This window comes from Phyllobates terribilis, unplaced genomic scaffold, assembly GCF_046119375.1.
Source record: "Phyllobates terribilis strain yellow unplaced genomic scaffold, ASM4611937v1 Scaffold_2__4_contigs__length_985480577, whole genome shotgun sequence".
In the NCBI taxonomy this organism is placed as follows: Eukaryota; Metazoa; Chordata; class Amphibia; order Anura; family Dendrobatidae; genus Phyllobates; species Phyllobates terribilis.
Window position 1 is genome coordinate 194,772,005 of NW_027362762.1, and position 72,089 is coordinate 194,844,093.

The window sequence follows — 72,089 nt, forward strand, 5'->3', positions numbered from 1 at the left end:
AATATGCTTCCAACATATTGAAAATACAGCTTCAAACATATGAAGAACAAACTTATCAACAAACACAGTAAAAACACAGAATTATTAAAAGTCCTCGTGGTAGATTCAGCAGGCGCAGTCAGACACTGATAGATGCAAGATCTCAAAATGTTGCATCTTCGTGGTGAGGCCACACCAATCTCCCACCCTGCAGAATCTCCTGCATTAACTTGCACTCTATATGCATTAGGCTACATTCACACAACCGTATTTTCGGTCCGTGTACTGGCCATACAGCATATGCCACGGACACACAAGGACAGCAGAGGCCAGTTGTAGCCTGTGGGCTAGCACACATCTATGGTTCACGTGTAAAAAATCACAGCATTCACTAATCTGGTCCATTCTAGGATCCGAATAATGCATTTTATAGCAGACGGCAACTGCAAGGGTCCGCTTTGTGGAAACAGCAAGAAGCTCCACACAAAGCCAGTCATATCTGCAATCTACAATGTGAATCTTGATGCCAACACCTAATTCTTTAGTCCACAGGGAGACAATACTCTGTTTACACGGACAGATAAACTGCCCAAACGAGTGCTGATCAATGATACTGGAAACTGATTGGTTCTTTTTAAGCCGGGGTCAAATGGCCATTGATTGCCTCATGCAAAAGAGTGGGGGCTGATTATGCTAATGACACACGTATCAAACGCTGTTAGGCTATGTGCCCACGATGCAGAAATGCTGCGGATTTTTTCCTGAGCGTTTCTGCATCTCCCTGGCAGAAAAAACGCATGCGGATTGTACATGCGGATTGTACATGCGGATTGTACATGCGTTTTTCCTGCCAGGGACATGCGGATGTGAAGCGTTCTTCACATGCATTTCTGCATGCTGGTTGACAAGAGCTTTCCAAGCGATTTTAGCATCACTTGGAAAGTGCTTGACAACTTGGTCACACTATATAAATCCATGCAAACAGCATGGATTTATATACTGTGACCGAAAGAATGGTAAAAAATAAAAAATAAATATTATACTTACCTTCTGATAGCCCCCGGTATGCTTGTCTCTGCTTGCCGGCAGCTCGCGGTAGATTTACGGACCTGCCGACGTCAGCGGTCGCGTGACCCGTAACATGACTATGACGTCAGCGCAGGTCCTTTAGTCTACTGTGAGCTGCCTGCAAGCAGAGACAAGGATACCGGGGGCCATCAGAAGGTAAGTATAATATTTATTTTTTATTTTATTCTTTTTTTTACAGGTTCTATGGTACCTGGGTCCAGAGGAGAGTCTCCTGTCCTCCACACCCGGGTACCATCCGCACATTGAAACGCATGGATTCCGCATCTACAGATCCAGTGATGCGGATTCCACGCGTTCCAATGAAAGTCAATGGCGGCGAAAACGCAGCGCTTCTGCAAAATAATAGGTAGTGCTGCGTTTTTTTTCCGCAATGATAATCCGCAGCTGAAATTTCCGCATCATGTGCACAGCACGTGCCGATTATCATTGGGGACCATTGCAGACCTTCTACCAAGCGTTTTTTAAGCGTTTCTACAAAGGAATTGCCGCTCCGGAAACACTTAAAAAACGCATCGTGGGCACACAGCCTTAGAGTTTGATCCGAGTGTCATCTGATTTTTCTGCATGAGATAATCGCATCACAGGTGTGGAGAAGACGGAGAACTTAATTTTTCCATCATCTCCATTGTCTCTGTGTGTGTGTGTGTGTGTACATCGGACTGCACTCTGATGACATCCGAGTGCAGTTCGATGTTTCACATGCACCAATAGACTTCAACAGGTGCGTGCGATTTGATTATTGGATGCACTCACAGATTGTTTTCTAATTCTGAATGGGCATGAGAAAAAAAATCACAGATCTGCACTTACCCATACTGAGTTAAATCTGATAAAACATTGCATAGCACTCGACCATGTTATACGCTAGCGTGAGTGAGCCCTTACTTGTTGAAATTATGAATGTGCACGTTGCATGGGGATGAGCAATTGATTCTAAAGACTGTATTATTTTCGGCAGCTGAAACCTGTTTACATATGTGCTACGACCATCGATGACTTTATGCCCTGGATTAAGTAAAAAAAAAAAAACTTTTCTTTTTATTTTATGACATTTATAACATATATAATGTTTTTTGAAACCCAAGCATTTAAGTCCAACAGCACTTCCAGGTGACTTTTTAGAATAAGTGGTCATGGGTGTGCAGTTCCATGTGCACTAGAAGCCTCAGCAGTTTCTCCTTGCGTTTTTCGTTCCCCTCCGGCTTCTCCCCCTCCATCCTCCATGGAGTTCTACATCCAGCAGATGTAATTGTAACTTTCACTGTAAACAGATTTGAGCAGTTTTTAAGAATGAATGATTGGAGCATGAAACTAAAAGGGACTCATAAATGAGGAAAGAAGCATATTTGTCTAATAACAATTACTACAAAGTTTCTTATCATCACTTGCGCTGTTAATTTATGAAAAAGATAATAAAAGTGTAGTTACTATTTAAACATGGTACTTGGTATCTCTTCTGTTTCAATGATGTGTTTGGAAGGTGGAACAAAGATAAACCAGAGAGAAATCTGGACAATCTATAAAATTCTGAGGAATAGTCAGGAGCTGGTCATATAGAGACAATCATATAGGTAGGGAAGTGACATAGAGAACAGCATGAGAACAGTAGAGTGCAGGGAGTGAGGAGCTGAAGGCACAGGAGCACGCGCGGACCATAAAACCATAAGGACTGTAAGGCAATAGGGAAGCAATTACAGAGAAAGAAATGAAATTTGGTAGCATACAATGACCCTAACATACAATGGAACTTGGATGTTCCATGTGGGATCGGATTTTTTTTTACACACCCACAGCCTTCAATGGGTGAGTCTCATTTGAGACTTAGAAGAAAGTAGTGCATGATGCGATTTTTCTTCTCAAGGACAGTTGGGCTGAAAGCAAAATTCTTGATTGGAACAGCCTTATAGAATAACATGGGTCAGCATGCTATCTGTGTGCTATCCGATCAAAAATCAGATAGTACATGTCCGATTTATATGCTCATGCATGAGCCCTTTAGCCATGTTCACACTAAAGGTGCTTTCACATTGCGTTCTGTGTCCCCGTCCGGGCATACGTCCTAAAATTCCTCGCAAAACAGGGTCTGGATGTATGTGCTGATGGGGGCAATAGACCGCAATGGTGACGGCAGAGTGAACGTGAGATCTGCCGTGCACTTTTTTTCAGGAGTGTACGCCCACAGGAGGCGGACACTCAGACGTAGGCTGCTGCGTCACTGACCTGCCTCCTATTTTACCTAGCCCCGCACTGCTAGATGCATTATGTAAAATAGGAGGCAGGTCATTGAACGATCAGTGAGCTGTCATAAGAGCATACAGATGAATATGTAAGCAGAGCACCAGATAGAGCGCCCCGGAGCATGAGCATCTCATTATCTCAAACTGAAAGTAGAGATTACACAAGAATCACAGGACGGATTTCATCAACCAAGGTATCTAATCAGTGTAATGTCACCCACCTGACAGTGTATGTAGTTTACTGAGCACAATCCTGCTGACAGGTGCACTTTAATCAAGTGGAGAAGGTTTGGGCTGACAGAAAGGGCATATGGCAGTGCACTCACCTTGGAGGGATGTGCAGAGATGGAAGGAATCAGCAGCAGCTGTCCCAGGGGATGGTCCAGGAAACACCATGTATCAGAAAAATGTTTAAAAAATGTTAAAAAAAAGGAGGTGATAAAAGCACTGCTGAGTGCGACAGACAGGCGGGAAATATCTTTATAAGAGAAGAAGACATCTGTCTGATGTTGAAATGCGAAGCCCTTATTCTTTTAATAAATTCTGAAGTTAGATTGAGGTAATCTTTATTAGCAATCCAGTATGCATGGTAATTGTACATTTGTTTCGGTCAATGACTTAGACCTTCTTCAGATACACAGATTGCATTTAGGAGAGGCGTCTTTGGTAGAGAAGGGCCAGTGGTAAGGCAGCGTGACTGCAGTGGTGAGGTACCTCTGAAGACGGCCTAAATTATTGACTGAAATGTTGTATGTACAATTAATATATACAGTCAGGTCCTGAAATATCTGGACAGTGACCGAATCTTCGTGACTTGTCCAATAGTTTTGATTAAAAAATGAAACAACTGAGATGCAATTGAAGTGAAGACTTTCATTTTTAATTAAAGAGATTGAACAAAAATATCATATGAAATGTTTAGGAATTCCAACCATTTTTATGCAAAGCCTCCTCATTACAAAGTAATTGGACAAATTAACTTTACCAAAAGTAGAATGTTCATTTTTAATATTTTGTAGAGAATCCTTTGCAGGCAATGATTGCCTGAAGTCTGGAAGCCATGGATGTCACCAAACGCTGGGTTTCCTCCTTTGTGATGCTTTGCTAGGCCTTTACTGCAGCTGACTTCAGTTGTTGCTTCTTTGTGGGTTTTAAGCATGTGAGATGCTTGGATGGATTGAGATATGGTGATTGACTCGGCCATTACAGAATATTCCAATTCTTTGCCTTTAAATACTCCAGTGTTGCTTTCGCTGTATGTTTTGGGACATATTGTCCATCTGTACTGTGAAGCGTCGTCCAATCAATCTTGCTGCCTTTGGTTGAAACAACAGAAAGTATCGCCCTGTACACTTCAGAATTCATCCCGCTGATTCTGTCTTCAGTCCCATCATCAATAAACACTAGTGACCCAGTGCCATCATACTGCCTCCAACATGTTTTACAGAGGATGTGGTGTGCTTTGGATCATGAGCCTGTAATGCTGGTGGGTGTGGACCCACTGCGCCACGGGTCGAACTTACCCTGGAGGGGCATGACTAAGTGTCTATTGGGTATTCACTATAGCCTCTGATAGTGAGGATAGGTTGGGTCGCCAGTAGACACCAGGTACCACTCCAGGACAGTCCCCGGGACTGCAGCAGCTGACTGGAGGGTCAGTGACTTGGATATGGGATACAGGTGGGCGGAACAGAAGCGTAGTCAGATGGTCCTCGGTCGGGGCAGGTAGCACAGGTTCAGAATTCATAGCTGAGGTCAGGAGGGGAGTGATCAGGATAGACGAGAAGGCAAGCCAGGTCGATAACAGGTGAGAGAAACCAGGAATATGCTAATACAGGAAGCTAGAGACTGAGCCACTAAAACCTAAGTTCAGGTGAGAAATGGAGTGTGGGGTTGCCGGATATATCACCTGCTGGCAGGTGATAGGCCGGGGAAGCAGATCTCTGCAGGACAGAATGATACAAATTCCTGCAGAGTTCAGCTGTGCCCCCTATGACTCACAAACAGTAGAGCTGGAAGAGAAGCGCCAGGCAGCTCAGACCGATGGTCAGGTACTGGGTGGAGCAGAGTGAAACACGCGGTGAGTAGGGCGATGCTTAGAAGGCGTGGGAGTGGCTGGCATAACATAGCCGTTCCAAGCCTTCTCCATTCTTTCTTCTTCCCATCATTCTAGTACAGGTAGATCTTAGTTTTATATGTCTAAAGAATGCTTTTCAAGAAATGGGCTGGCTTCTTTAAATGTTTTTTTGAAAAAGTCTAATCTGGCCTTTCTATTTTTAAAGCTAACTAATGGATTGCACCTTGTGGTGAACCCTCTGTATTTGCTCGCATGAAGTCTTCTCTTTATGGTAGACTTAATACTAAAACATCTACTTCCTGCGGAGTGTTCTTCACTTGGGGTGGATGTTGTGAAGGGGTTTTTCTTCAACATGGAAAGGATTCTGTGATCATCCACCGCTGTTGTCTTCTGTGGCTGTCCAAGTCTTTTGAGTTCTAAAAGCTCTCTTTTTTGCAGAATGTACCAAACTGTTGATTTTGCAACTCCTAACATTTCTGATATCTCTCTGATGTATTTCGTCTTTTTTTTTTTCAGCCTAATGATGGTCTGTTTCACTTTTATTGACAGCATGTTGTGGGTTCACAACAATAGCTTCCAAATGCAAATACCATACCTGGAATCATCTCCAGACCTTTTACCTACTTAATTGATAATGGATTTGTAAGGGGCCCAGGACAGTAGCCGTGGTTGAGGTACCAGAGGAAACTACCTGCCTGTTCTACCCGGTGCCAGCACAGAGCGGTCACTGACCGCTCCTGCTGGTGATTCAGCTGCTCCATGTCAACAGAGCAGCTCTTCATCTTCTGGGCAGCTCTGTCGACAAGGCGTGACTGCTGGCATTATACTGATTAACAGTTGGCTCCCTCCAGTTATGCAGCTGGGAGCCAGCGGTCAATCAGCATATCGGCAGTAATGCCCCATTGACAAAGCTGTGCGGAAGAGAAGCAACTGCTCTGTTGTCGTGATGTCAGTGGAAGCTGCTGAATCGCCAGCAGGAGCGTTCAGTGACTGCTCTGTACCAGCAGAGATTGGTGCCAGGCGCAACAGACAGGTAGGTGTCAACTAATTGCCTGTAAGTTCTTATGGCCATAGAAAAAAAAAACAAACAATTAAATAGTCCTGGATAACCCCTTTAATGACCGACCCTTGTGGAGAACAAGAGACGGCATTGACTATGACAGTTCTACTGCTAATCCCCGCTTTAGGCCAGTCCTAGAGATTTATGGCCAAATGCATTATTTGGCGCGGTCCAGTGGTGTATGAGCTACGGCCTTTTACGTTATGAGGACAACACGTCACTGCCATCTAGTAATATGGCAGACAGCGCAGAAGGCAAGAATCCGGGTAACAATCAGAAAGCTAGAGGAATCTTTTCTGATATTTTACGACATTTCCTATCACTCGGTCCTGTCTAGTGTGAAAGACTCATTGGGGGGAGACGGAAGGAGCTCATGACTAAGAGTCACCACAGTAATCAATGGGGAGCCATCATTACACAGGGGGAGCCGTCATTACACGGGGACGGGGGAGCAGTCATTACATGGGGGGGGGGAGCCGTATTACACAGGGGTGAGTCATCATTTCACAGGGGGGTGTCATTACGTAGGGGGGGTCATTACACAGGGGGAGCCCTCATTTCCCGGGGTGGGGGGGGGTGTCATTACACAGGGGGAGCCGTCATTACACGGGGGGGGGGGGCGGGTGTCATTACCCAGGGGGGATGTCATTACACATGGGTGAGTAGTCATTACACGAGGGGGGTGTCATTACATAGGGGTGAGTCGCCATTACACAGGGGGGAGCTGTCATTACACAGAGGTGAATCGTCATTACACGAGGGGGGTGTCATTACCCAGGGGGAGCCGTCATTACACGGGGGGGTGTCATTACACGAGGGGGGATGTCATTACACATGGGGAGCCGTCATTACACGGGGTGGGGGGCCATCATTACACAGGCGCTGAGTCACGGGGGTTCCCTGTGAGAGGCACCAGGCAGTCTCCCTCCTTCCCAGCCCGGGTCACATGATTTAGAGAGCGGGGGCAGGAAGTTTAGCAGGGGAGGTGCCGCCCACATCTACCATTTAGTGAACTCGGTGTAAGCAGCAACAGGCAGGACTCGGTGTGTGGCGCAGAGAGGTGAGTGCGGCGGCCGCAGCTCCGGGGACTCTGCAGGGCGGAGGGCTGTTATTCCACGGTGCAATCCCCAGGGGAGGCTCCATACCTCTGCCCTGGCCGGAGGGTACAGTCTGGACTGCGGGGAGTGTAGGGACGGGTGTAACCGGGCAGCGGAGGGAGGGCCGGCGTCCTCCGCTCATATAAGTGTATAATAGGTGGCTCCTAACACCGTGTGATCTTTATTGTGCAGACACGGCAGCAGGATGGCGGTGGAAGGAGGGATGAAGTGTGTCAAGTATCTCGTCTTCATCTTTAACTTCTTGTTCTGGGTAAGTGGCTCTTTTTCTTTGTGTAGAGCAGAGAGGACACGTAACGATCGTGTGATGATGATGATTCCTCTCCTGTGGCCACCCTGTAGGACTATCATGGCTTCCTGTGGGATGGGCTCAGCTGGTGGCCCAAAGTAATGTAACCCTTCTGTGCCAGGCTGGGTGGGCAGATCAGCAGCTGCTCGTCCTTGGTGCCTGTAACTTCCTATTACACGGTGATCGCCTCCGAGAAAGACTTTACTGCTATGGCGACCTGGGGTTTTTAATAAATTTCGGATCTTTAATCAGATGTCGTCATTGGTGCAATTCTGATCTGATTTTCCTCGTTTAGGTAAATTGCTGATGTGTTGGCCTATATGGAGGTCTGAGATCTGCTATGTTGCTAAAATAGCACTAAGTTATGTTTGATACAAGAAACTTAAATTGTAAGTGTTTGGGACTATATAATGGGCTACAACTGTAATACTTGCACCAAGTCTCCCCTGACCGTCATCTGCTGTTGCTGAATTTGCAAATCTTTTCAAATATTGTAACCTATACTTGGAGGCAGGTCGTCGGGGCTTTAACATTGATGGTCTATCATTGAGATAGGTCACCAACATCTGATCAGTGGGGGTGTGACACCCCTACCAATCAACTATTTCTGGTTTTGTGGGGTGCTGGAACTACTCAGTTACACAGCTGTGTTGACAGACTAGTGGCTGGGTACTACATATGTGCCCCCTATTGATTTGAATAGGTGGCAGTTGTGTTAGTACTTGGTTGTGACCAATATTCTGTAACTGAGCAGTTCTGGCTGACACAATCAGCTAATAGGTGGGAGTTCTGGGTATTGCACCCCCACTGATCAGACTTTGATGACTATCAATGTTAAAGCCCCAGCTGAAGGCTCTTTCAAGTCTTTGAAAATATCACGGTCCATAGGATGAAGGATAACTTCCAGATTTCTGGGCGTGTGGCTGCTGGGACCCCCACCCATCCTGAGAACCAAGGCTGTGGAGATCGCCATGTGAATGGAGCTGTGGGGCTCTTCGGAACCCTGGTTTTTGGGATTGGTGCAGGTCCAAGAAGTGATTGGCATTAGCCCATGAATAGGGGATAACTTTCAAACGTTAATTTAACAAGTCATTCATGTTGGTTAGGTGATTCCCTTTTGAGATCATTTATTTTCTGAAGAGAAGACTTGGACAGACTTTTATCTGGTATCAGTGGCTGTACTTAGAATTTAGTTGATCAAACATTGAATCGGTGTTTGCTTAATGGTCATGACATTGTCGTATACAAGTGCTTCTCACTAAATTAGAATATCATCAAAAAGTTAATTTTATTTCAGGTCTTCAATACAAAAAGTGAAACTCGTATATTATATAGTCATTACAAACAGTGCTTGATTGGCCAGAAAACTCGCCTGACCTTAACCCCATAGAGAATCTATGGGGTATTGTCAAGAGGAAGATGAGAGACACCAGACCCAACAATGCAGATGAGCTGAAGGCAGCTATCAAAGCAACCTGGGCTTCCATAACACCTCAGCAGTGCCACAGGCTGATCGCCTCCATGCCACGCCGCATTGATACAAAAGGAGTCCCGACCAAGTATTGAGTGCAGACACTGAACATTTCAGTAGGCCAACATTTCGGATTCTAAAAAACCTTTTTCAACTGTTATAAAGTATTCTAATTTACTGAGATAATGATTTTTGTGTTTTCATTGGCTGTAAGCCATAATCATCAACATTAACAGAAATAAACACTTGAAATAGATCACTGTAATGACTACATAATGAGTTTCACTTTTTGTATTGAAGAACTAAAATAAATTAACTTTTTGATATTCTAATTTAGTGAGAAGCACTTGTACATGTTTTATATTAGTTAACAGGAGTTCAGGGTGGCCAAACATTAATTTCCACTGAGTAAGCAGTGACTATTGGAAATGATGTTTAGTGTAGGACAGACAGTTCATGATACGTACATGGATGGCTGGTTACTCTTGGGTGACGTTTTGCTCCCCACTGAAGCCAATAGCTGTCCGCTGGTCTGGCAGTTGTGTGGTTTTATGGCTGTGGACAGCCAGCACCTGTGTGGTCTCATTTCTACTCTTCCCCCATGTGAATGGTTCTTCAGACTATAGATAACTGAGCCTATGCACTAACTATCAGGAAAAACTAGATAGTTAAGAAAACGATTGTTTGCAGAATTCCAAATCACGTTTGTTATGGTTTAAATACAAATTATCAACTTTTATTGCCACCAACATTGGGGCACCTTCTAGCCGTCCCAGTACACCATGTTGTCTGCCCGTTTTATCAGTCGTCAAGGTTCATTGATGAATACTAATGTATGTGGCCGCTGGTGTAAGCAGATCCCTGTTGCTCCAGCTCTGAGTGGGTGTTAAGACAAATGTGTTTTTCTGGGGACGTCAGCTGGAAAGGTTACACCACCGCATCTAGGTTGCACAACTGTTTCCTTTTAGTCCAGGTCTTATAATTATCCGGATATAGCAGAGCTATACTTGTTTCTTTACACTCTCTCCTCTCTTTATATAGTTTCCCTCCTGTATGTTTTTCTGTGTAACCCTCCCCTTGCTCTTTGCCGTACATGATTGGTGTCCTGAGGCCTAATCTTAATGCTGTATATACCTGTGTTTGTGTATAAACTGTTTTGTTACCTAGCTGTGTTGGTTTATCAGAAACTGGTTTTCAGCCGCTATGTGGAGTGTTGGAGATCGAGACTGTCAGTCTACATTCTTGAGATGGATGTTATGCTCTTACACTAGTGTTACCAGTATTCTCACTTTTAAGACTGAATGATTTTTTTTTGCTTTACATTTACCATAGATTCTCCTTTTTACACTTGTGGTAAATACAAGTTACGTGATCTCTATTTCAGGCAAATGTCACATCCTGAACTTGATCTACAGGTTTTTCTGAAGCCTCTAATGGCTGTCTGTTGTTGGTTGGAAAGATAAAGGATGATTGCATGCAGAAAAGGCAAGGAAAGCCATAATCATGTGGTCTTTGGATTACGGCCGTCTGCATACTGATTCACTGTGTGTTTTGGCAGTGTATTTCCTCTATTTATATCCGAGTTTTGTGTTTCTTCCAATTGTCGGTTCTGGATGCAGGTTGATTTGTCATGCATGTTGCTGTGCTATTTAGCTGGCCTGCTATCGCACAAATAAAGTGACAAAAGTGATGCTGGCTGCCGATTTAATCACAGGAGCAGGATAACAAAGGCTTTCTCTTAAAAACAGCACCACCCATGTCCGCAGGATGTATGTGGCATTGCAACTCGGCTACACTTAATTCAGTAGTGCTGAGCCTCAATTCAAGACTCGGCTCATTAAGTTCCATCAGGAATATAAGTCAAAGAAGCACTTCCATGAACTTCACCAATCCACCTAAATCTGTATATGTAGTGTAATATACTCGGGTATTGCTGTCTTCTCCGGTATCCAGTGCCGTCCTGCTCCTCTGAGTGACATGACCTCAGCATGTGCAGGATTTTACATTGCACAGTTAAAAACATTTTGTCTTGAGCAATTTTAAATGTAGAAAGAGGTGAACGAAGCAACCTGTGTGCTATCATAAGCTAGATAATTTTAGAATCTTGGGATCAATTGTGTTCTTCATCCACCTAACATGATCCATGTCTCAGGACCTGCTGGTTTTCACGGACCAATCTGTTTTTGCGTCTCGCACCCGCCCATTATTATCTATGGAGATTCATATGAAACATAACTTAATTTTATACTTGAGTTTTTCATCCTCTTTCACAGATCTATTGCTAATAATCAAGGCTGAATAAAAGTTAAAATGCCTACCTGTCAGTCTTTTAAAAACTAATACAACACACGATAAATAAAAATAAATATAGAAACAAATGTCAAAAAACCGATGTGTGAACATGGCTTTAGTCTAATGTGGAGGTGAGTAATTAATTTTCCCAATGGGACACATGATAGACCGTGTCTGTTGTGGAGGGCTGATCCAATAGGTGGAAATTTTAATTCGGCTCAATATACATGTTATATCACTTTATTTTGAGTAGAATAACGAGTGTTCACAAGTGCTTGTTCTCAACCATCCGATTATTTGTTTTATAGAATCAGATCAAGATCTGACAAATCTTTTGCCATTTTTGTGGATCGCTCAGTCTGTAAAAATTGACTACCATAGGTACAAGTTTTTCAGAGTTTTTTGCGCACTCTTTAGCTGCTTTATTAACTTAGTCAGGGGAGGGAAGAAGCAGGCGTGTGCATGAGATTATTGAACTCTCATAGCTTTAGCTGCCACTGGACAATGCAACTTATTTAAAGAGGGGGGGAAAAAAATCCCACTGCATGTGAAAATATCCAACCAAGACAGACTCTGAACTATTCAGTAAAAGTAAGAAAACTAATGACCTCTTGTACGGGAAGTGAGAAATCTAAATGGGTGTACACATGCATATTTCAGATTGACTTGCATTACTTCCTGAATGTCGGACTGTAGTTTAGACCAGTGGTCCCCAACCTTTTTTGCACCAGGGACCGGCTTGAAGCAAGATCATTTTTCCATGGCCCAGCAAGGAGGGGGTGGGGTGGGCGGGGCTTTGGTCATATGGGGGCGGGGTAATGGAGGGATTTGGAGTTTAGTGCATACTTATCATATAGTGTAGACCAGGAGCTATGCCAGGAGCCCCACATAATGTGCTGTGCCAGGAGCCGCATCACTGAGGCCCCATCACGCCCTGCAGCAGGACAGGGCAGCTGTCCTGACAGCTGCTGTTCAGCTGCATTTACTTCATCCCAGGGGCGGACACAGACTGTAGTGGGCCCCTGTGCAAGAAATTTTTGGGGGCCCCCCCCGCCCTTCATAAGGCAACAAAGTTATGTAAACATAACCCCCCCCATGTGCATCTCTCATCCACCCCCCCGTGCGCGTCTCTCTCATCCACCCCCCCCGTGCGCGTCTCTCTCATCCACCCCCCCCGTGCGCGTCTCTCTCATCCACCCCCCCGTGCGCGTCTCTCTCATCCACCCCCCCCGTGCGCGTCTCTCTCATCCACCCCCCCCGTGCGCGTCTCTCTCATCCACCCCCCCCGTGCGCGTCTCTCTCATCCACCCCCCCGTGCGCGTCTCTCTCATCCACCCCCCCCGTGCGCGTCTCTCTCATCCACCCCCCCCGTGCGCGTCTCTCTCATCCACCCCCCCCGTGCGCGTCTCTCTCATCCACCCCCCCCGTGCGCGTCTCTCTCATCCACCCCCCCCGTGCGCGTCTCTCTCATCCACCCCCCCGTGCGCGTCTCTCTCATCCACCCCCCCGTGCGCGTCTCTCTCATCCACCCCCCCGTGCGCGTCTCTCTCATCCACCCCCCCGTGCGCGTCTCTCTCATCCACCCCCCCCCCCCCGTGCGCGTCTCTCTCATCCACCCCCCCCCCCTCCTAGTTAATTGTATTTAAAAAAAAATAAAACTTGTTATACTTACCCCCATGCGATCCCTGCAGAATCCTGGCGCTCGTCCAAATCGCTGACACCAGGTTCTCCTGACTTCCGGCCATGTGACGGCGCCGTCACATGACCGGAAGTCAGGGGAATCATGAAGGTGCAGCAGCGCAGCGCTAAGATGTCCCGGACCCGGCGCTTAGCATGCGGCCGGGGGCCCCATGAGGAGAGAGACGCACAAGAGGGGGGCTCCGAGGGGGCTCCTACCGGCCGGGCCCCATACTGGAGTCAGGGCAGTCATGCCCTGATGGCGGCCCTGCTGGAGGCTGGAGGGGCCCCCTCTCCCCGCGGACCGGCTGAAAAACCCCAACGGCCCGGTCCTGGTACGTGGACCGGCGGTTGGGGACCTCTGGTTTAGACGAGCCATCTTCTGATTTTAAAAAGCATGACTATGTTGGTCTTCTCCATCCCAAGTCATGCTCACCTGGATCTGAGAGCTGAGCGCTTCAGGCTCGACTCAAATGGAAACTGTACTTTCAACAAACTTTGAATAAATAAGTAGTAGGCTGTGTGCCCACTATATTAAGCGTTTCCGCAGCGGCAATTCCGCTGCAGAAACGCTTAAACGCTTGGTAGAAGGCCTGCCATGTTCCCCAATGATGATCCGCATGTGTTGTGTACATGCTGCTGAAATCTCCGCTGCGGATTATCATCGCGGAAAAACCCGCAGCCCTACCAATTTTGCTGAAGCGCGGCGTTTTCGCCGCCATTGACTTGCATTGGACCGCATGGAATCCGCATCACTGGATCTGTACATGCAGATTCCATACGTTTCAATGTGCGGATGGTACCCGGGTCTGGAGAAGAGGAGACTCTCCTCCGGACCCGGGTACCACAGTACCTGGGGTGGGGGTGGGGGGGATAAAATAAAAAAGAAATATACTTATCTTCTGATGGCCCCCGGTGTCCTTGTCTCGGCTTGCCGGCAGCTTGCGGTGGACTCAAGGACCTGCGGTGACGTCATTTAGTCATGTGACGGGTCACGCGACCACTGACTTCGGCAGGTCCTTTAGTGTACCGTGATCTGCCGGGAAGCCAAAACAAGGACACCGGGGGCCGTCAGAAGGTAAGTATATATTTTTTTACCATTCTTTCGGTCACACTATATAAATCCATGCGTATAGTGTGACCAAGTTGACAAGCACTTTCCAAGTGATGCTAAAATCCCTTGGAAAGCGCTTGACAACCCGCATGCAGAAATGCATGTGAACGCTTCACATCCGCTTGTCCCTGGCAGGAAAAACGCATGTACAATCCACATGCATTTTTTTTCTGCCAGGGAGATGCAGAAACGCTCAGAAAAAAATCCAGAGCATTTCTGCATCGTGGGCACATAACTATAATGATGCATATATGAAACTTTATTAGAGTTAAGCAAAAAAAGGTTTGGAGGGCCCTTGTTCAGCAGCTATGCAGGTAATCCATGGCCGGCACACCAAACACTGAAATTACCTGCGGCATCCCTTGCACCTCTTCTGATCAGAAATCCCTGCAATGTCATTACACTGCAGCATAAAACACCAGCAAAGTTGCAGGTGGCGAATACTTAGTTGCTGGCAGTGGCACAGGTAACTGGAGGATTGCAGTGCTCTGGTCCTGAGGCCATGAACTACCAACGTTCTGCCAATCTTCTTACTCAATTCTGTTTAGAATATATCTTAGAAAAACCTGCTTTTTACTCCACTTATTCCCCTGCTTCCTGAATTCATCTACTCTGAAAAAGCAGCGCATATCTGTCTTGGCCAAAATGAAAAGTGACTGCCAGCACAGTGAGTTGCCATGTAACACCTATAGTATACTATGGGGAGGAGACAAAATGTATGAGAAAACAAGCAGAGGGAGAAATGGAAAGATGGTGACGAGCTTTCTGATGAGTCTTATTTCACCTTAGAACTGGATTCACATCTATACTGCTTAGTATCTCTTCTTTCTGTGTGCTAACTGAGCAGGAATCCATTTCAATGTGTATGGGAGATGACCTAGCATTTAGTCTCTAACCACCAGCTCAGTTGAATGTAAATTAAACGAGTTGTATACTACTCTTAACACACCTTTCTCAATCTGTTTCCCTCTTGTAAAATAACATCTATACTTGTAGATTGTGAGCCCTCACGGGCACGGTCATCTCTCCTCCTGTACCAGTCGCCGTCACGTTTTGTTCAAGATTGTGTTTTTATGTATAACCCCTTTTTGACATGTAAAGCGCCATGGAATAACTGGTGCTATAATAATAATACTCCCCTCCAGTGCCATGTCCATTTCAGCAATGTAGGCACTGGCTCTCTCAGGTATCGTGTGACATTGGCCTCAGGGATCGCATGACCATCAGTTACCTCTTCACTCTCCCTGCTTCGGATGACTCTCCGACATCTGGAGGAAGTGAGAGAGGGTGGAACAGTGCTGGCACCAGAGGTGATTTTTAAGCGTTTTAAAAGGGTGGAAATATAGGGATTCAGAAAGAGTTGTTTGAGTACTAGACAAACCCTTTTAGAGATCCTGCATTTTCACCACTTTCCCACTCTACAGGTTGAAAGAAATACTGACCGGTTATCCTTCTGGTACACACGACAGCTTATTCTGAAGTTATTTGAAAGTGCAGCTACACTATTAAGCTGGCTCTTAAGAAAACCTTCAGGCTATGTGCACCCAGGGCATGTACAAATATTTCTGGATGGAAAATCCTCTCCTGTTATAGTAGTAATGTTATAAAGATTTCACAATCTTTTACTTGAGAAAATTCTCTGTAATTGATTTGCATGGCAGATTTGAGATTCACAGCATGCTAACTTATTTACTCTGTACAATGCTTTGTGGGTTAAAAATGTATTTTTCATAAGATAATCTATCAAATTTAACATGAGTTAAAGAATAGGTCATTGCATTTCTGATCTCTTCAAAATGAGGACTCGTCTAGTCATGTTTTTGTAAGACAGAAGCAGCAGACCTGTTGCTGAAACCTATTAGTCCCTGGGGTACAAATTAGTTGGGTTCTTTAAGTTTGTTCAGATCACAAATTTGTATGTAAGTTGGACAAAGCCCAAAAAAAAATTAAAAATAAATAAATAAACCTCATCACTGCCCAGCGTCCGGTCCTCCTCTTCTTTCAGCTAAGTGCCGCTGACCTGGCCTCTTCAGTATGGGTTGGGACTTCTGGCCACGTCCAGGCCTCAGAGGTCACTACGTGTTGTGACATGAAGATGTTGTATTGCGCTGTGACCTCTGAGGCCTGGACTTAGCCAGAAGTCTCAGCCCATAGTGAAGATGTCAGATGCAGTGCGCTACAGCGGAAAGCAGACCAGATGGCGGACAGAGGGGCCACTGAAGAGGTGAGCGATTTGGGTGTGCTTTTCTGTTGCATCTTGCGTTTGTAACTAGAAGATGTTCGCAAGTCAGGGACTACCTCAATTTTGGTTCTTGTGGGTTAAGGGGGAAGATTCAGCTGATCACTAGGCTGGGTCCAATCAATAGGTGTTATAAGAGGCCCGTTAATTAATAAATCTGAAGAGTATGTACTAATAATTTTTTAGAACACCTATGATTCCATGGTGTTGTACATGAGATGTCGCATACAAAATATAAATTGCGCTCCAGAAACTAACAATGACAAACTGGTACAGAAATGAGAAGGCCCTGCCATTGTGGGATTAGTCTATCTACAGGGTAATGGGGAAGGAAGACAGTAGGTTAGGGAGATTGTAGTGAGCAGGGCTGTGGAGTCTTGAGTCTGTGTCTATTTTGGTGCAGTCGGCATCCGAGTTGGTATAAAATGGACCGACTCTACTCCTAAAATATTTAATTAATTGGGTACAGTAGCTCAATGCAGTTTGTGGGGAATATTGTTTTCATGAGAATTTGGGAAAGTTCTGAAATGTCCTATTCCTGATCTAAGGGTCTAGACTTTTAGCTGAGATGAATCTGTGCTACAGTAAATTTATCACTTAAACATCAGCCATGTATGAAGGAGTCGTGGAGTCGGAGTCATGGAAATTGAGGAGTCAGAGGTTTGGCTTACCGACTCCACAGCCCTGCTGGTGAGGTGGGTTATTTAAAGCAAATTTCTTCAAGAAATCTTACAGCCTGAAAGTTCCGTCTGAGGGTATGTGCACACGATGCAGAAATGAAGCAGAAAATTTCTGCATCTCCTTGGCAGAAAAAACGCATGCAGATTGTGCATGCATCTTTCCTGCGGAATACATGCGGATTCACATGCGTTTCCGCATGCGGATTGACAAGCGCTTTCCAGGCGATTTTTAGCATCACCTGGAAAGTGATTGTGACAACTAGGTCACACTATATAAATCCATGCAACCGGCATGGATTTATATAGTGTGACCCGAGAGAGTGTATATACTTACCTCCGATGGTCCGCGCTGTCGAGCTCAATCCGTTCTCCCTCGCCAGCAACTTTGAATTGAAAGACCTGCCGACGTCAGCGTCACGTGACCCGTCGCATGACTCTGACGTCAGCGCCGGTCCTTCAACTCAAGTGCCGGGAACCAAGCAGGAGCTGTGCGCGGGCCGACAGAAGGTAAATATACACTTTTTTATTTTATTTTTTTACAGCTTTTTTAATGGTACCTGGGTGTGGATGAGACTCTCCTCTCCTCCACACCCGGGTACCATCCGCACATTAGAACGCGCCAATAACACAAGTACAAATGCAGTCTTGCGGAATTGGCGCGTTCTAATGCAAGTCAATGGCAGCGAAAACGCCGTGTTTACGCAAAATTAATTTACATGCTGCGGATTTTTGAGCGCAGCGTTTAATCTGAGGAAAAATCCGCATCATGGGCACAGCACATGCGGATTTCAATTGGGGAACATTGCTGCCCTTCTACCATGCGTTTTTAATGAGTTTCTGTAGCGTTTACGCAACTGCAAAAACGCCGCGGAAACGCATTAAAAACGCATCGTGTGAACTCGGCCTGAAAGTTTGCAATGTGGTACATCGGCTGTATTGGGGCATAGTTCCAAAGGACTGGGAATACTAAGACGTTTTGGAGGCGAGTGGGTGAGGAATGTATGTGTGATGGAGAGGAGGAAGACGGGAGATTTGTTCAGAGATATATGGAGGAAACAGATTATGGACGGCTTTGTAGGTCAACGTCAGTAGGATGAACTGGATGCGTTGGGAAATTGGGAGCCAAAGAAGGGATTTGCAGAGTAGTAGCATGGAGAAAGATGGATTTGTTGGTCAGCAGAGTTAAGGACTGACTAGAGAGTTGAGAGGGTTGGCTGGGAGGCCACAGAGGAGAATATTGCAGCAGATGATGAGGGGATGTACTAACACTTTAGTAGATTCAAGGTTGAAGAAAGGACTGATTCTGGGCATATTGAGTTGGAGTTGGTAAGAGCTTGGATGTACAGTTGGAAGGACAAGGCAAAGGCTAGGATTACTCTAAGGCAGCGAACTTCTGGTACAAGGGAAAGCGTGAGGTTTGTCATCGGGTAGGGGAGTTAGGTGAGATGATTTCAGTTTTGTCCACATTGAGTTTTTAGGAAGTGAGAGGAGAATATGGCTGATATACCTCTCTGCTGTCCAGAATCCCAGAGTGTCTATCTGAGTGTCATCAGCGTATAGGTGGTACTGGATGCCATGGGACTGAGTTTCCCCAGGCCAAAGGTATAGATTGAGAGGAGTAGGGGCTCCAGGAATGAGATCTGTTGGGGTTTCATCACATGAATAGTGGTGTAAGCGGTCTGACTTTCCCAGTATCCGGTCTTATCTAGATTATTAACTTCCCTTTATTTCTATGCATATAACGGAAACTGCATACTTGTGGGTTTTTTGTTTGTTTTAGTGCAAATAAGGAACAGCTAATACACTGATTCTGATCACTCCTGGGCATTTTACGTCAGACCTGGTGTAGGAAAAATGTCAGTTGTGAATATGCCCTTGAGCAAAATCATGTGGCGGAGACTAGGGGCTACACGGTGTCGCGTGAGTCTGAAATCGGACTACATTGCCTCTAATGATCTCTTATGTACTATACTACTTTAATGTTTCCAAATGTCAGATTTTCTGATGCGACTTGCTTGCCGTAGACTTCAATGCAAGTCGCATGTGTCTGCAATTTGGCTTTACCCAAAATAAGGTAGTGTTAATGCGCTCTTATATTGTATTTACAGAGCACCATTAGTCCACATGCACATGTTCAGTATTTGGTCAGTATTTTACATCAGTATTTATAAGTCCAAATCAGGAGTGGAGAAATCAGAGGAAAGTATAATTGAAACGCATCACCACTCCTGTATTTTTCACCCACTCCTGGTTTTCGCTTACAAATACTGATGTAAAATACTCGCCAAATACTGAACATGTGCACAAGCCTTATGGCCGTTAAACCACTGCTGATTAGCTGCATGTACGTTTAATGGCCTGTATAGTCCAGCTGACCACACATCTATGACCACAGAACGATTGTTAATAGGATCGTCCTGTGCACATAAAATACCATGTTACCAGCAGCACATTACCTGTTTACACCAGGTGATGTGCTTCCAAAAAAATACTTTAACGAAGTTTAAAAAAAATCATTGCTCCCAAAACCCAATCTGCCCTGTACTGTAATGTCAGATTGGACCTCGTGTTCACTGCGCGAGGTTCATATTCATGAATATTAATAGATTAGTTCTCATAATAGCAGAAACTGTGCCTCCTGCCTGGCAGTCTCATGTGACTAGGTCCATGATTTCCATGTTCAGTGCCTGGTGACAGCCTGGATCAATATTTGCCGGAGTGATATAAAGCAGCTGGAGGAGTTTGTAGCTCTCCTTTTTGTGTGGTATTAACCGCTTGGCGTCTAGAAGGCAGTGAGCGTTCATTTTTAGATGTAGTTTAATTTATTTTTTATTTCTATACCACCAACATATTCTGCAGTACTGTACATTAGAGGGGACTTGTACAGACAATAGACATTACAGAATAACAACTCGGAAACCTAGAGGAGTGTGGACCCTGCTCGCAAGCTACAATCTGAGGAAATAGGGGGAGACACAAGGTGAATGATAAAAAGTGTGTTGTAGGGTATTCACATAACTCTGCATGAACCGGTCACCAGCCAGTATGTGTAAAAGTACAGACACGGAGGGCTATTCTGTACATGGAGAGTGTGTGAATAGAAGCTACAAAGGTCCTGATTTAAAACTTTGGGTATTGGGAATTACTTGAATTGTCTTGGGTAGTGCATTCCAGAGAATTGGTGTAGCACGTGAAGGCTCGGATTATTGAGGATGTTAGTTTTGGGTCATTAGCAGAACGGAGGGCATGGGTAGGGTGGCAATCAAACGAGGGAGGAGATGTAGGGTGGTGCTGAGCCATGGAGCGCTTTGTGGGTGAGAGTGATAATTCTTTATTGGACGGAAAACCAGTGCAATGACTGGCACAGGGTTTAAAGTGTAGTTTCTGAATAATCCAGTTTTCTTAGTTCTCCAGTTGTGCATACTTGTTGCTCAAGTCCAGCATGGCTATAACTGGGCCACAATTCTAGCAGATTGACAGAAAGCTGCATAGAACACTTTTTTTAAGGCCCATTTTACATTTTTTTTTTTTTTTTACACTGGCCAATCTGTCAGCCTCTAACGCTAATGACTCAGCGTTCATGTTTGTATTGTGAATGGGTTGAGCGACTGATCTGTGTAGAAAAACACGCATACAGTACAGACCAAAAGTTTGGACACGCCTTCTCATTTAAAGATTTTTCTGTATTTTCATGACTATAAAAATTGCACATTCACATTGAAGGCATCAAAACTATGCATTAACACATGTGGAATTATATACTTACAAAAAAGTGTGAAACAACTGAAAATATGTCTTATATTCTAGGTTCTTCAAAGTAGCCACCTTTTGCTTTGATGACTGCTTTGCACACTCTTGGCATTCTCTTGATGAGCTTCAAGAGGTAGTCACTGGAAATGGTCTTCCAACAATCTTGAAGGAGTTCCCAGAGATGCTTAGCACTTGTTGGCCCTTTTGCCTTCACTCTGCGGTCCAGCTCACCCCAAACCATCTTGATTGGGTTCAGGTCTGGTGACTGTGGAGGCCAGGTCATCTGGTGTAGCACCTCATCACTCTCCTCCTTGGTCAAATAGCCCTTACACAGCCTGGAGGTGTGTTTGGGGTCATTGTCCTGTTGAAAAATAAATGATGGTCCAACTAAACGCAAACCGGATGGAATAGCATGCCACTGCAAGATGCTATGGTAGCCATGCTGGTTCAGTATGCCTTCAATTTTGAATAAATCCCTAACAGTGTCACCAGCAAAGCACCCCCACACCATCACACCTCCTCCTCCATGCTTCACGGTGGTAACCAGGCATGTAGAGTCCATCCGTTCACCTTTTCTGCGTTGCGCAAAGACACGGTGGTTGGAACCAAAGATCTCAAATTTGGACTCATCAGACCAAAGCACAGATTTCCACTGGTCTAATGTCCATTCTTTGTGTTCTTTAGCCTAAACAAGTCTCTTCTGCTTGTTGCCTGTCCTTAGCAGTGGTTTCCTAGCAGCTATTTTACCATGAAGGCCTGCTGCACAAAGTCTCCTCTTAACAGTTGTTGTAGAGATGTGTCTGCTGCTAGAACTCTGTGTGGCATTGACCTGGTCTCTAATCTGAGCTGCTGTTAACCTGCGATTTCTGAGGCTGGTGACTCGGATAAACTTATCACTTGTGGGATGTGAAGACTGAACACGTACGCGTCCGATCTGTCTGATCAGTGCATGATGTTCAATGTAACGATCGCTAGTCAGCCATTTCGTTCACTGTTCTCGTCCTATGTAACCACTTGTCTAAAAGATGAACGATGCGATTGTAATTCACGATTAGCAAATAATGTCACACTATCTGCTCGCAAACGAATAGGCTGAGTTCACACCTGTTTCCATTTTTTACAAATATGTTGAAGTTACTCTCGTGTTATCTGTTTGCATATTTTTTTTCCCTGTTTAAAAACTGAAGCAGCCAACTATAATAGTGTGTATGTGTGTGTGTATGTATATGTGTGTGTGTGTGTGTGTGTGTGTGTGTGTGTGTGTATATATATAGATATATATTTATAAATTTTTTTTTTTTTATTTTTAGCTCCCCATAATGAATCATGAGGGGGGGGGGGGGGGGGGGACTAGAAGACATCCAACGGATTCCCATAGAACTTGATCCCTTAAAGAAGTGGCCTATTTTATCTTTTTATTTTGAAGGCCGTAACTTCTCCATTGAGTTAGCCGTATGAGGACTTGTTTTTTTTGCAGGATGAGTTAATTTTGAAAAAAAAAAAAATGTTCCTTCAACATGAGAAATGTATTGGAAAACAAACTCCAAGTGTGTTGAAATCTGGCTATCCTTCAGTCTATGGGTGGCCAGTGAAGGAGGAGCAGGAATGGTACCAAACGAAATGTATAGGATTTTGCAGTCATAGAGCTCATTTAGACACGAGGGTTGTGGGTGTGTGGCTTTTTTTTCTTTTTTTTTATAGGTACAAGTGCTATGGGGCAGTTCATATGTTTGTTGTTTTTTTTGTTTTGTCTATGACCTCATGTTGCCACAGATTCATTGTCCAAAATGAGCATTCTTGGGGAATTTTGAAATTGTCGTACTTCCTTGAGTTGAAGATTTGTTCCCCTTTATCAGTTTATTCAGAGGGGAACAGAGTGGATCCCTTCAAGACCACTTATATTTACCCTTAAAATAGTAGGGGAACAACACTTCTCCCTTTTTTTTTTTTTTTTTTTTTATAGCAGGGGTCTCAAACTTTGCTTAGTCTCTGAGCATGGCCCCCAAAATGTACTACAGCTGTTACAAGGGTATATTAGGAAAATCTGAGGTCTCACGAGTGTCTCGTACTCCTTTTTTGAGATAAAAAATAAAAAACTTCTTTCATTTCTTCTAACCCTATTATATTCTCCTTATAAAGCTGCAAGTACTTGTAACCTCCTAAAGTTCAAGCTGTGAAACAAGGAAAAAGGGAATGTCTGGTTTTAGGGCATGTGACTGCAATGTAAAAAGCAATTGACCTCACAGGGCTGTGCTTTTGCCAAAGGATGAGCTCATAGTTGTGGGGTTATGTTGGTGAACTGCTGGCGTTATTTCATCAAGGACTTCTTAAAGGAGTGGTCTGAAATACAAATTAGTTTTCATACTAAATGCCTATCTATTTCATGCCATAATCTAGTCTATTTTCTACTATACTTATCAAAAAGAAAGAATATAGTTAATAACTCTTCATTTGAGAATCCCAGTGCATACGGGTATATTCAAACTAAAGGTGATCAGGGGTTAGAGGCTGCAGTCACGTTACTTGCAGGATCTCCGTTCGTCTTACAATGTGCGCTCTGTTGCTGGTGAGTGAGCGCGCTTTTATTGTACACATCGGTGACAGCAGGGACTAGCCCAGCCCTTGACATGAAGGTCACGGACTCTGCCACCTGATGATTTGTTTGAGTGTCCCAGCATGCACTGGGATTAGCGTTATCAAAAAGGAAGTTTAAAAAAAAAAAAGAAAAAAAGGAATTTTTAATGTATATTAAAATAGATTTAATTTTATGGCATAATCTAATTTTTATTTCAGACCACCCCTTTAACCTATAAATTATTGAAGGTTCTAGATGTTAAAACTTTTTCTTCCTGTAGTCCCATAGTGGTTACGACCTGTAAAATGACTACTGGACAGCTGCCTGCAGATTATGCATCACTGTCCCCACACAACTCCATTATCGCAGTGATCTGCAATGTTTAAAGCTGTTACCTTTCTAGAGTTTATTAACCCATTCCCAACTAGGCTTTTTGTAGTGTTTTTTTTAATATACCATGTATGTATTATAATATAATATTTTTATTTAGACCTGGTATAGACATAGTATCTCTTATTTGGGTGTCTTCTTGAGCATCACTGCCCCTTGGCTAACACAATTGATTACATCCAAGGGGGTCCATATCTCGGGGTGGGGAAAAGTGTGGGGTCCAAAACTCATTTGAGAGAATAGAGTAATTTAGACCAGGGCTGTGGAGTCTGTAAGCCAAACCTCCGACTCCCTCATACATGGCTGATGTTTAAGTGATACATTTACTGTAGCACAGATTCATCTCAGCTAAAAGTCTAGTCCCTTAGATCAGGAATAGGACAGACATTAATAAAACCTTTTACAACTTTCCCAAATTCTTATAAAAAAATATTCCCCACAAACTGCATTGAACTACTGTACCCAATTTATTATTTTAGAAGTTGGAGTCGGTCCATTTTATATGGACTCCACAGCCCTGATTTTGACCCAGCAAAAAAAGGCATTTATGGCAAGTGATGAGTCTCTTTTAAAAGAGCAAGTTGCACTCCTGAAGTGACAGATTGGTGAATGGTTTTGCTTTGTGTAGAGAGGACTTAAAGGTTTGACTCCATAACACAATACTTGGCCTATGACTACGAACAAGTCATATGTGTGCCCTTGGTGGGTTGTTGGTAGAGCTAGGGCGTGTCGGCCTTGTATCATTAACCTCCTTTCGGATAAGGCGCTTGGTAAATATTTCTGTTTGCAGATCTTTGGGTGTTGAGCTTCTACAGTAATAATGCATGTGTCATACTCTCCTTATTAAAGGAACACTAAACCTAGAAATGTTTTAAATATATAAAAAAAAAATTGTTCTCCCTGTTAGGCTAACTTCTCATGAGTATTTGGTACGGTTTATTTCAAACATTACATGCCAAAAGAAGACAAAACGTAGCGGGAGGGGGACGACGACAATAAAAACACAACTTAATTTAGCTAATTGGTCCAGAAAATATGCAACATTAAAGACTCCTCATGAGAACTTGACCTTAGTCTGCAGAATTTTGTGTGACTCAAAACACTTGGAATCCTACAGAGACCCACTGATCAGTTTCATCTTCGGCTTGAGATCTACCGCAGTCATGCCACATGGTCAAAGGGCTAGGCTTAAAGAAGATTTGGGGCTCTAGAGTAATCTTTTCTGTCACTCTGCAATTCGCACACGGTCATGCTCACCCTACCCCCCCCCCCCCAAGTACCCAAGATGGTGAGAAATTTAGTCTCACCCTTTCGCTGGCCTGCCTGGGACAGAACAGTGGGCTATGTGGCCAGGTGACCTGAGTGTCCCAACCTGGGTTTCTTCATAATGTCTAAGAGTTCAGTGGTATTCACTGGAGCAGATCTGTATTCCTCTTGATGGAGCCATATATGTTCTGCTTGCTGTCCTCAAGTCTCACTGCTACAGAGGCCCTGTCCCATAAATGGTTCACAATTGTTCTTGAAGCACACATCCACAGGTCAAGTATTAGGGCCCCGTCACACTAAGCGATGCAGCAGCGATCCCGACAACGATACGACCTGTCAGGGATCGTTGCTGCATCGCTAATACATCGCTGGGGAGCTGTCAAACAGGCAGGCTCACCAACGATCAGGGGAGCAGCGATATCGTGGAAAGAATCGTTCCACGATGTCCTGCTCCCGTTACCAGCCTGCCGCAAGCAGGAGCAGGCTGGTAACTATGGTAAACATCGGGTTACTAAGTGCGCGTGTGCCCCTAGTAACCCGCTGTTTACCATGGATACCACTCTGCTACGGTGCGCGGGAGCCTCCGCGCACCGTAGCAGAGTGGTATCCATGGTAAACAGCGGGTTACTAAGTGCGCGTGTGCCCCTAGTAACCCGATGTTTACCATAGTTACCAGCCAGATCGTTGGTCCCGCTGGTCACACACAGCGATGTGTGCTGGCCAGCGGGAGGCCAACGACCAAAAAATGGTCCAGGACACTTTGCAACGATCAGCGACCTCACAGCAGGGGCCTGATCGTTGCAAAGTGTCACACACAGCGACATCGCTGGTGAGGTCGCTGGTGAGTCACCAAAACCGTGACTCCGCAGCGATATCGCTAGCGATATCGCTATGTGAGACGGGGGCTTTAGTGATATTATTCCACAGGGCTCGAGTGTCCACAGCTCATCCCCCAAGATTGACTGGCAAACCCCCTACAATGGTATTCAACACATCTAACAAACATCTGTTGTTTAGAGTCCATGTATGGCAGACAACACATTGTAAGAGCTGATGTAAGATGTAGATAACAGCCATTCATCAATCACCAATATCACCTCAAGTGATCAGCATTCAGGTGTAAATGAACAATAGTCTGTGTTCAGCAACCGAAGAAGAACACAGGTTAAAAACTCAACATAAAAATAAAGGTATATTGCTCTTGGCCATTTGAAAGTATGTCTGGCATAATTAAGAAGAAAAGCTTGGTTGTCGGAATGATTAATAACTTTATCTTCTTGTGATCTCATGAATCTGTTGGTACTTGAGTAGCCGTAACATTAGCAGGAATGGTGATTGTGGCCTGGAATTGTCTGTAAAAGTGCAAAAGGTCATTTTGTAATAAACTTGATAAGGCCAGAAGTTTTATTTTTGTAAAATTCTCTTGATCCTGTATGAGTGGGGTCTTGTAGGTGCCAAACTGTCAGGCATGCTAGCTGTCAATCACAAATCTCTGGTGTCTGGCAGTATTCAGATGTATTAAAACCAGATTCCCCGTTTAAGTGCAGAGATGTCAGCCTGGGAGCGCTCTGTAGAGGGTGATATGTGAGCAACAAGTCACAGCAAACATAGGGTGGCTTTTTAAAGGACTTGGTGTGTGTATATAAGACACTTAACTTAATTTGGCCCCCCGACCAGACTATATACCATCCTGTCATGTTCCCCTCTTCCTTTATCCATTACTTTACAGCCAAAATGGCGATCACACACTTGTGGATGGTGGTAAAGTCACATGACCTCAGAGTACATCACAAGATGAAGGTAGTCCTATCTATTTAATATAGAGCCCAGTGGTCAGGGCTGCTCAGCTTCTCACACTGACAGCTGAGACCACCTGGGTTAGGGAGAGAAGCGGGTCACGAATGCTGCTTCATTCTAGAGCTGGATTTACACCGGCTGATTGTTATAAACAGCCTGACTAACAAGCAAAATGCCCATTTGTCAAATGAAGTTATTTTAACGGTCTTTAAAAATCCTCACTCACGGTCTGCACATCATCCTGTGTATAAGGAGCATGTGCTACCGAGAACAATGCTCTGTGTGCATACACCGCCTGTTACTGATCTTTCTGTGTGGATCATAAGCCCGGTCGACCGGTCTAAGCTGCCAGTTATTTCATAGCCTTTCGGCAAACAAGTAGCTGATTAGCAGTCGTTTTACTCCACACGTTAGAAGGGGGTTGTCTTTATGGATAATTACCCAGCATTCCTGAATCTTGCTCAAGTTATTGGATTTTGTCTTGTCGATATTGCAGTAGTTCAGAGATGGCCGTCAGCTGAACAGTTTTTATTCAACAGGTATTTGATATGTATGGCTGCCTTTTTAGATGTGAGGATTCTAGTCCCTTTTATAGGGAACCTATCACGTCTGGAATACTGTTTGCATGCAGATGTATTGGTAATGAGCTGGTTAATGGCATTTCAATGCTGAGTAGCTGGCTAACTGGAGCAGCGGCTGCAGGGAGAAAAGGAAGGTGTGTTCTTTCTCCAGTCGCTCGCTTCCAGTCAAAGGGAGCAGATCAGTACAGCAGCAAGTGATTACAGCTTCGCTCACTGGGTGCGAGAGGTGACTGTAAAAGCCCCCTGCACCGCCCCGGTGACTGGAAGCGAGCTGCTGTTGGGAGAACTTAATTTTCTCCCTGTAGCCACTGCACCAGTGAGCCGAGTAGACATGATTTAAATGCTTTTTACCTCCCGACTGACCTCATATCTGCAGGTGAATAGTGTTTCGGGATGTTATGAGTTCCTTTTAAGGGACTGCAGGTTTATGTGTCTGTTATGCAAGAACCATTTCTATTGAGCAGTGCAAACAAAGCTGAGCTGTACTCCAGTCTGGGTGTATATTTGCTACTTAAGGCTGAAAGGAAAGGTTGGGAAATCAATTTGATGGGGCCAAGTGACTTTGTACATTGTTTGGCAATGAGTTATGCATTCATGTTTAGTAGTTGATGTATCATGTATTGTCCCTGCTATTTGACTTTTTTTTTTTTTTTTTTTTTTTTTGTCTTTTTTGCCTCCAGATTTGTGGTTGTGTTCTCATAGGCCTGGGAATTTATGTGATGGTCCAAATGCACAACCCGCAAATATTTAAAAACGCCTATATATTTGGGCCTCCTATTGTCATTATTGCAGTGGGTGTCGTAATTTTCTTCATCTCCTTCTTTGGCTGCTGTGGAGCTGTGAAGGAGAACTACTGCATGGTCACCACGGTGAGGACCCTTCTCTTCCAATTGTTCGTTGGGGTATAGAAGGATGAGTGTTTGTATTTCTTAATGCCATATTTTTGTTCCAGTTCGCTGTTTTGCTGGGTTTGATATTCCTGGTGGAAATCGCAGCTGCAATCGCCGGATATGTCTACAGGAATCAGGTAAGTCTCCTATTGTTACTGTTGCCCCATTTACCTAGTGTCCACATACACCAAGAGATGAAATATCGTTCTCTATAGACTTTTGTTACTTCTGCTTTGATAGTGGAGGGAGAGCAATATGTTTGGGCTTAACTCAGACGTCTCCCCTTAGGCCGAATTCACCCCCTTGTGTCCCAGCACAGATCAGCCATGGGTCTCCTAACCTGAATGCAGTGGCCTCATATATGCCCATGAGCCTCCTATGTGCCAATGAGGCTGTTATTTCAGGGTAGGAGACCCTGAATCTGGTCCATGCGTCATGGACCACAACACAGACAGCATAACTCTGCGTTGAAAGTGACCACCTGGAAATGCTTGAGCGCTGCTCTTTGGATCGAAGAGGGTCCCAAAGCTAAAATCCCCAGCAATCAGTACTGAAATACCTGGCACAGCTACGCTGTCACTGAGCCAAGAGATTGGCTGCTGGCGACTGATCTTTTGTTCATGTCTACAAGTTTTTTTTTTTTATTTGGTTATCAAAGCGGATTGGCTCCTAGAATAATCTAGCTACTAAAGTCTCCAGCCATTTGTTAATTTAGCAGAACTATTGTATATTTTGCAATTCTTGAAGTTTAACTTGCTGCAGATTGGCTGGAGTTAAGAGAACTTCTATTAAAGAGTCATAAAGTAGAGCATTTAGTTGAATACTCTACAAGCTGAAAACAAAGTAAGCCATACTCCTCAAAGTTTGCTGTTGGTGGGTGGTGGCATTAGAATATCCCTTCAAATATGTCAGTGTTTGGCCTAAAGACCCCTTTCCTTATGGGGACTGTCGTTATGATTTAGTAGGGCTGGTATACATTATTGGGCTCAGGATCTTCTGCAGTTTATCGAAGAAAGGGAAAAAATTCTTTACCAGAGGAGCCAGGCACTGTTCCCTTTATCCAGGTCCTCCCCTTACTCTCCCATCCCAACAGTGGGCAAAGAAGGAGTAATGCAGGAATCAATCTCATAATTTGCTTTGGGATCCCCGACATTCATCCAGCTCATCAGTTGCTGTTGCGCCGGATTCTTGAATGAGTCAGATCAAAAAATCTATGGGTTGCTAACCAAGCACTGTCTTGTGACAGTGAAATGTGAATTTGACTTTTTTTTTTTTTTTCTTGATATTTCAGGTGCAGAGTGCATTCTCAGATACCATCACAGCTGGCATGAGAAATTACAGCACTACTGCAGAAGCAAAGAAGGGAATTGATGATCTGCAGACAAACGTAAGTTGTTCTTGCCATTCCGATAAGCAGACTTGTATAGTGGTATGTACAGACTTATATTAAGTCAGCCGGAGCAGGCGCCACTCATACAGAAGGACTGTTGGCTCTGGCTAGGTAATCCCGAGCTAAGGAACATGTATGATGGCAATGTGCCTTAATGAGGATTAGACACTAGTTGTCACGTTTAAATACCCCCTCTTCCCCCCCCCCCCCCCCCCCCATCCCCACCTTCGAGTCTTTTAATTTGAACCCCTTCCTGACATGAGACACTTACATCATCAGCAGGATGTGGGTCCTGCAAAACGTTGCCAACGTAGATTCTGCTGCTCTCGGAATTGCAGATGTAGTGCTTCATGATCAGCCAGCAGTTTTCTTGCTGTCACAAAAATACAATCCTGGCCATTTATTGCCAATGGATGAAGCGGTCAATAATACTGCATGGTCTAATAGGCTGCCAGTTAGTCTGCCACTGACAGGTATATTGCACTGCAATACTTATGTACTGCAGTGCACTGTGTAGGCTACCAAAGGCTTGCATGTTCACTCTTTTGGGACTAAGTAAAAATTAGCATTTATCCTAAACTGTATGTATGTGTATAGATAGAGATAGATATATATTATCTAGGATTATTTGTTTATACCGCTCTCCAAATAAAAATAGAATAAAAAAAAATAATAAAAATTAAAACCATAGCTTGCTCTGCAGGGAAAAAAAGCCTTTAACTTTTTAAAACTTTCTATTCAGGAAGGGCAAGCTGGAATGGAAGAAATAAGTTGCACAATATATCAGACAGTTGCATATCTTCATTTGCTACATATTCTGGAAAGATTTATACAAATTACTTGAAAATTTGCCACATTTTTGAGCTTTATTATAGTTTAATAATTTTTTTGTATACCTACAACTTTATGCTATGATTGTCCTTTCTCTCCAGTTCAAGTGCTGCGGTGCCAATAACTTTACCGACTGGAAGAACTTTGATCCATTTAAAGGTACAAATGACGTGCCCGACTCTTGCTGCAAGGAGGTGTCTACAAATTGTGGCAAGAACTTGACCAACATTTACACTGCTGTAAGTATGAACAGACGGACTTTGTGTAACTGTCATTGTGGTCTCCATAATGCACTGCTTTCAAGTAATTGTCATAATCAGACAAATTTTAAATGACCTTTTCCCTTAATAGGATAATAAAACGTATAATTAAAAAGCTGCACAAATAAGTAAGCATTGGCCAAGATCTCCAAAAAATGCAAACCATTTCTGAAATGGATACTCCAAAACCATGTTTGTCAGAGCACATTCCCTTTCTTCCAGGAGTGTCCATGTAATCATATTATGCTCCCACCTCTTATCCATACATTTAGAGTAACCTCCGTTTTAATTTATTAATCAGTAGTAAACGTGACAATAAGCAACTCTTGTAATATTTATCTGAGATCTGCTTCTTTCTCTGCCAGAATTGATCAGTCATTATCAAAATTCTCAATTCTGGGGTAAAATCTGTATTCAGTAAAGACACTTTCCTATTACTTAGGGAGGAGATGGCGGCTGCTACTGACCTATTCTATGGTTTTATGAAATAAAAATGACGCTTAATTTTAACCCCTTTACGACATTGGGATTTTCCATTTTTGCATTTTTGTGTTTTGCTCCACTTGTTCCCAGAGCCATAGTTTTTATTTTTTGGGCAATATGGCCATGTGAGGGCTTATTTTTTGCGGGACGAGTTGTAGTTTTAAACGCCATCACTGGTTTTACCATATCGTGTACTGGAAATCGGGGAAAAAAATTCCAAGAGCGGTGAAATTGCAAAAAAAAAAAAAAAAAGTTTTTTTTTCTTTTTTTTTTCTCTTTCCACGTTCACTGAATGCTAAAACTGACCTGCCATTATTATTCTCCAGGTCATGAGTTCGTAGACCCCAAACATGTATAGGTTCTTTTTTATTTAAGTAATGAAAAAAATATCCAAAGTTTGCTTAAAAAAAGCGCCATTTTCCGAGACCCGTAGCGTCTCCATTTTTCGGGATCTGGGGCCAGGTGAGGACCACTAGGTGGCGCTCATATCTATCTTTACATGACAACCACTGGGGTCTGCTGCTGACCCAGGGTTGTCATGCCAACACATCGGTGACTGGGTCACCGATGGATGTGGTAAGTGATGCGCTTGCGGCGCTGTTAAATGCCGCTGTCAGAGATTGTCAGCGGCATTTAACTGGTTAACAGCCGCGGGTGGAATCTCGATTCCACCCGCAGCTGTTGCGGGCACATGTCAGCTGATTCTTACAGCTGACATGTGCCCAGTTCAGTGTGGGCTCACCGCTGGAGTCCTCACTGAACTGGGGATGATGGCCTGGGTCATACTAATACATCCCAGGCCAGAAAGGGGTTAAACTCCTGTATGAAGTAAATTGTACTTACAGTTCGGCATGCTGAGATTAATGGGCAGCCTTAAAGGAAATGTGTTGCAAAATTTAACTGTGTAAATTATTTTAATAAAATACAGTATAGTAGTATGTCATTAAATTGTATTCTGCAGCCGCTGGATGCTGCCATTTTTATTTGCTGGAGTGTAAAACTGGCTGTATACATATCCCAGGCGACATGCAGTCGTCACTATGTCTGCATGCCTTATGTGCTATCCGGGGACGTACCTGAAATGAGGAGGAGGCAGGAGACATTTTGTGCTTTGTCTCCATGCTATTACAAATACTACACCCTCTATCCCCCCCGACAATAGTCAGCATCTCCCGCCATGTCCTCACCACTTCAGTGCTGTCCCTCCAGTTCCAGCTGATGTGAGGTGTGATGTGTATACAGCCTATAGTCCTATAAGTTCATGTATGGAAACGTAATTCTCATGTCAGACTGGCCAGAAAGTAACTTTCACGTCTGCTGCTCTCGTTTCCGCACAACTTCATTTATTTGGAGCTTCCTATGTTTTAGGATGGAAGTTTTTGTTTTGTTTTTTTCTTTAGTGATTACCCCCTTAGCCGAGATGAAGAGATTTTAAATAGACACTAGAACTTGATGCCGTCTATTCATCTTTTATTGGCTGGCAATACATTTGAGACCTGTAGAACAAGTTTCCTAATAGCAAAAATCTGTGATTCTGAATAGCAATGTGTGTACGACATGTATGGGAAAAATAAGTTCCACTTTTTAGTGACTAATATTGGTACTTCTGCCTACTCTTCCTTCCGCAGGGTTGTGTGCCCACAATAGAAAGCATGTTAAAGACCAGAATAGGCATCATCGCTGGAGTTGCCTTGGGCATTGCATTCTTCGAGGTGAGTCCTTATTTTCATTTTAACGGGGACTTTTCTACACGAACACCTTTTATCTGCACAGTCTGAGAGTCCTGCAGTAGTTATAGGATGGCGAAGAAGAACTTCTAATTCTCCTGCCATACATCAGACTTTGGGTAAAAGGTAGTCCCTCATCTAGATTGGTATCTTGTTGAAGATCTATAAAGCTGGCTTATTTCTACCTTTATGTTGATGTAGCAAATAAAATAACTTAATATTTGTCCTAGGAATGTTTAAAAAAAAAAAAAGACGTGAGAGACTGGTAGTATTTAAGTTGCATTAATACCTTTCGTTTTCTTTCAGATCTTGGGGATCGTCTTTGCCTGCTGTCTAATGAAGGGAATCCGCAGTGGATATGAAGTCATGTGAAGGTCTCCAGTGTAGAAGATTACGCCGTGCTGTCACTTCCTCCGTCGCCTTATTAAGCTACACGCTGGCCTCTGCTATATTTTGCATGATTTGCAACTTGTTTGCATACGCGAGGCTGTAGCTTCATAAGGCAAAGTGTGTTTCCTGTGTGAATTAAATGCTCGATCACTAGTTTTTATGTGTTTGCGGGAAACCTGTAGCCGTCACGTCTTGCTCATATCTTGCATATATACTGCACACTTTAGCTACAGATGTTCCTACAAGCAGTTGTAAAGTAACTGGTTTAATTTCTCATTTTTAAAGCTTTAACCGTCTTGTTGAAGACAATTTATGGGGGGATATCATAGAAAGAAATACTGTAACATTCCTTCAGTGCCTTAATGCAATATTTTTGCCGATGCCCATAATGGAGCTGACTATATATATATATATATATATATATATATATATCTATATATCTATATCTGTATCTTCAATGCAGAAGAAATGTAAAAAGTGTATGTAAGCTGTGCCATAAGCGATGCCAAGGGGGTGATGTCCTGTAATTTTTGCTGCGAATAGCATGTGCTGTGTCGTACTTAACAATTACTGTCTTTCTATTTCTACAAAATGGAAAATTTTTAATGCCAATAATAAAGTGATTAGAACGGCTGTCTAACCTGAGCTTGATCTGTTCACTTTACATCTAGTTACATATAATGACTGAATCTGAGCTCAATGTCTTCAGACTAAGGCAAAGCTTTCATTCCAGAATTCTGGCGTAAAAAAGCTTTGAAAAGTCACAATTTGGGCACAACTCAGAAGTGCAGCAAAATATTGCAAACTTTTAGTGCTTTCAAGCCAGTTTCTCCTGGCTCTGCCAAAATGGGCAGGGGCCATAACTCCACAGCTCATCTAACTCATGACTATCTGTGGCATTCCCTATAATGGAACTCACTCCAGTCCCTGACTGGAGTGGGATTTCTCACGTGGTGCACAGAAGCTCATGCCGCTCGTCAGATGCTCCAGATTCATCAAGAAGTGTGAACCACTTCATGAATCAGGAGCGTCTGACTCAAGTACATCCCCTCATCAAGACTGGAGTGAATAACTCTGTTTTTGATGAATCAGGCACTCTGGCTTATGTATGTTTGCTGACATATTCTGTTCTGCAGTTTTCTGCAAAGTTAGTATATGCAGGCTGCAGTCCTAAACCATTGCTGTGGCCCCTTTAGTCCCAGGATCAGTGAGGTCCCTGCATTTTTTTTTTTTTTTAATTTCCCATTGTACTGAAAATGATTGCAAGCCATTTCAAGTGCGAGTCTATTGCTAGAATATGCAATCTAAAGGTGCCCATAAGCTTTAACCCCTTTACCCCTGAAGGTGGTTTGCACATTAATGACTGGGCCAATTTTTACAATTCTGACCACTGTCACTTTATGAGGTAATAACTCTGGAACGCTTCAACGGATTCCCCTGATTCTGAGTTTTTTTTTCATGACATATTGTACTTCATGATTGTGGTAAAATTTATTCGATATCACTTGCGTTTATTTGTGGGGGAAAAAAAAAAACGGAAATCTGGCGAAGATTTCAGTTTTCAAACTTTGAATTTTCATGCTCCTTAAATCAGAGAAGTCACACAAAATAGTTAATAAATAACATTTCCCACATGTCTACTTTACATCAGCCCAATTTTGGAACCAAATTTTTTTTTTTTCTGCTAGGGAGCTATAAGGGTTAAAAGTTGACCAGCAACTTCTCATTTTTACAACAAAATTTACAATTTTTTTTTTTAGGGACCACATCACACTTGAAGTCACTTTGAGAGGTCTATATGACAGAAAATACCCAAGTGACACCATTCTAAAAACTGCGCCCCTCAAGTTGCTCACAACCACATTCAAGAACTTTATTAACCCTTCACATGCTTCACAGCAATTAATTGAACCTGAAAAGAAAAAATTTACATTTAACTTTTTTTTTCACTAAAATTTTACTTTAGACCCCAATTTTTTTTTTTTTATTTTCACGAGGGTACCAGGAGAAATTGGACCCCAAAAGTTGTGCAATTTCTCCAGAGTATGCTGAGTGTTATACAAAACGTCAACACACTCCAGTATTGCCGAACGTCTGGCTTCTTCAGGATCCCCATATGAAGGACCAGGCACCAAAACGTCATCATTTCTACTGCGTCTACAAGAGACAAGTTAGAAAATGATGAGGGGTTTTGTTCCAAAAAATTGAGCGTATAAATTAGTTTGTCTTTCTCTGAGGATTTTGTAAGCCTCATGGTGGGCCAAAGTCTATTTCTGTGAGGCTGGTGGTGTCAAACTTGATTCCTGATTCCACCACAAAATCAGGAAGCAGTGGCTCATAATTTTTGGGGGGTGAGGTCCATACAGGGTCACTAATGGAGGGGGGGGGGGCGCTGGTTCATCTTCTCTCCTGGGGCGACTGCGTGGTGGTCCAGCAGCACCGGAGAAGGAAGACTACGAGGAGTCGGGAAAAATAAAGAAATGTGGGATCCTCGCTGTCGGTGTCGGAGGCGAGAAAAGCGCATTCCTCCTCCGCTGAATAGAGCGTTAGGGATGAGCGGGACTCTCTCTTTTATCAGGGGGAAAAAAAAAAAACCTAGATGGTGCAAACAGCAAGCATGAGTGTGGATCACTGATCTGTAGTCACTGATCAGCGCTCGGCCGCTGCAGGAAGCACGGGGGAAAAAAAAAAACTGGCAAGTTGAGCGATCAAGTGCTGATGAAGTAGTGATCAGCACTTGGTGGCAGAAAGGGTGTTGGGAAGGGGGGAGAGGGGAATTGGGGTGGATGAGGAGAGATCAAAAAAATCCTGCTTACAGTTGTCTTCTGTAAGATGTCTTCTGTGGAGCAGCAATTGTGGTGTCACAGGCTTCTGTGGCAAGGCCCAGCACTGCGCACTATCAAACAACGCGACCACACTTTAGAAAAGAAAAAAGGTAAAGTAGCGAGTACTGATCGTTGATTTGCTGCACCAATCCACTCTCGGCGGCTGCTGGATGCACACACGGAGGTGGTGCAAAGTGGGAGGGGTGGGAGAAAGAATTGACTGGGACAAAAAAAGTCCTTAAAAGCTGCAAGTATGGATGTTGACCAGTGACTTAGTCACTGGTCAGCGCTCGGCCTTTGCAGGACGCACGAAAAAAAAAGGGGAAGGGGGATTGGGGTGGATGAGGGAAGATCAGAGATAGAATTGCCAAAGTCAACGGATCCCACTGATCATCAGAGCAGAGAATCTTATTTCTCATAGTACTCGGGTATGAATCATGTATCGCTGGTGCTCGAGTGACATGCTCGATCCCCTGCCCCGCATGTGTCACGGTTGTTGCACACAAAAAAAAAACATGTGGTGATCGCTCATGCATGGCAGGCAATCCCTGTGAGGTTTTTGGGTTTTTTTGACTGCGAAGCATATAGGGCGGAGACTCTAGTACCAGCGATACTCTGTGCATACCCGAGCACCCGATGCAAACTCAAATAGTGAGCACTTGCGCTCAACACTAGTCGCCATATCGTCATTTTTTTTTTCTTTTTACTTTGGAAAAATCCCATCCCAGCACAACCCTAACCCCAGAGTTTATTTTTTACACCATTCCTCGTGTGGTGATTAGACGACTTAATTCTTCGGGTCGGTGCGACTCCAGATTCATATCGGGGTTTTTATGATTGACAGCTGTCATACACTGAAAGATGAGATATATATATATATATATATATATATATATATTTTTTTTTTTTTTTTTGCAAAGACTAGTTTTTGAATCTCCATATTGTGAGAGCTATCATTTTTCTATATTTCAGCCGTTTGTTTTTTTGCGGGACAAGTTGACGTTTTTATTGGTACCATTTTCAGGCACTTGACGTTTTTTTGATCGCTTTCTATTCTGATTTTTGGGATCCAGGATAAACAAAAACCAACAATTCAGGATTATTATTATTTTTTTTTTCATACTGTTCCACGTGTGGTAAAATTGATAAGGCAGCTTTATTCTTCGGGTCAGTACTTTTACAGCGGTACCACATTTATAGCATTTTTTTTTATTTATTTGGTGCTTTTATACAATAAACTATATTTTATAGAAGAATTATTATTTTTTTTTTTTTATTGCTTTATTCTGAGACCTATAACTTTATTTTTCGGCTGATGGAGCTATATGGCAGCTTGTTTTTTGCGGGACAAGCGGTACCATTTTTATTTACATTCGTCTTTTTGATCACGTTTTATTCCATTTTTTGTTTGGCGGTATGATAAAGCATTGTTTTTTGCTTCGTTCTTTTTTATTTTTTTTATACAGTGTTCACTAAAGGGGTTAACTAGTGAGGCATTTTATAGGTCAAGTCGTTCTGGACGTGGGTGTAGTATGTTTATATTTTTTGGGGATTATTTTTTTCATTTTTATATTTTTTACAATTTTTTTTCACTTTTTGACACTTTATTAACTTTTACACTTTGTCCAACTATGGGACTTTCACTTTTTGCAGTCTGATCGGCTATATAGCATAGAGATGCAGCAGCATCCCTGTGCTATACAGTCTGTCAGCGCTGCATAGGGAGAAGTTACTTTGATCGCGCACTGCGCATGATCAAAGTAACTTTCTGGTGACCCGGATGTCATGACGACATCAGGTCACCATGACGACCACTGGGACCCCGCACAGACAGCTAGGGATGCCGGTAAGTATCGGCGCTTACTTCTGCTTGCCCTGGAAATGCTGCAATCGACTTCAATCTCAGCATTTTGGGGGTTAATGTGGAACCGTTCCTAGCACATAGCACCGGGTGTCAGCTGTGACAATCAGCTGACAACCGGCAGCGATCGTGCCCGCACATGCCCAAAAGGCCCAGGACACAGGCCGTACTAATACGTATCTGTCAGAAAGGTTCTCTGTCAAATGTATCACATATAACTGCGTTCCAAAATCAGCCATTTCTGGCTTCCATTATCATTTTGTTGCAGTGTGTCGGTCAAGCTATTCACAAGAGGTCTCTGTGAAGAATAGTATTAGTGAACTACAGGCCTGCTATTTAAAACCATGGTTCTCTGTCAGACGTATCACATATACAGGTGCATCTCAATAATTAGAATATCATCAAAAAGTTTATTTCAGTTCTTCAATACAAAAAGTGAAACTCATAGATTACTCTGTAATGACTATATAATATATTTCAAGTGTTTTATTTCTGTTAATGTTGATGATTATGGCTTACAACCAATTAAAACACAAAAGTCATAATCTAAGTAAATTAGAATACTTTAAAACAGCTTGAAAAATGTTTTTAAAAGCCTTAATGTTGGCCTACTGAAATGTATGTTCAATAAATGAACTTCCTACTTGGTCGGGGCTCCTTTTACATCAACTACTGCATCAATGTGGCGTGGCATGGGGGCGATCAACCTGTGGCACTGTTGAGGTGTTATGGAAGCCCAGGTTGCTTTGATAGCTGCCTTCAGCTCGTCTGCATTGTTGGGTCTGATGTTTCTCATCTTCCTCTTGACAATACCCCATAGATTCTCTATGGGGTTAAGGTCGGGCGAATTTTCTGGCCAATCAAGCACAGTGATACTGATGTTTTTAAACCAGGTATTGGTACTTTTGGCAATGTGGATAGGTGCCAAGTCCTGCTGGAGAATGAAATTTCCATCTCCAAAAAGCTTGTCAGCAGAGGGGAAGCATGAAGTGCTTTAAAATTTCCTGGTAGATCGCTGTGCTGACTTTGGTCTTGATAAAACACTGTGGACCTACACCAGCAGATGACATGGCTCCCCAAACCATCACTGATTGTGGAAACTTCACACTACACCTCAAGCAGCTTGGATTGTATGCCTCTCCACTCTTCCTCCAGACCCTGGGACCGTGATTTCCAAATGAAAACTGGAACTCTGGGACCTTGTGGAATGTGTCAATGACTGCCTTCTGGACATCTGTCAAGTCAGCAGTCTTCCCCATGATTGTTGAGCCTACTGAAACAGACTAAGGGACCTTTTTAAATGCTTAGGAAGCCTTTGCAGGTGTGTTTTGTTAATTATTTTAATTTACTGAGATAATGACTTTTGTGTTTTCATTGGCTGTAAGCCATAATCATCAACATTAACAGAAATAAACACTTGAAATAGATCACTCTGTTTGCAATGACTCGATATAATGTTTCACTTTTTGTATTGAAGAACTGAAATAAATTAACTTTTTGATGATATTCTAATTTAGTGAGATGCACCTGTAACTGCATTCCAAAATCAGCCATTTCTAGTGAACGTGGAAAATAATGTTCTCCTTTTAAATTAAGCAGGGTGCGTGGCAAGGGACGGGGAAGTGGACGTGGACGTGATGGTGCATGCCGAGGCCGTGGGCAAGCTGAAATTGTGCCACAACAAACATCCACATCTTGTCGCTCAACCTTCCTGATTCGGTTACTAGGGGACTGCACAACACCACTATTGAACCCAGGGCAGTGTCAAAAGGTTGTTGGTTGGATAGCAGATAATGCTTCCAGTCACTTTGCCACCACCACCACCCTGTCTTCCCAGTCAAGTCTCAATAGCCGTGAGTCTGGACTGCATATTCCCCACCCTGGTCCTTCTTCGTCTCACCATGCCAAGTGCCCGGAGACAACTGATCCCACACTTGGACACTCAGAAGAGCTGTTTGCTTTTCCATTTGTAGATTCAGGCTTCTCGCCCAGCCAGCTTCAAGCGAGTCAAGATAACGTGTGTAGCGATGCCCAAATATTTGAGCAGCCAGTCACACGAAGGCAACGGTGGGAAAGTGCAAAGTCAGGAGGAGGACCAGGGTGCGGAAGTGGAAGATGAGGTGGTGGATGATATAGTAACTGACCCAACCTGGCAGGGGGGCATACAGAGCAAAGAGGAAGTTGCCAATACAACTGTTAGGGCTTCCCGAGTATGTTTTTTTAAAGACTCTGCAGATAACCCCAAAAAGGCCATTTGCACCACCTGCCAGGCCAGCATCAGCAGGGGTAGCAAAACTAGCAGCCTGACCTCCCCAAGCATGATCAGTCACATGGCAGCAATGCACCCGACTAAGTGGGCCGAACCCCAGGGTCCTGAAACAGTGTCTGCGGGTGACACCACTGCTTCTTCCGCTGTTGTGCGTGCACACCAGTCCCCTGTCCATGGCGCATGCGAAGATGCCTCCCGCCCTGCACTTGTCGTTGCACATTCTCAACTAGCACCATCAGCAAGCACGTCCTTGTCCCAGGGCAGCATTATGTTGTCCCAACTCCAACCCTTATGTTGTCCCAACTCCAACCCTTGGAACGCAAGCGGAAATACGCAGCCAACGCTCCACAGGCCGCACTACTAAATTCATACATTTCGCGACTGCTTGCGCTTGAAATGTTGCCTTTTAGGCTTGTAGAGACTAAAGCTTTCCACAACCTAATGGTGACGGCCGTCCCTCAGTACTCGGTCCCCAGCCGCCACTATTTGTCCCGGTGTGCCGTCCCCACATTACACGAGCACGTGTCCCACAACGTTAGCTGTGCCCTCAACAACGCAGTTACTGGGAAAGTCCACCTAACCACGGACACGTGGACAAGTGCTTGTGGGCAAGGACGGTACATCTCACTGACGGCACACTGGATTAATGTAGTGGAAGCGGGACCCAGTCGGACCTTGGGACGGAACACTTTCTCCCGATGCCAAGGATTGTGGGCCCTGGGTCAATCAAGGTTGTCCCCACATTCTACAGCTCGTGCACCTCCTCCTCTTTAGCTTCCATCTCCGAAATGACCACATCAGTCACAAGCTGGAAGCACTGCCTCGGCCAAGTGGCAACATGCTTTGCTGAAGCTAATATGCTTAGGTGACAAACCGCACAATGCTGTAGAGTTGTGGACAGCTGTAAAAGAGCAGACAGATCTGTGGCTGACACCGCTGACCCTACAGCCAGGCATGTTCGTGTGTGACAATGGCCGGAACCTGGTGGCGGCTCTGAGGCGAGCTCACACACGTTCCTTGCCTGGCCCATGTGCTTAACCTCATGGTTCAGCGATTTCTCAAAACCTATCCGGATCTGCTTGTCAAAGTATGCTGTGTGCGTCCCCATTTTAGAAAGTCAGCTACAGCTTCCGCAGCCCTAGCCGTGCTGAAGCAGCATTTGCTGCTTCCAGCTCACTGACTGCTGTGCTATGTCCCCATGCGTTGGAACTCTACATTGCAGATGTTGGGAAGGATTTGTGAGCAGAAGAGGGCAGTTGTTGACTACCAGCATCAACAAGGCTGTCGGTATTCAGGTCAGACTCCACATATAGGACCTCAGAAGTGGACATGGATGCCAGACATCTGTACCATCCTCCAAAACTTTGAGGACTCCACCAAGATGGTGAGCGGCGATGACGCCATAATTAGCGTCTCCATCTCACTTCTCTGTCTTCTGAAACACTCTCTGCTCACAATTAAAGAGGATGCATTGCAGGCGGAGCACGATGAGATGGAGCAAGGAACCATACAGGGTGATTCCACACAGTCCAGCCTCATCTCATCTGGATTGGGTGACAAAGTGGAGGAGGAGGAGGAAGAACAGGAGCTAGTTTCCTGCGCTATAGACGGTACTACCTGCCCAACTGTCATATACCATCTGTTCAGCGTTGATGGCCTGAGGACAGAGAGGAGGAGGAGCGCATGGTCAGTCGTCCTCTTGATGAGGACACGGAAGTCTTGCCGAGGACACGGAAGTCTTGCCTGTTAGCAGTCTGGCACGCATGACTGAGTTTATGTTACGCTGCTTTTCCCGTGACCCTCGCGTTGTCCAAATTTTGGGTGACAGTCATTACTGGTTGGTGACACTTCTAGACCCACGCTACAAGGAGAACTTTCTGTCTCTTATTCAGCCTAATAAAATGGGGCAGTACCAGAATGCCCTTGTTGCGGAATTATTAAAAAAAATCCCATCTGAAAATGCTGGCGGCAGAGGTCACAGTTCGTTGGACAACCAAGGAGTACAGGCGAGAGAAACACAAATGCAATCCAGCAAAAGCAGGGGAACACTGTCTAAGTTCTGGGACAGTTTTTTCAGACCCTCCCATCGCACAAGCCGTGAGGCGCGGGGTTCTCTCACAAGGAGGGAAAAGTTTCGGAAGATGCTGAGGGAGTACCTTGCTGACCGTACCAATGTCCTCCATGATTCCTCTGTGCCTTATAATTATTGGGTATCCAAGCTGGACATGTGGCATGAACTGGCTCTCTGTGCCTTGGAGGTCCTGGCCTGCTCTGCCGCTAGCATTTTGTCAGAGCGGGTTTTTAATGCCACTGGTGGAATTACAACCGATAGTCGCATCCGCCTATCAACTGAAAATGCTGACAGGCTGACTCTTTTAAAAATGAACAAGGGCTGGATTGGGCCAGACTTCTCAACACCACTGAATGATAGCAGCCAGCGTAACATATACTCAAATACAGTGTCTTTTTTTGAGAGGTCAAACTCTATTCCCATACACCTCTGTCTTCACGTCCAGAAATGGGTATACGCTTCCTGATTTTGTCTATTTGCTCTTGTCCTCCTCCGTCTCCTCATCCTCATCCTCCACCACCATATCACCACCATATCTACGTCTCTTGCAAGGGGCATTGGAGTTCCTCCAAATTTTTGGCAGCCGTTGCATTCACTGTATAGGCAAACAGTATGGGAGACCCACTTCCTAATAATGGGAACATTGTTTTCAGGAGGCCCTCCGACCTCTACATCTCTTGCAAGGGGCATTGTAGTTCCTCCAAATTTTTGGCAAACATTTCATTCACTGCATAGGCAAACAGTATGGGAGACCCACTTCCTAATATTGAGAACATTGTTTTCAGGAGGCCCTCCGACGTTTACGTCTCTTGCAAGGGGCATTGGAGTTCCTCCAAATTTTTGGCAGACGTTGCATTCACTGCATAGGCAAACAGTATGGGAGACCTACTTCCTAATAATGGGAACATTGTTTTCAGGAGGCCCTCCGACCTCTATGTCTCTTGCAAGGGGCATTGGAGTTGCTCCAGATTTTTGGCATCCATTGCATTCACTGCATAGGTAAACAGTATAGGAGACCCACTTCCTAATAATGGGAACATTGTTTTTAGGAGGCTCTCCGACCTCTATGTCTCTTGCAAGAAGCATTGGAGTTCCTCCAAATTTTTGGCAGCCGTTGCTGTCACTGCATATGCAAGAACAGTATGGGAGACCCACTCCTTTCTAATGGGAACATGTCGTTACTGTGGCCAAGCTCTATGTGTCTTCAAATTGTTATTGGGGTTTTTCCTAAATTTTGGCAGCCGTTGGACTCACTGCATACCCTATAACTGGATAGCAGACCCGCTCCTTTCTAATGGGAACATGTCGCTTCTGAGGCCCACCTCTATGTGTCTTTAAATTTTTATTGGGGTTTTTCACAAATTTTGGCAGTCACTGCATGGGCATTACCACTATAGGAGACTCACTCCTTTATAATGGGAACATTTTTTTTTACCGTTCACCATCCAACCTGACGGAACTGGAGAGGATCCCCAAATCCAGGTGTGAAAAACTTGTTGCATCATTCCCAAGAAGACTCATGGCTGTACTAGCTCAAAAGGGTGCTTCTACTCAATACAGAGCAAAGGGTCTGAACACTTATGACCATGTGATTTTTCAGTTTTTCTTTTAATAAATTTGCAAAAATTTCTACATTTATGTTTTTTTTCAGTCAAGATGGGGTGCAGAGTGTACATTAATGAGAAAAAAATTGAACTTTTTAGAATTTACCAAATTGCTGCAATGCAACGAGTGAAAAATTTAAAGGGGTCTGAATACTTTCACTGCATATATACAGTATATGTGTGTGTATTTTTCTGGATTATGATTCAGCACAAACATGCTCCCTCCCTCCTCCCCTTTTCATAGACTGTGAAAAAATATGATGTGAAGCATTTAGTGAGCTGTACCCTGAGACAGGGCTGTGGAGTCGGGAGTCGGTGTCATGGAAATTGAGGAATCGGAGGTTTGGCTTACCGACTCCACAGCCCTGATTCACAGATGCAAGCAGTAAAGCAGAGAGACAAAGCAGATAAGGCAGACAATTAATGGAATTATGTGACAGGGTTCAAGAGCTAGGACTTATCAGCGATCAGTCACTATGTATCCGAGAGTCTGACAGCCGACTGACCTTTATCTCAGTATGGAGACACAGGAGGGTGTAATTTAGGTAAGATAAAATAATTTTCTTACCTATTTATGAGTTGAGCAATCTCCGCCCTCGAGTGTGGTCCATTATGAGATTGGGGGTTCTGTTTGCGGCTGCCCATCCTCTGGATGTCTCGTTCTAGCCCCACGTTTGGGACGCCAAATGTTAGGGCACACCAAAAGGTGTGTTCTCCTCTTAATTGTCTGCTGCCAAATTGGATATAGGATATACAGCCGGAGAAATCACAGATGAGCACTGACTAGTGTCAAAAATTTGTTCTAGTTTATTCATCGAAAGCATAACATTTTTATAGAGAAAATCAGGCTTATCTCATAATTATTGCTGACATCCATTACCCATGTCCCATATTATTCATGAATCATGGCTGAGGTCGAACTGACCTCCACCTTCTACGTCAAGTTCAAAGTTCAATCAATATGGTCAGTTAACTTTATACTTCTGTTATTACCTCTAAAGCAATAGAATTTATTAGCAAAGTCAGATTAATTTGTTAGTAGATAATTGAAGTAAGCATTTTCTATCTGGTAGTTGTCACGCAGCATGTAGACTTTTGATCAGGATGAGGTGATTGGTACAGCGTGGCATGGACAGATGGGAGGCCATTTTGGATAACTGCAATTCTTAATACATATACAGTTGTGCTCCAAAGTTTATATACCCCGGCAGAATTTTTCCTTTCTTGGCCTTGTTTCAGATAATATGAATGATAACTAAAACCTTTTTCTCCGCTCATGGTTATTGGTTGGGTGAAGCCATTTATTGTCAGACTACTGTGTTTTCTCTTTTTAAATCATCACTGTCATGATTTATCTCATGCCACTTCATGCGATTTTCACACGGTCACGTGACAACGAGCTTCTCTTCTTGCATCTCTCATTTTTCACATTGAGAGAATTAGGAAGAGCAGCTAGCCGGCATGTGACTGTAAGAGAGTTTAAATTGCTTATGTGCTTTGAGTGGGGGGTGGGCGCCATACTGAATTCTTGCCCCGGGTGCCAGAAAACCTAGATACACCTCTGTCCTAGCCTGTGTGATACTTCCAAGCCCAGTGTATCTAATCCCAGCCTGTGCGATACTCCCCAGACCGGTGTATCTAATCCCAGCCTGTGCAATACTCCCCAGACCGATGTGTCTAATCCCAGCCTGTGCAATACTCCCCAGACCGGTGTATCTAATCCCAGCCTGTGCGATAATCCCCAACCTGGTGTATCTAATCCCAGCCTGTGCGATACTTCCCAGCCGGAGGTATCTAATCCCAGCATGTGTGGTACTCCCCAGACCAGTGTATCTAATCCCAGCATGTGTGATACTCCCCAGCCCGGTGTATCTAATCCCAGCATGTGCGATACACTACAATGAGCCCTGTATGGTATGTAGATACGTGTAGTCTATCGTACTGCGAATAATCCCAGTGTGTGTAACACTCCGTGTATTTAGCCCCAGTTTATGATGCAACAAGCAGCACCATCTAACAGAATCAGCACTGATGGCCGTCCTCGGTGACACTGTATTTGTGTGTATCACTGGTAGTCACCAACAACAAAATGGCTCCACACTGTGATCCTAAACTTCAGCCTCTCTTATCCTGTTGCAAACACCCAGAAGTGGAGGAGAGGAGTGACATCACACACATGTGAGCAGATCCAGCCCATAATTACTGCAGTCGAAATGTGAGCTAGTTGTACACTGGGTTTTCATGACAAATTTCTGCGGCTGCTCCCCCTAGTGTTTAAAAGTGGAAATACCAAACCTTTTAAAATTATTTTCATAATTTACTTCATTAAAAACAAATGATAATATTAAAAAAATCAAAACATTAACACTTTTAATTTTTTCAATTGTTGCAAAAAAAAATTTTTGATGGCACCTTCCCTTTAAGTATCTGTCTCTCAACTCCCCTTACACACGAATGTCTTGCAGAACTTTCATTTATTCTCTATGCTGAGTGGGGTAAGCCGCTCCCAGTCTCATTTTATCCTCCAGGCAAATAAGCTGCTCAGACTTCAAACCGGGTAATCCTCATCTTCCTCAACAAACTACTTTCGGATACCCATAGTTGGCCAAATTTCGCTGACTTTAATGTGTATGGAGGCCTTAAAGGGGTTGCCCAAGAAATGGACAAACATCAAAATAAACCTTATACTCCCAACCCCCTTCCCTTATTGAGCGGCGCCAAATCAGCGATGCTTGCGAAATTGTTATATCATGTGAGTGCTGCAGCCCATTCATGGATTCTGATTGGACACAATGAACACAAACTTCACATAGATGAAAGTTGGACAACTGAGGGAAGTGTGTGCATTGTATCTCATCAGTGGCTGCTGATAGCAGCTTTTATAGGCATAAAAATGCCACACCAACATTGCAGAGGTGAGTATAAGGTTTCTGGTTTTACATGGGGCACTACAGCATTTAGGGGTTATCAAAGTAGGGAACAACCCCCTTTATGAATAAATGGGGGAAGGGGTGACCCAAGATAAAGTTACTTAATTCTTACTGTAGTCCGCCATCTTTTGTACAAAATTGAGGGAAACTTACACAATGCCAATGCAATGTGATCAAGTAAACTGCTTTTTAAGGAATCCAGAACTGTAGATATGGTAATTAAAGGGAATATGAAAGTGCTACATGCGCATACAAATAGTTTGGTGTGAAATTATGCTAACAGACAAGTCCAGCAATACCTTTACATATCCAGTCCGTTCCTTCCTTACTGAGAAATCCGTGTTTGAATTGACATGCAAATGAAGCTGTAGATTTGAAGCCTCTGTCACTCCCGCTCTATTCCCTGCCCAGTGCCGCTGCCTCCTCCGCAGCGGAGAAGTCTATGGGTCTCTGCACTCTACTATTGAGAAAGTGTATAGTTGGACTTATTAAGCATGGGGTCAATAGAGATATACATTTATTACACAGCGCATAGTGTACTGGTAGGGTGGTGGACTGAAATAAGAAATAGAAGTAGGTACAGCACACCGAAGAGCCCTATGTGTGAAAGTTTTCCACAAGATGATTCGCAGATGATTACTGGTTGGAATGCTCTCCTGATTATCTGCCAGTGTACACACGCCTGCAACTTTTGGGTGATTTTTTTTATTTTTTTTCTCATGCATGCATAAAATTAAAATTGCCGGCAGTACACCGCACCATGTAAACAGGTGATGCCTTTGATAAATGTACCGTATACAGGGACACAACAATTACACTGTGTGCAGAATTATTAGGCAAGTTGTATTTTAGAGGATTATTTTTATTATTGATCAAGATCTATGTTCTCAATCAACCCAAAAGACTCATAAATATCCAAGCTTAATATTTTTGGAAGTTGGAGTGGTTTTTTTTTAGATTTGGCTATCTTAGGAGGATATCTGTTTGTGCAGGTAACTATTACTGTGCCGAATTATTAGGCAACTTAATAAAAACCAAATATAATTCCATCTCACGTGTTTATTTTCACCAGGTAAACCAATATCAGTGCACAAAATTTAGAGATAAACATTTCTGACATGCAAAAACAAAAAACAAAAAAAATAGTGATCAATATAGCCACCTTTCTTTATGATAACACTCAACAGCCTTCCATCCACAGATTCTGTCAGTTGCTTGATCTGTTTTTGATCAACATTGCGTGTAGCAGCCATCACAGCATCCCAGACACTGTTCCGAGAGGTGTACTGTTTTCCCTCCCTGTAGATCTCACATTTTATGATGGACCACAGGTTCTTTATGGGGTTCAAATCAGGTGAACAAGGGGGCCATGTCATTATTTTTTCTTCTTTTGGACCTTCACTGGCCAGCCACGCTGTGGATGCATGTGATGGAGCATTGTCCTGCATGAAAATCATGTTTTTCTTGAACGATACAGACTTCTTCCTGTACCACTGCTTGAAGAAGTTGTCTTCCAGAAACTGGCAGTAGGTCTGGGAGTTGAGCTTCACTCCATCCTCAACCCGAAAAGGTTCCACAAGTTCATCTTTGATGATACCAGCCCATACCAGTACCCCACCTCCACCTTGCTGGCGTCTGAGTCGGAGTGGAGCTCTCTGCCCTTTACTGATCCAGCCTCTGGCCCATTCATCTGGCCCATCAAGAGTCACTCTCATTTCATCAGTCCATAAAACCTTTGAAAAATCAGTCTTAAGATATTTCTTGGCCCATTCTTGACGTTTTATCTTATGTTTCTTGTTCAAAGGTGGTCGTTTTTCAGCCTTCCTTACCTTGGCCATGTCCCTGAGTATCGCACACCTTGTGCTTTTTGATACTTCAGTAACGTTGCAGCTCTGAAATATGGCAAAACTGGTGGCGAATGGCATCTTGGCAGCTTCACGCTTGATTTTCCTCAATTCGTGGGCAGTTATTTTGCGCCTATTTTGGCCAACACGCTTCTTGCGACCCTGTTGGTTATTTGCCATGAAACGCTTGATTGTTCGGTGATCATGCTTCAAAAGTTTGGAAATTTCAAGACTGCTGCATCCCTCTGCAAGACATCTCACAATTTTGGACTTTTCAGAGCCCGTCAAATCTCTCTTCTGACCCATTTTTCCAAAGGAAAGGAAGTTGCCTAATAATTAAGCACACCTTATATAGGGTGTTGATGTCATTAGTCAACACCCCTCCTCATTACAGAGATGCACATCACCAGATTTACTTAATTGGTAGTTGGCTCTCAAGCCTATGCAGCTTGGAGTAGGACAACATGTATAAAAAGTATCATGTGATCAAAATACTCATTTGCCTAATAATTCGACACACAGTGTAGATTGGAAAAAACAAATCTAGAAGTTCACCGTGCCAATATTTGGGATACACCTTAAAGTTGATAAATGGGTGCCAATTCCTCCTGGTGAAGCTCCGCTATTGTAGAACCAAAGAAAAATTTTTTTCCGGCACTTCCATCTATAAAATTCTTATTTTTTTTAGAAACTCATGTAAAAACAGGAGAATCCATCATGAGGATAAAACCTTACGCGTTTCTGACATACACTAGGCCCTTAGTCATAGGAATAATAAATATATTCCTATGATGAAGGGCGTAGCGTACGTCAGAAACGTGTAAGATTTTATCCTCATGATGGATCCTCCTGTTTTTACATCAATTTCTAATCAGATTCATTTTATGGATGGAAGTGCTGGAAAATCCTTTTCTTCTTAAGTTATCTAAGGGTTATTCACGCTTTTTTGTAACATGAAAATAGTTAGGTTTCATACCGTACTTAGCACAAATTCCTACACTATCAACAAATATGGTTTACTTGTTCATTCGTTACGTTTTTGTTAAATTTTACCAATGCTTATATTGGACTATGTAACAACCCAAATGTTGGTAAAAATCTTTGTTCAATAAAAAAATATTATAGAGAAAATCCTTTTCCTCTTCCATTCAACAATTGGATTGGTGACAGTTCATTCCTCATCATAATTATTGTGTCATATAATTGAGTAAGTTGTAAATAGTCAATCTGTGCTCTTTACTGGCCTGACATTGGCCCTTGCAAATGGGTCGTTTTTAGAGTTAAATTCTAGTGGGAAAGGGCAACCAGTGCAGTGACTAATGCATTTACCCTGTGCTGCTCATACAAAATAAATGTTTGCTATGTGACCGGCTTCCTGATCATTCACAGCCCAATACATGAAGACAAAGATTATTGTAAATTCCAAAAATCATTTTGAGAAAAAAATTAGAAACTCTTCCATTATGCTAAAACCATAAAAAAATTAAAAGCTGGAAAGTTGTAGACTTGCATGTTTCATGCCACACATGGTTCTTGGTTCGACTATGATCCTCTCTACTAAACAGATTAAAATCAAACTCAAGCATTTATATATTTTTTTATTAAAATGCACTGCTTCTATATTTTATTTTTTATGTTGTATGACTAAAATCTTCAACAACAAAAACACCATCTGGTATCCAGATGCCAATCCCACACATTGGATAATATGACTCTTGACCATGCCAGATACTGTCGTTTCTGAAAAAAGACGTGCATAGAAATAAATATTCACTGTCGTAGAGAAATAAAATGTCCATCATATAGGAATACAACCAGATACAAAAGATATAGAATTCCTACCATAAAAAGAGACCCTTATAGAGAAGTTATTCATCTGGAAACTGGAGAACCCGAAGGAAACCCACACAAACACAGGGAGAACATACAAACTCCTTGCAGATGTTGTGTTTGGTGGGATTTGAACCCGGGACTCCAACGCTGCAAGGCTGCAACACTAACCACTGAGAGTTACTATACAGTATATAAGATCAGTACAGGGGTTCGGTCCTCTTTGGGATCTTGTGTCTAAATAGAGAACCCGAAAAGCCTCTTTGTTGTATTATCTCCTATAGATATTTTTTTCTCCTCAGCCTCCATCTCCAACAGGTTTACTCATGTTTTCTACTTTGTCATGACAATTATCAAGACTATCCTAAAGTTAAAGGGGTTGTGTCCAAACTCGGGACAAAAAAACTGCTGTGACTTACCATCACATGACAGCCTGAGATATACATACAGTCATGATTTCCCAGAGTGAGAGGGGAGTCACGTGTATGCATGTATGTAATTTGCATAATTGTGGTCACATGCTGACTAGACTTTCTGGAAAAAAAATTAGTCAAAGCAAATGCATGTCTTTTAAAATAATTTGATCTTTATTGCCACACACGTGATTACACATACAGGTGCATCTCACTAAATTAGAATATCATCAAAAAGTTGATTTATTTCAGTTCTTCAATACAAAAAGTGAAACTCATATAATATATAGAGTCATTGCAAACAGAGTGATCTATTTCAACTGTTTATTTCTGTTAATATTGATGATTATGGCTTACAGCCAATGAAAACACAAAAGTCATTATCTCAGTAAATTAAAATAATTAACAAAACACACCTGCAAAGGCTTCCTAAGCGTTTAAAAAGGTCCCTTAGTCTGTTTCAGTAGGCTCAACAATCATGGGGAAGACTGCTGACTTGACAGATGTCCAGAAGGTAGTCATTGACACATTCCACAAGGTCCCAGAGTTCCAATTTTCATTTGGAAATTAAGGTCCCAGAGTCTGGAGGAAGGGTGGAGACGCACACAATCCAAGCTGCTTGAGGTCTAGTGTGAAGTTTCCACAATCAGTGATGGTTTGGGGAGCCATGTGATCTGCTGGTGTAGGTCCACTATGTTTTATCAAGACCAAAGTCAGCGCAGCCGTCTACCAGGAAATTTTAGAGCACTTCATGCTTCCCTCTGCCGACAAGCTTTTTGGAGATGTAAATTTCATTCTCCAACATGACTTGACACCTGTCCACACTGCCAAAAGTACCAATACCTGGTTTACCAACAACAGTATCACTGTGCTTGATTGGCCAGCAAACTCACCTGACCTTAACCCCATAGAGAATCTATGAGGTATTGTTAAGAGGAAGATGAGAGACATCAGACCTAACAATGCAGACGAGCTGAAGGCTGCTATCAAAGCAACCTGGGCTTCCCATAACACCTCAGCAGTGCCACAGGCTGATCGCCTCCATGCCACGCCGCATTGATGCAGTAATTGATGAAAAAGGAGCCCTGACCAAGTATTGAGTGCATTTACTGAACATACATTTCAGTAGGCTAACATTTCGGATTTTAAAAACATTTTTCAAACTGTTGTTCTAAAGTATTCTAATTTACTGAGATAATGATTTTTGTGTTTTCATTGGCTGTAAGCCATAATCATCAACATGAACAGAAATAAACACATGAAATAGATCACTCTGTTTGTAATGACTCTATATAATTTATTAGTTTCACTTTTTGTACTGAAGAACTGAAATCAATTAACTTTTTGATGTTATTCTAATTTATTGAGATGCACCTGTATGTTTAAGGGGTTTCTTCAAGTCACAGGTTCAGATATAGGTGATTATAGTTACTAAGGAAAACCTGAAAACATGACCTGTTGGGGACCATAAAGACTGGAGTTTAGGAAACCCTGGTTAGAAGAACCACGGCACTTATGATGCTCACCAAATTAATTTATAGACTAATACTTAGCCTAGCATCACTTGTGAAATCTTGTTTACAATAAATTCTAACAGTTACAAATTGGACCTAATACTTGAAAACACCAAATTTTTGGTCCTCTTGGACTTTGTTTATGGTGGTATGTCCCAGAGAAGAAGTGAAAGAGAGATATGAGCGCTCGCCGTGCAAACTAGCCTAACTTAAGGTCCATTTATACCACCAGAAGGGCCGAATGATACGACCTCCGTTACTTGTATGTTGATCAATGGTCATTTAACCCCTTAACTACTCTAGAACAGCCCATAGACTATAAACAGCCAATAGACTATAAACGTCTGGGCGGATGCCGTTCAATTGCACAGTGATATTGTAAAACATTACTGCATTGTAGAACAGCTGCACGTTATTGTGCAATCGTGGGGCAAGGAGTCAGCTGTGAGACACAGCTACACTCCCTGTACAGAATGCAGACATGATTTATTATCATATCTACCTTCTTGATTGCTGTATACACAGCGATGAACAAGCCCTGTGCATTCAGATTAGGAAGCACTAACCATGCTTTCACCTCCAGACTCGGAGATCATGTGACCTCTTGCTGTAAGGAAAGATCATGAACCGCAAGGTCCTAGGAAGGCCAGTCAGCTTTGCTGTACAGAAAAGAGTCTGGTTTTCCTCTGTAAGGGCTCTTTCACACGTCCGTGGTGACAGTTTCCACACGTACCAGAGACACTGACACACGTAGACCAATTCAATTCTATGGTCTGCGCACATGTCAGTGTGTTTCCACGTACCGTGTGTCTGTGTGCTCCACATGCTGACATGTCAGTTTTTTTGCAGATGCATGGTGCGCAAAAGTGTCTCACGCTGAACACACACGGATGACATCCGTGTGTTATCAGTGTGACACGTACCGGCGCCTGGTGCTGAACGCTGCCCTCATCATGGTTCTCTGCCGGCGCTGTGATCAGCATCAGCAAGAGACATTGATGAGAGTAGTAGTGTCTGCTCACAGTGTCTGCACCTGTAAAAATGAGAATAAAATAAAAAATCCTTATACTCACCTGTCCTAAGTGTCCCCTGCTGTAATCCATGCGATCGCTCAGCAGAGGAGCCAGGGAGAATGAGCTGCGCTCAGGAGAGGTGTTCTGTCACTCACTGAGCGCAGCTCCGGGGCCGTTCGCTGCAGTAGCTCATTCTTCCCAACTCTTCGGCGTGATCGGTCGCATGGATTACAGTGGGGGACACTTAGGTGAGTATAAGGCTATGTTCACACATGTTGGTTTTTTTTTACGCCACAAATCTGCAGCAAAACTGATCAATGGCAGGAAATCAGCTGAGACAAAAACGCAAGTTTTGCTTCTTTTTTTGCTGCGTTTTTTCAGCATTTTTTTCACTGTCCTTCTGTCTCTATTTATGCATGTACATAAAGTTCTGTGAAAAAAAGATCCCCATTCTATTTTGCCATCAAAAACGCTGAAAAAAACGCAAATTTCGGTGCGTTCTTGATGCGTTTTTGATGCATTTTTTTCACCACCCATTATAGGTGAAAAAACGCTGAAAGAAGTGACATGGTCTATTTTCCAAAAACAAAACCAAGGCACAAAATATGCAAAAAAAAAAAACCATGATGTGTGAACAGGGAATTCTGGTTTCTCATAGATTTTGCTGGTACTGCAAAAGCAGCTGAAAATTTGCATAAAATTCTGCAGCATATGGCACTATTTCTCCCAGTATTGTCTCAGCCTTCCACAAGCACTGGTCCCACAACATTACCCTTGCCCTCCCCAGTGCACTTACTGGGAAGAACCGCCTAACCACAAACACGTGGTCAAGTAAATGTGGCCAGGGACGGTACGGAGTCAGTCCACAGCTTTTTTGCTGAGTAGTATTTCACCACAGCCATATTCTTTAGCTTGGTGAAAGGACTTGGGAAAGCATATCTACTCCAGCTGTCATTTCTCCCAGGAAGTCCTCTAAAGCTGCTTTCACTTGAAATGTGGCCTTTTAGGCTCGTGGAGGCGGAAGCTTTTCACAACCTCATGCCAGCGGCGACCAGGTGTCCATACTCGGTCCACAGCCGACATAATTTCTCCTGGTATCGTCTCCGTCTTCCACCATCATGGGTCCCACAACATTACCCGTGCCCTCCCCAGTGCACTTACAGGGAAGGACCGCCTAACCACAAGCACGTGGTCAAGTGAATGTGGTCAGGGACGGTACGGAGTCAGTCCACAGCTTTTTTTGCTGAGTTGTATTTCACCACAGCCATATTCTTTAGATTGGTGAAAGGAATTGGGAAACCATATCTACTCCAGCTGTCATTTCTCCCAGGAAGTCCTCTAAAGCTGCTTTCATTTGAAATGTGGCCTTTTAGGCTCGTGGAGGTGGAAGCTTTTCACAACCTCATGCCGGGTGACCTCGGTCCCCACTATTTCTCCCGGTACCGTCTCCTCCTTCCACAAGCACGGGTCCCACAACATTACCCATGCCCTCCCCAGTGCACTTACTGGGAAAGACCGCCTAACCACAAACACGTGGATATTATGATCTGCTACAAGCACTAAGGAAAGAAAGAAGATCTGTCCCTACAATAGAACTAAGCTAGATCCCTACGATGTAACGGGGAACCTGATCCTGCGATCAGACCCGCTAAAGTCCTCGGCTAGTCTGTACGAAGACCTATAGATGCAAGGGAGGGATCCCTACAAGAACTAGGGACTGGGATAAAGTTGGGCACCTCCTAGCAGAAATTGTAGCAGTAAAAGACAAACACACAACATAGAACATAAAGGTCCGAAGACCAAGCTAAACTGACTGAGAAAGGTAACTAAGCACCAGGCTAACTTAAGAGTAGAAATTACAATGAAGTCCAGCAAGGCCAGGAGGGCGGAGCAGGATTAAATAGGCAAACAAGGTCATGTGACCAGCAAGATAGAATAAACCTAACAGGAGAGTTCTAACAGTACCCCCTCTTCTATGAGGATCCTCCGGATCCCCTAGGCCCAGGCTTATCAGGAAACCTCTTGTGAAACGCTCTGACAAGTCTGGAAGCAGAAACATCATCCGCCCTCACCCATGAGTTATCCTCGGGTCCGAAACCTTTCCAAGCGACGAGATACTGCAAACTCCCTCTATACCGTCTAGAATTTAGGATGCTGGAAATTTCGTATTCCCCGTCCTCCACCACCGGAGGAACAGTGGCAGAGACGTCTCCATCCGACACATAAGCTCTTTTCAACAGAGAAACATGAAACACCGGATTAATCTTCCAGGAGATAGGAACCTCCAACCTAACAGCAGATTGGTTAACTACCTGAAGCACCTTAAAGGGCCCTACAAACTTGGGACCCAATTTTTTAGAAGGAATCCTCAACCGCAGATTCTTAGAGGACAACCAAACCATGTCACCAATAGCAAACAAAACCTCTTGTAGTTTCCTATCAAAGTACCTCTTAGATTTTTTGTTAGCCTCCTGAAGATTACCACGCACATCCGTCCAAACTCTCTCCAAGTCACCGGAAAAACTCTCCTCCTCAGGCACAGCCGATACCAATTTGGAGAATGACCCAAAAGACGGATGTCTCCCAGAACAACAAAAAAAAGGCGAACAACCAGCAGAAGAGGATGTATGGTTGTTAAGAGCAAACTCAGCAAGTGGCAGAAACTCAGACCACCCCTCCTGATTGTCTGCCACAAAACAACGCAAGAACTGCTCAACATCCTGATTCTTCCTTTCTGTCTGGCCATTAGACTCAGGATGATATCCGGATGAAAACGACAAATGAACTCCCAACCTGTCACAAAAAGCACGCCAAAAACGAACCACGAACTGAGGTCCCCTTTCCGAAACAATGTCAGTAGGAACGCCATGTAGTCTGACAATTTCCTTGACAAAGGCCTTAGCGAGTGTCTTAGCGCAGGGCAGTTTGATGAAAGGAACCAAGTGACACATCTTGCTAAAACGGTCCATGACCACCCAGAGGACTGTGAAACCCTCAGAGGGGGGAAGGTCAGTAATAAAGTCCATAGCCAGATGTGTCCAAGGTGCACTAGGAACCTCCAGAGGGCAAAGCAACCCCGCTGCAGGAGTATGTGAAGACTTAGATCTAGCACACACCGTACATTGACGCACCAACTTAATGACTTCCTTCTGCCATCCAGGCCACCAAAAACTGCGACCCACAAGTCTCTTGGTCTCAGAAATTCCTGGATGACCTGCCAACCGAGACTCATGACACTCAACAAACAAATCTCTCCTAAAGGTCCTAGGCACAAACAACCTCCCATGGGGAGTGTTAGATGGGGCATTCTCCTGTGCTTTAAGAATCTCATCTTCCAAAACGGAGTCCAATGCAGCAATCACAACACCTTCTTGTAAAATGCTCCCCTCCTCCTCAGCACCGACCATGGGAGAAAAGCTGCGAGACAAAGCATCAGCTTTAACATTCTTGGTACCCGGGATGTAAGTAACGGAAAAATTAAACCGCAAGAAAAAAAGTGCCCACCTAGCCTGACGGGCATTCAAGCGCTTGGCAGCATCAAGATAGATCAGATTTTTATGATCAGTGAAAACCTGAATGGGAAATTCAGCACCTTCCAAGAAATGACGCCAGTGTTCAAATGTGAGTTTAATAGCTAGCAATCCCCGATTACCAATATCGTAATTAAGTTCAGTCTCAGAAATTTTTTTTGAAAAAAAAGCACAGGGATGTACTCCATCCTTGTTTTTCTGAGACAACACCGCACCGACCCCCACTGAAGAAGCATCAACCTCAACCAAAAACGGCTTAGTCACATCAGGCTGCATAAGGATGGGAGCAGAGCTGAACCTCTCCTTTAGAAACACAAAAGCTTCAATGGCCTCAGTAGTCCACTGAACCGCATTAGCACCTTTCCTGGTGAGATCGGTCAGTGGTTTGACAATAATAGAAAAATTTTTAATGAATTTTCTGTAATAATTGGCGAAACCCAAAAACCTCTGTATCGATTTCAAACCAATAGGCGTAGGCCATTCCTGAACCGCCTGAACCTTCACAGGGTCCATCTCAAAGCCCTCGCTGGAGATAATGTAGCCCAAAAAAATAATTCTCTGTACAGCAAACTCACATTTCTCCAGCTTAGCAAAAAGCGAATTGTCAATTAATAACTGTAATACCTCACGTACACTCCGCCAATGAGACTCCAGATCAGGCGAATAAATCAAAATGTCATCCAAATACACAACCACATTTTTGCCGATCAAAGGTCTAAGGATGTCATTAATAAGATTCTGAAAAAATGCTGGAGCATTGGTAAGACCAAAAGGCATAACCAGGTTCTCAAAATGACCCACAGGAGTGTTAAAAGCAGTCTTCCATTCATCACCCTCCTTCATGCGCAACAAATTGTATGCCCCCCGGAGATCAATTTTAGAGAACCACTTGGCCCCCACTAACTGGTTAAACAAATCAGGAATCAATGGCAGTGGGTGAGGATTGCGTACAGTAATTTTATTAATCTCACGAAAATCCAGACAAGGACGTAAACCGCCGTCCTTTTTTTTAACAAAAAAAAATCCAACAGCCACAGGAGACTTGGAAGGCCGAATGTGACCGGCGGCCAAGCTTGTCTGTATGTATTCCTCCAAAGCCTTTCTCTCAGGAATAGTAAGATTAAATAAACGACTTTTAGGAAGAGTCGCTCCAGGGACAAATTCAATGGTACAATCATAGTCTCTATGGGGAGGCAATATTTGTGACTCCTCAGAAAAAACTCTCCAAAAATCCTGAATAGGTACAGGTAATTCCCCTTTTTCCACCGCAGCAATACGTCCGTTACAACACTTGTCATAACACTTAGGACTCCAGGACTTAATTTCATTGGTAGACCAATCCAGTACAGGATTGTGCAATTTTAACCAGGGTAACCACAAAATTACTGGAGAAGGCAAATTATTTAATACAACCAAATCCAAATTTTCTTGGTGAATACCATTAATAGTGAGGGGAAATTCTCAGACCTTGTGAGTAACACTCTTCAAGGGGGAGCCATCTACAGAAACCACAGCAATAGGGGATGACAAAGGTTTGGGTTTTAATTTAAGTTTTTCCAAGAATCCCCCATCAATCACATTCAGAGTAGAACCACAATCCACAAATATCCGAAATTCAATTAATTCTTCCTGAGCAGCAGTAGTAGCAGAAAAAAATACCCCCTTAGAATTTAAACAGGCAATACGGGCGTAACTGACCTTTTTTTTTTTCTTTGTTCATACGAAGCACACAGTTCTTAATAAAATGGTCAGATTTCCCGCAATAAAAGCACAAACCTTCAGAAGATCTGCGGTCTTTTTCCTGAGAGCGGGGTGCCATCGCCCCAGTCTCCATCGGCTCTCCAATGTCAGTACAGACCCTCTCAAGACTCGGAGCTGACATGGCAGAGGATTTACTTTCATTAACCCTTGCACGCAGTCTCCTGTCCACCCATATAGCTAATTGCATAGCCTCCTGCAAGTTTCCAGGTGTGGGATAAGCAATCAGCAAATCCTTAACCCTTTCACCTAGCCCCGCAAGAAGCAAACTTTTCAAAGCTGAATCGTTCCACTCCACCTGGGCAGACCACCGACGGAAGTGAGAACAATATTTTTCCACATTTTTGGAAGTGCATTGAGGTGAAGGGTACATTGCTGGAAAAGGAAGAGAAGAAAAAAAAACTCTTTAAATCTCTTAGTTTGCGAGTGTGAACGAGCTGCGTGTGTCCGGAGCGTAAGTGCGAACGAAAGTAAGTGTGTGACTTGTTTTTCAGTGAAGAGGTATTTGGGAATCCTGCAGAAAATACCTGTGTGAATTGCGGTGAGTGCTGCATTGTGACCTGCTGAGTGCTTTTCTACCTGTTTAGATTTATTGGGCTTTTTAAAACCTATTTTCTCACTACAGTTTTAGTTTCTTAGTTTACTACCTGTGTATTTAAGGGTTAACTACATTGCACTAAAATCCTGAGGTGTAGATTTACTCACAAGGGGTTAATTAGGGGAAGGGGTTATAATTAAGGGTTTATAAGGGGCAGCTGATTGGACATCAAGTCCTTTGGAAGTGCATTGAGGTGAAGGGTACATTGCTGGAAAAGGAAGAGAAAAAAAAAAAAAATCTTTAAATCTCTTAGTTTGCGAGTGTGAACGAGCTGCGTGTGTCCGGAGCGTAAGTGCGAACGAAAATAAGTGTGTGACTTGTTTTTCAGTGACTTTGGATTCAGGGAGTTTGGAAGGGAGGACTTAGGACTGAATTGCTGACTGTATTTCATTCTTTCTTTACTTTACTTTTTACTTAATTAATCCACCTGACCTACTTATCTGATTCCCCCGTCCATACTTGATACTTAACTGATCCCCCGCCGATATCTAATTGATACACTTGCACATCACTAATTGATCCCCGTCCATACACCTATATATAAATAATTGTGTTTTGTACTTGTATATATATACTGACTGTATCCCCATATTTAGAATGACGTCCATGTTGGCCGGAGCCGTGCAGTGTACATCTTGCGCAATGTATGCATTCCGTGAGCAACCGCTCGAGGATCCATACTGCTGTGAGAGATGTGAGCATATCGTGCACTTGGAAGCCCAAATTCTGGATCTAAGTGCTCAGATAGCGGTACTGAGGAGCATCGACAACATGGAACGGAGTTTGCTGCTCACCGAGCAGACACTCAATGGGTCAATACTGGGGGTGGAGCATAGAGGGGAAGTGCAGGCTGAACAGGCAGGGAGCTGGATAACAGTTAGGAGGGATAGAGGGAAGAAGTATAGGAAGGCTGGTTCAGAACCGGCATTATTGGAGCACGACAGATCCTCTGACCGCCGGGGGAGTGTATGCTCCAGTAATGAGGGGGAGGGGGGAAGTGTAGGGCAGGCAAGACAGGTTCTGGTAGTGGGTGACTCTATTATTAGGGGGACAGACAGGGCAATCTGTCACAAAGACCGGGATCGCCGAACGGTGTGCTGCCTCCCTGGCGCTCGAGTCCGGCACATCGCGGATCGGGTTGACAGGTTACTGGGTGGGGCTGGCGAAGACCCAGCGGTCATGGTCCACATCGGCACCAATGACAAAGTGAGTGGTAGATGGAGGGTCCTTAAAAATGATTTCAGGGACCTAGGTAGGAAGCTTAGGGCAAGGACCTCCAAGGTAGTTTTCTCAGAAATACTACCAATCCCGCGAGCCACACAGGAGCGCCAACGGGAAGTTAGGGAGGTGAATAAGTGGCTAAAGAGTTGGTGCAAGGCAGAAGGGTTTGGGTTCATGGAGAACTGGGCCGACTTCGCGGTCGGCTACAGGCTCTACCGTAGGGACGGGCTGCACCTCAATGGGGAGGGTGCAGCGGTGCTGGGGAAGAAGATGGCTAATAGGTTGGAGGAGTTTTTAAACTAGAGACGGGGGGGGGGAAACCAAGGAAATAGGTGGGATGTGAGGCAAGCAAGGGGGAAGGGGAGAAGTGAATATAATGAGGGTGGAGAGGGGGGTGGGGATAGTACAGTTAGATCGTTAGAGAAGAATAGGATGCTAAATAACCCCAAAGTTTTATCTTGCATGCTGACCAACGCAAGAAGCCTGACCAATAAGGCGGATGAGCTTACGATACCTCTCGGAGGAGAGGTATGACATCGTAGGTATAACAGAGACTTGGCTAGGCGATAGCTACGACTGGGCGGTAAATTTATTAGATTATAGTTTATTTAGAAGGGACCGGAAACAGGGGAAAGGCGGAGGAGTCTGCTTATATGTAAAGTCATGTCTAAAACCCAGACTAAGGGAAGATATAGGAGAGGGAGATGAGGGGTTCGAGTCCATGTGGGTAGAGATAGAGGGGGCAAAAAATAATAATAGAATATTACTAGGGGTCTGCTATAAGCCACCCAATATAACAGAGGAGAATGAGAATCTGCTATTAGGACAAATAGACAAAGTAGCAAAACATAATGAAGTGATTGTAATGGGGGATTTCAACTACCCGGATATTGACTGGGAAACAGAAACCTGTAGATCTCAGAAAGGAAAAAGGTTCTTGACAAATATTAAGGATAATTATCTCTCCCAACTAGTGCAGGAACCAACGAGAGGGAAGGCCGTGTTGGACTTAATATTGACTAATAGGCCTGATAGAATAACTGAGGTACAGATAGGGGGGCACCTAGGTAATAGCGACCATAATATTATCGACTTCAAAATGCCCTTCAGTAGGGTTATCAATAAGGGAACAACAAAAACATTAAACTTTAGGAGGGCGAAGTTTGATCAGCTGAAAGAAAGCCTTCAACTTATTGACTGGGACAAAGTTCTTAATCAAAGGAATACGAATAGTAAATGGGAAACCTTCAAAAGAATTCTGAATACTCAGTGCGAGAGATATATACTGTATGGGAATAAAAGGGCCAGAAATAAAAGGAAACCAATATGGTTGAACAAGAACGTAAAAGGGGCGTTAAATAGCAAAAAAGAGGCATTCAAGAGATTAAAACAGGAAAACAGTAAGGAGGCACTAATGTGTTACAAGGAAAAAACGAGAACCTGTAAAAAACAAATAAAAATAGCGAAGGAGGAAACAGAGAGACGTATTGCTAGGGAAAGTAGATCAAATCCCAAACTGTTCTTTACGTATATAAATAGTAAAAGGATTAAATCGGATAATATTGGACCGATAAAAAGTGAGGAAGGCAAAATCATAGAGAAAGATGAGGATAAAGCTAATCTATTAAATAATTTTTTTTCGACAACTTTCACAAAGGAAATCGAACTAACAGGAGAAATGAGAAGTGACAAAATTAATCCTCCACTAAGTATGACAAATCTAACCCAAGCTGGGGTACAGAAACGCCTCAGTAACATTAAAATAAACAAATCACCAGGACCTGATGGCATATACCCACGGGTACTAAGGGAACTAAGTAATGTGATAGACAGACCGTTATATCTTATATTTAAGGACTCTGTTGAGACTGGGTCTGTACCACTTGATTGGCGACAGGCGAATGTAGTGCCAATATTCAAAAAGGGAGCGAAAAGTGACGCCGGAAACTATCGGCCGGTGAGTCTGACGTTCGTTGTGGGCAAAATTTTTGAAAGCTTCATTAAAGAGGCAATTATGGAGCATCTTGATGCTAATAATCTTTTAATCCCGAACCAACATGGATTCATGAGGAATCGCTCCTGCCAAACAAACCTGATTGACTTCTACGAGGAGGTTAGCTCTCGAGTAGATCAGGGGGAACCAGTGGATGTCGTGTATCTCGACTTCTCAAAAGCGTTCGATAGCGTGCCACATAATAGGTTGGTATACAAAATGAGAATGATGGGGCTGGGGGAAAATGTCTGCAAGTGGGTAGCTAACTGGCTAAAGGATAGAAGGCAGAGGGTGGTTATAAATGGAATATACTCAGATTGGGTAAGCGTCACTAGTGGGGTACCACAGGGGTCTGTACTAGGCCCAATGTTATTTAATATCTTTATTAACGACATAGTCAACGGGATAAATAGTAAAATATCAATATTTGCAGATGACACAAAGTTATGTAAAACAATTAATACAAAAGAGGACAGTGCAGACCTACAGAGGGATTTGGATAAGCTGGGTAGGTGGAGCATTAAATGGCAAATGAGGTTTAACGAGGAGAAATGTAAGGTCATACATATGAGAAGGAAAAATGGAAGTCACCAGTACTCACTGAATGGGAAATCATTGGGGAATTCAGAGATGGAGAAGGACTTGGGCATCTTGATTGATAGCAAACTAAATTGGAGTGCCCAAAGTCAGGCCGCTGCTGTAAGGGCAAACAGGGTAATGGGATGTATCAGAAGAGGTATAGCTGCAAAGGATGAGAACATTGTTCTTCCACTGTACAAAGCACTGGTCAGACCACACTTGGAATACTGTGCTCAGTTATGGGCCCCAATATATAGAAAGGATATAAATGAGCTTGAAAAGGTACAAAGGAGGGCAACAAAATTAATAAAGGGAATGGAGGGACTGCAATACCCAGAGAGGTTGGCAAAACTAGGACTATTCAGCCTGGAAAAGAGAAGGTTGAGGGGGGACATAATAAATGTGTACAAATATGTTAGGGGACAGTATAAAGATCTTGCCCGGGATTTGTTCAAAAGGAGAGATATTACGGTAACAAGAGGGCACTCACTAAGACTGGAAGAGAAAAGGTTTCAGCACCAGCATAGGAAGGGGTTCTTTACGGTAAGAGCAGTGAGAATATGGAATTCACTGAGTGAGGAGACGGTAATGTCGGATTCACTACACCAGTTCAAGCGGGGACTGGATGCATTTCTAGATACCAGGCAGATTTCAGCATATACTTAAAAATAAAATAAAATAGTAGGTTGATACAGGGATTTATTCTGACTGCTGGTTTCAGAGTCGGGAGGGAATTTTTCCTCAGGTGAAGATTGGCCAAATCATTTGGGGTTTTTGCCCTCCTCTGGATCAACTTTAGCAATTACAGAACTAACAGGTCGAACTTGATGGACGCAAGTCTTTATTCGGCTTTACAAACTATGTTACTATGTTACCTGATCCCTGCCTCAAATGTCTTAATTCAGTCTCAGCTGATGAGACACGATCAGGATCATCATACAACAAACCCAAAGCAGAAAAAAAACTATCCACTGATCTAAAGAATGGATCACTAGGTTGGAGAGAAAAGGCCCATCCCTGAGGTTCTTTGCGCAAAAGTGACATTATGAACCCTATGCGATGTGATTCATCACCAGAGGATCTGGGTCTCAAACGAAAATACAATAAACAAGCATTTTTAAAGGAAAAAAATTCCTGTTGATCACCAAAGAATAAATCAGGCAAACGTACCTTTGGCTCCACAAAATGTGCTCCAGAACAGCTACTCACGTGTTGTTGGAGCTCGGCCACCTCCAGAGAGAGTCCCTGCAGGCGTTGAGCCAAATCCTGAACCGACACCATGATGGAAACTGGAAGTCTTTCCTTAGAGATATTTTTGGGCTGGACTTACTGTTATGATCTGCTACAAGCACTAAGGAAAGAAAGGAGATCTGTCCCTACAATAGAACTAAGCTAGATCCCTACGATGTAACGGGGAACCTGATCCTGCGATCAGACCCGCTAAAGTCCTCAGCTAGTCTGTACGAAGACCTATAGATGCAAGGGAGGGATCCCTACAAGAACTAGGGACTGGGATAAAGTTGGGCACCTCCTAGCAGAAATTTTAGCAGTAAAAGACAAACACACAACATAGAACATAAAGGTCCGAAGACCAAGCTAAACTGACTGAGAAAGGTAACTAAGCACAAGGCTAACTTAAGAGTAGAAATTACAATGAAGTCCAGCAAGGCCAGGAGGGCAGAGCAGGATTAAATAGGCAAACAAGGTCATGTGACCAGCAAGATAGAAAAAACCTAACAGGAGAGTTCTAACAGTGGACAGGTGAATGTGGCCAGAGACGGTATCGAGCCAGTCCACAGCTTTTTTTGCTGAGAGTTATATTTCACCACAGTCATATTATTTAGCTCGGTGAAAGGACTGGCATAGAGGGAAACCGTATCTACTCTGGGTGTCATTTCTCCCAGGAAGTCCTCTAATGCAGGTTGTTGCAGAAGCAATGGCTGCCCATCCAACATTAGCTCGCACTTGTCGGTGGTGCTTTGACACACAAACATTTTTCTTTGCGCATTTAATTTCATGACTACAGAGTTGGGTAATGGCCTGATCTGCAATTCGGTTTGAGAAATAACATGCATAAGCATGTCCGATCCACATTAAAGAAGCAGCCATAGAGTGTCAGGGAACCTTCCCCCACAATTTTCTTAGCCAGGGCTGCTTCTCGACAGAGTTGGACACACCCACCAGAGAGCAGGAGACTCCTCCGGTGGGCCCTGACTTCTCCTTCAGGAGAGTTCATAGTGCCGAGGTGAGGCCACCATCTGCTTAGTTTTCTGTTACTTGGAATGCAAGTGCAAGTATGCAGCTAGCCACCCACCCACCGATAGGCCGCAATACTAAACTGCCAGATTTCTGGGCAGCTGCTTGCACTTGAAATGTGGCCTTTTAGGCTCGTGGTGGTGGAAGCTTTTCACAACCTCATGCCTCGTGTCCATACTTGGTCCCCAGCCGCCACTATATCTCCCAGTGTTGTCTCCGCCTTCTACAAGCACGGGTCCCTGAACATTACTGCTGGTACTTTTCCGTGGGAATCTGCTTGTCTCCTACCAGCCTGGAATATTTTCAGTAAACTATGGTACGGCGCCATGGTATTAGCACTGCCCCCAGTACCAGTAGTGAAGCCATCCCCAATTTCTTTCTCAGGAATTTTATTTGGTAGACTGAGTGGCTGCCCAAATACATTAGTTTCTCACAAAGGAGTTGAACATAGAATGGCAGTAGGTACACGTTTCTCCAGCCTGTTAGATATCAGAGGGTGAACGGCAGCACATTGGATCAGTGGTTACCACTGAAGCCTCGCAGCGCTGGGATCCTGGGTTCAAATCCCAGCAACGACAACATCTTCAAGGATTTTGTATGTTCTCCCTGTGTTTGCGTGGGTTTCCACCTCAGTAAAAAAGCAGCCATAGAGTGTCCGGGAACCTTCCCACACACTTTTCTTAGCCAGGACTGCTTCTCGGCAGGGTTGGTTGGTCCCACCAGAGAATCCTTTGGTGTGCCCTGACTTCTGCATCAGGAGAGTTCATGATAGCACTAACTTTGCAGCTGCTATGGGGCTCTTGTGCGGGGGGAGAAAGGTGAGCCCTCAGAATCAAATCCTCTGGTGGGCCCAATGTTTTTCAATCTAAAATAGCTTCTCAATGGGATTTGTATTTCACCACAGCCATATTCTTTAGCTTGGTGAAAGGACTGACATAGAGGGAAACCGTATCTACTCCGGCTGTCATTTCTCCGTCACCAGGTTCCGCCCATTGTCACACACGACCATGCCTGGCTGTATGTTCAGCGGTGAGAGCCACAGATCAGCCTGCTGTGTTACAGCTTTCAATAACTCTGCAGGGCTTGGCCAAGGCAGTACTGCAGTGCTTTCAGCTTGTGACTGATGTGGTCATTTCGGAGATGGAGGAGGAGGTGCAGGAGCAGAATAATGTGATTACATTGAGGTTACATTGGCGACTGTGTTTTTTATACTAAAGAAGGATCCTACTGTTTTTTATTTTTTGTACGTTATTTTTTTAAGACAAATGCATTCACCGGGAAATGTCATTTTAACATTTTATAACCTTATCTGGCAATGTGGTGTGTGACACATCATCAGACACATCCTGTTTCATTTATGATGGAGGGACTCTGTAAGTCACAGAGCCTATTTTTATAGGGCCATCAGGCGGCCCTTACTATTCTTAAAAGGCCAGCAGTCGGCCCTTGCTATTGTTAGAGAGCCATCAGCCGGCTATGTTTTGTTGTTCCCATTATTAGTGGGTCTCCTATACTGTTATTGCATATGCAGTGACTGCAAGGGCTGCCAAAATTCGGACCCAACCCAATACCCCTTTGAAGAGACATAGAGGACGGTCTCAGTAAAAAAAATGTTCCCATTATAAAGGAGAGGGTCTCCTATAGTGGTAATGTCCATGCTGTGACTGCAAGGACTGCCAAAATTTGGGAAAAACCCCACTAACAATTTAAAGACACATAGGGTAGGGCCACAGTAACGAGTACGACATGTTCCCATTAGAAAGGAGAGAGTCTGCTTATACAGTTATAGGGTTTGCAGTGAGTCCAACGACTGACCAAATTTAGGAAAAACCCCACTAAGAATTTAAAGACACATAGAGCAGGGCCACAGTTATGAGTACGACATGTTCCCATTAGAAAGGAGAGGGTCTGCTATATAGTTATAGAGTATGCAGTGAGTCCAACGGCTGACTAAATTTAGGAAAAACCCCACTAAAAATTTAAAGACACATAGAGCAGGGCCACAGTAACGACAAATTCCCATTAGAAAGGAGAGGGTCTCCCATAGTGGTGGCCTATGCAGTGAATGCAAGGGCTGACAAAAATTGGGAGGCACTCCAATGCCCCTTGGAAGAGACTTAGAGGGCCTCATAAGAAAATGTTCCCATTAGAAAGGAGTGGTCTCCTATACTTGTAATGCCCATGCACTAAGTGTATGGGCTGACAAACATTTACCCCTTGGGGATATACATGAACATACTGTATAAAAAATTTTTTTTACGGGCATCATAAACACTAGTGTTGAGCGAGTATGTTCTGTCCGAGTATGCTCGGGCCGAGCTCCGAGTATTTATAGCTGCTCGGTGATAAGGTTAAATCGCTCCCGTGTGCATGATTTGCAACTGTTTGACAGCTTTATTACATGTGAGGAATGTGTAAGAAATAGACATTCCTCACATGTAATAAAACTGTCAAACAGTCGCAAATCATGCACAGGGAAGCGATTCAACCATATCACCGAGCAGCTATAAATACTCGGAGCTCGGCCCTAGCATACTCGGCGAAAAGGTTAATAGAACATACTTGCTCAACACTAATAAACACCCTTTAAAAAAATTATGTGGGTGTTGCATCATAGACCACGGTCACCCTGGTGATATTGTGGTGGAGGATGAGGAGAAGGAGGAGGACAAGAACAAATAGCCAAGATCAGGAAGTGTATACCCATGTGTGGGTGTGAAAAGGTGGATGGGAATACACCTCCCAAAAAAAGACACTGGATTTGAGTTTATGTTACGCTGCTATCATTTGGTGCTGTTGAGAAGTCTGGCCCAATCCAGCTCTTGTTCATTTTTTAGAAGAGTCAGCCTGTCAAGATTTTCAGCTGACAGGCGGATGCGCTAATCAGTTATAATTCCACCAGCGGCACTAAAAACCCGCTCTGATAAAACGCTAGCGGCAGGCAGGCCAGGACCTCCAAGGCAGTTCATTTCACGTATCCACCTTAGATACCCAATAATTATAAGGCACAGAGGAATCACGGAGGATGTTGATACGGTCGGCAAGGTACTCCCGCAGCATCGTCCCAAACTTTGCACTCCTTGTGAGAGTACTCCGGGCCTCAGGGCTTGTGCGATGGGAGGGGCTGAGAAAATTCTCCCAGAACTTTGACAGTGTTCCCCTGCCTCTGCTGGATTGGAGTTGTGTCTCTCTTGCCTGTAGTCCTTGGTTATCCAACGAACTATGACCTCTGCTGCCAGGGTTTTCAGATGGGAATTTTTTTAATAGTTCCGCAACAAGGGCCTTCTGGTACTGCCCCATTTTTGTAGACCTGTCCGCCAGGAATAAGAGATATAAAGTTCTCCTTGTAGCGTGGGTCTAGAAGTATCACCAACCAGTAATGATTGTCAACCAAAATTTTGAGAGCGCGAGGGTCTTGGGAAAGACAGCGTAACATAAACTCAGCCATGCGTGCCAGACTGCTAACAGGCAAGACTTCCGTGTCTTCCTGTGTTAGGTGGACTTTCCCGGTAAATGCGTTGTTGAGGGCACGGCTAATGTTTTGGGACACGTGCTTGTGTAATGTGGGGACGGCACACCGGGAGAAATAGTGGTGGCTGGGCACCGAGTATCGAGGAATGGCTGCCGCCATGAGGTTGCGGAATGCTTCCGTCTCCATGAGAATAAAAGGCAACATTTCTAGCGCAAGCAGTCACGAAATGTGGGAATTTAGTAGTGTGGCCTGTGGGGCGTTGGCTGCGTATTTGCGCTTGCGTTCCAAGGACTGGGGTATGGACAACTGAACGCTGCGTTGGGACAAAGACGTGGACGTGCTTCCTGATGCTGCTACTTGAGAGTGTGCAATGACAGATGCAGGGCTGGAGGCATCTTTGCATGCACCATGGACAGGGGATTGGCTTGCATGCACCACAGCGGAAGAAGCAGTGGTGCCACCCGCAGACACTCTTCCTGGACCCTGGGGTTCGGCCCACAAAGTCGGTGCTTTGCTGCCATGTGCATGATCATGCTTGTGGTGGTCAGGCTGGTATTTTTGCCACCCCTGCTGATGCTGGCCTGGCAGGTGGTGCAAATGGCCTTTTTGGGGTTATCAACAACCAGACTCAGGAAGACCTAACAGTTGTACTGGCAACTTCCTTCGTGTTGGTGTTACAGGGAACGGTTGTCTGTCTTCTTTTTGCGGCCACCACACTGCTTCTTCCTGCCTGTTGGGGTGCTCTGCCTCCTTCCCCCTGTGTGCTGCTCTCCTCGCTCTGTATGTCCTCCTGCCAGGTTGGGTCACTTACTATATCATCCATCACCTCGTCTTCCACTTCCGTACTCTGGTCCTCCTCCTGACTTTCTGGCAATTGTGTCTCATCATCGTCCACCTCTTGTGACACTTTCCCACCATCGCCTTCATGTGACCGTGGCTGCTCAAATATTTGGGCATCGCTACATGCGATCTCCTCTTGCCCCACTTCAAGTGGACCGGGCGAGAGGCCCGAATCTATAAATGGAAAAGTGAACAGCTCTTTGGAGTGTCCAAGTGTGGTATCAGATGTCTCTGGGCACTCGGCATGGTGGGAGGAAGGAGGTTCAGGGTGAGGAATTGGCAGTCCAGACTCACAGCTACTGAGACTTGACAGTGTGGAAGACAAGGTAGTGGTGGTGGCTAAGTGACTGGAAGCATTATCTGCTATCCAACCAATAACCTTTTCATACTGCTCTGTGTTCAATAGTGGTGTTGTGCGGTCCCCTATTAATTGGGACAGGAAGGTCGAGCGAGAAGATGTGGGTGTTTGTTGTGGCACAATTTCAGCTTGCCCACGGCCTCGGCCTCTGCATGCACCATTACCATCACGTTCAGTTCCCCGTCCCTTGTCACGTCCCTTGCCCATTTTAAATGGAGGACAATATCTTCCACACTCACTACAAATTACTGAATTTGGAGCGAACTTATATGTGATCCATGTGACGGACAAACCACAGTTTTAAATACCTGGCCTGTAGGTAACTATTTTGAACAGCAAACTGGTGTCAATTGCTTCACTGACACACTGAAACAAATTTTTAATGGAGGCCAGAAATGGCAGTATTTTCTGAAAACGTATATGTGATCCGTGTGACGGAGAAAACACAGTTTTAAATACCTGGCCTGTAGGTAACTATTTTGAACAGCAGACCGGTGTCAATTGCTTCACTGACACACTGAAACAAATTTTTAATGGAGGTCAGAAATGGCAGTATTTTCTGAAAACGTACATGTGATCCGTGTGACGGAGAAAACTCAGTTTTAAATACCTGGCCTGTAGGTAACTATTTTGAACAGCAAACTGGTGTCAATTGCTTCACTGACACACTGAAACAAATTTTTAATGGAGGTCAGAAATGGCAATATTTTCTGAAAACGTATATGTGATCCGTGTGACGGAGAAAACACAGTTTTAAATACCTGGCCTGTAGGTAACTATTTTTAACAATTAGAGGATTGCAAAGAGCAAGCAGATAATACACATTTGAATTTATGTACAATGTTAATACTCCTAACCATCCTCATCATGTATAATGTGTCTCTGCTGACTAGATTGGATTGACCAATCGGAAAAAAATCGAAAAAAAACCTATAAATAAACATCCCACAGAAAGGCCATATGTATTCAATGAAACAGACCTTTATTGGAACAAGTAGGGTATATAGTGACAAAGAAAAAAGAGCATACACATAATACAATTTTTTATATATATCGCATTAAAAATAGCTAATAATATGCACGCAGGAAATCAAAGTAATACTGCCACTGCCCTTAAATATAACCAACACTGCTACATCTGACCTGCTGCAATAGCAGTATGTCAGTATCAATGGCAATGTAGCTTGTACTACATTAGAGCACCATCCAAAGTATATAATCAGCGGTATATGGACTTAATTGTTTAACATGTTTCCATGTCCACTAATTTTTGCTGTATTGTAATACATATTCAGCAATATACCCATGTATAAACATTATATGTCCTCATACCTGCTGGTTAGGGTGTCCAAATATAGCGGTGGCTATTCCTGCTGCATGTGTAATGCCCACCCCGACGCGCGTTTCGGTGCGTCCTTCCTCAGGGGGTGACGTCAGATTCCAGGTGTGTGATTAAAAAGAGGCTGTCAGCCAATGGAGATGAGTCAGAAGGGGGTGTGTCGCGCGAGTCACTCCCACTGCTAGCCGGGGTCCGCACGCGCCTGGCGTCATGCACCTAAGGAGACCAGAGCACGTGAGGAGTCACATGCTCCGTCTCCCCGGAAACACGGTCACGTGAGAACACGTGACCGCAGGTCCTGCGCTGCATAAAGAAGCCGGCA

General features: G+C 43.8%; 1 protein-coding gene across 2 annotated transcripts; it reads left to right on the plus strand.

Moving 5' to 3' along the window:
* The first annotated feature begins 7,346 nt into the window (after positions 1-7,346).
* Positions 7,347-34,289, plus strand: CD63 (CD63 molecule). Of its 2 annotated transcripts, XM_073663755.1 has the most exons (8): positions 7,347-7,502; positions 7,732-7,810; positions 28,359-28,547; positions 28,631-28,705; positions 29,860-29,955; positions 30,891-31,028; positions 33,161-33,244; positions 33,566-34,289. In XM_073663755.1, exons 2-8 carry the CDS (start codon positions 7,745-7,747, stop codon positions 33,629-33,631), a joined length of 714 nt encoding a protein of 237 aa, XP_073519856.1. In that variant the 5' UTR covers positions 7,347-7,502; positions 7,732-7,744; the 3' UTR covers positions 33,632-34,289. The 2 variants fall into 2 exon arrangements, with proteins under 2 accessions (XP_073519856.1, XP_073519857.1); XM_073663756.1 differs by lacking the exon at positions 28,359-28,547.
* Positions 34,290-72,089: the final 37,800 nt, after the last annotated feature.

Coding starts and splice junctions, on each gene's coding strand:
- CD63 (XM_073663755.1), top strand. CDS start 7,745: ATGGCGGTGGAAGGAGGGATGAAGTGTGTCAAGTATCTCGTCTTCATC. Junction 28,548..28,630: donor ACTACTGCATGGTCACCACG/GTGAGGACCCTT, acceptor TTTTTGTTCCAG/TTCGCTGTTTTGCTGGGTTT. Junction 28,706..29,859: donor GATATGTCTACAGGAATCAG/GTAAGTCTCCTA, acceptor TTGATATTTCAG/GTGCAGAGTGCATTCTCAGA.